The following is a 72089-nucleotide window of genomic DNA, read 5'->3' as shown; positions in this document are numbered from 1 at the left end:
AACTTGGAACTGCAACTTTATTGTTGAGGCTCTGATGTACATTGCTTCTGTCATCAAGTTCTTGTGTTATGAACTGAGTAAAGTTGGTATCAGCAGACTCTGATAAAGCCATGCCTTCCTAATTAAGAATGCATTCTTCATAAATAAAAATCTATTTCTTCACGTATTTAATTACCTAGTGAGTATAAGAGTGAATGAAGTTAATACCGTGTAGATTTCAAGCAAAACTGCTTTTTAATGTGCTTCAGTATAGGCTATGCACAAGTAAATAGACATGATTTTTAAGCTTCAGTTACCTTTCATTACCCCATGCATATTCAAATTCAGATTGATGAATGCTGAACCAGAAGCAGACATCATCCAGTTAATTTAAGTTCTTTGAATTCAGAGGCAAACTATTTTCATAGCTTTGTTTTGAGGGTGGGTTGTTTTTGATGTTTTTTTTTTTTTTGCTAAGGCAATGGCAAGCATTTATTTATCCAGCTCCCTCCACATTTTCCACCATGGTTATTGCCAGTGATCCCTGCAGTGATGAGTGGTCAATGACCCTAGGCCAGGGTGAGCTGCAGGAGCCTTACAGACGTGCCTGTTCTTTCTCACTGTGGCAGAACAAGTGCAACGGCACAGTGGCATTTTGCTAAAAGCTAATATTTTTCCCAACAGGTTATTCTACAGGCAGAATCCAATGCTTTCCTCAAGAGCAACCCCATCTTTTCTCTGCCTGAAAGGTTGTGTTTGTTTGGGTTTTTTTCTCTTCCCTGAGGTGAGAGATGAAAAAATGAAGTGGAAACCCAGAGGAAATGCCAAAAGTACCAACTGGTAGTAATTTGGTGTGAGTATCTCCATTTACACCTCAAACTTGCTCTTTGAGAACTTGGAGCTGCATTTAAAATGTATTTTGCTAGGTGGTCTGCTGCTGACTATCTGCATTTCTCCTTCCATTTCTTTTCTGTGCTTGTTTGGTATTGCTGCTGAATGTCCCCAAAAAGTAAAGTGGTGTGGAAGAGTTGAGGAACCAGCTTTTGAAATTCTAAAGCTGATCTGTAGGTTTTGTTCCAATTGGATTTTTAAAAGCAGGTATGTCATCCAAGTTAACTTTCTTCAGAAAGCAACAAGATTGTCGTCCTTCCACTGATGCTCTGTATTTTACCAGAGGTATTTGATGGTGCTGTAAAGGAGCAAGATGCAGAATAAGGTAGAGAGAAGTCATTGAAACTGGGAGCACAGATGGTTGATTCCTGAAAATCAAAAAACGGATGTTTTGTTTTGTAGGAAAATGAAAGCTAATCCTATTTGGAGGGTCAACAGGATAAATACAAAGAACTAAATACAGATATATATATATATATAAACCCCCCAGAAATCTATGAAGCAGGACTGATAGCTGCCATAGCCCAGGCAGGCTCTGGATCTAATTGCCTGCCTGAATTCAGCCCTTGCCTGGATCCCAGGGGAGCCGTCTCTGGATTTCTCTCCCAGCTTTCCAGGGATGATCCTGCTCCTTTCCTGGTGCCCCAGAGTCCTGCAAGCCCCCCTCCTGGGGCCATCCTGATGCCTGCCGGGGCCTTTAGGGTCCCCCCTAAAGTGCAGACAGGGTTTGACTCCAAGCTTCCTTGGAAGGTGGAGGCAGGTGAACATTGCCCACCTTCTTCTTTCCCGCTGCCCTCCGTACTCTTGCAAACCCTGCTGGGGCACTCGGGCTCTCCATTGCAGGCAGTCTGGAGCTGCCATGCAAACCCATCTCTCAAGGAGTCCCCTCTCAGGTGCAACATCAAGAAAATGACACAGAAACATGTAGAAAACGTGAACTTTATTCACTTGACTACTTGTAAAATCTACAATCCAATGTTACTAGAAGACTATGGGGTAAGAATCTTAAGCCTAAAAAACTTCAATACTTGAACTGTTTAGAACTGAACACTAAGGGAAAGGTCAACTTCTTGGGGGAAACGTGGTGGGGAATCCAACAATGAACAACAGGGGTGTGGCTAACTTCTACGGTGGGGAACGTCGCAGTGCCTGGGCTGGGCACTGGTCACCCGTTCCCCGTAACGTTGTGTAGATGGAGTGCGACGCTGGAGGTCAGAGCTGCGGGGAGGTGCGGAGTCTTCTCCCAGTGCCCTCTTTTGCCGCCGTCTTGGTTGTTGGTCTCCTCGGCTGAGAGCTGTAGCGAAGGTGCAGCCGCATCAGGTCACGGTTTTGCCTCAGCAGCTGCACCAACTCTTCTGCACAGCCGAGTCTTGGATGGCGGCGGGGCCCTGCAGGGCCCGAAGGGCTCTGGAGATTCCGCTGCAAGGCAAAGCACAGGGATCCCCATGGAAGAGGCAGAGGGGCAGAGCGGGGCCGGCACCTCTGGGGCTGCCTTTGGCCTGGGAGACAGAGACTCGGGCTCAGTTGGGCTGGGCTGCCCCGGGGAAGAGGCTGCAGCAGGCAGAGCTCTGGCCGCCTCTGCTTGATGCTGTCCATGGGGCTCAGCCCCTGGGCCGGATTGCCCAGCCAGGAGCTCAGGCCCCTTCTGCCGCAGGGCATTGGCCAAAGGGTGCCCAAGAGGCCCTCAAGGTCTGCCCCATCCTGCCTGCCTGACCCCCCACCCCCGCCTCACCTCTCCCCAGCGTCTCTGAATACTTCTTCTGAGCGACCATCCCATGGACATTCCTATGATGAGCAGGTCAATCAGCAGGAATGTCCTGGCCGCCCACCGGATGCGCTCGGGGTCCGTCTCCTCCAGGTCGCAATCCTCCAGAAACACAGGAGAGGTATCCGTGCTCTGCTCAGGTTTGCTGGACGGGTCGAGGGGATGGGCCAAGAGCAGCAGCACGTAAAGCTGCAGCAGCGAGGAAGAGCCGTGAGCAGCCATAGTGCTCTGGCAGCAGCACAAAGGCTCTGGGTGTCTCTCTGCAAGCAGCTCTGCCTGGGCTCCGGGGCGCAGCAACAGCTGGGGACAGTTGCCAGCCACCGTGCCGTCCCCAGAGGCTGTGATGTCACAGAATCACAGAAGGCACTGGCTGCAGAGAGCCCTGAGAAGAGAATGTTGAGCCCAAGCTGTGAGCCATGGCGGCAAGCATGGCCAGCAGAGCGGGGCCCGAGCGCTGCGGCCTGGCTTGCCTTGCACACCTGCCACAAGGATGACTCCAGCAGCAGCCCCCTGTCAGGCCATTGCAGTATCTGATGGCCCTTTCTGGGCACAAGTTCTTCCCAATGCCCAGCATAAACCTCCCTTGGCACAGCTTCCAAGCCTTGTTGGCATCTGCTCTCTCTTGTCCTTGCCCATCTGGCTGGCGCTGCCGTGTTGCTCCCTGGCCTGTCTGTGGGAGAAGAGGCTGTGCTAATGAGTGCTGCTCAACTTTGAGGCCATTCAAAGGAGTATTGGATTGTGCCTGCTGTGGGAAGGAAGATGCGTGCACATGGCCATTTCCCATAGGTTTTCCCCCAGATTTTCATGAACAGCTGTCCTAGTGAAAGTCAAGTCTGTTTTAGTGAGTATTTGAGGGGTTACAGAACTCAATGCCATCTCAGGGAAATTCTGCTGGTTTAGTTCTACTGAGGTTTGGAGATGAGTTGCAAATCTTGAAAATTTTCTCTGTCGAGGTAATAATTTCACAGTTTAGATTTGTAGTGGTTTAGATTTGCTAATTTCATTTTCCCGGCCAGCGCAGCAAATAAATGTTGTGGTGTTAAGGCAGTAACTAAAAATCACTAGAAAACTTATTTATTTCTTGCTGTGAGATATGGATTAGAACAAGAGCAAAACAGGCTTAAAACTTAAAAGGAATAAAGCAAGTTTAATAACAAAACTACAAGAATAAGAGAAACAAAATAAAACCTCCACAAAACCCCTCCTTCCCCCACTACCCAACCATTCCCTTGTTTACATGACAACATAGAGACAAAAAAACTTGGAACTTTGGTGTTTAAAACAGTCCCAATTCCTGCTAGAGTCTTTTCATCAGTCTTTGTAGAGAAACAGAAGTCTTCTGCTAATCTATAGAGTTTCTCACAAGAAAATTATTTCTGTTATAGCTTTCTATTTCTCTGATGCCAGCTCCCCGGAAATCCTGTCATCAGTTCACTCCTCCCATTTTACATCACTCTGAGGTGTGTATGGGTCAATGAGTCTAGGGATGTCATTTTTAAGGATGAGTTATTCAAAGGCAAAAGTTCTCTTCATCTGTCTCTGTAAGCCTCATTGGAAACAGAAATTTTTCTCTTTGCCTCTCAAGGCCCCAAATCTTCAACTATTACTTATCCACTCTGTTCCATCACCTCACTTTATCACAATTACACCACCCTTTGCTCAAAATCTACACTTTGAACCACTCTATTCTTCCCAATATACTCTGTCATGAATTAAAGGAGCTTTTTTTCAGAACACTATTGTCTATCTCCATAACTTTAAGAGAAAAATATTTCAGCTTAATTCAAGCATCTCCTTATTCTCTCTTCCCCATCTAAAACTTAACTCTTTTCTTCACTGTCTTTGATGGTTTTATGATGTCTTCTTTGTGTTAGCTCTCTCTTTCTCTTCCTTCTCTCTCTCTGGGAAAAAGGAGTAATCTGTAAGTCTCATCCAGGTAGTAAAAGAGTTAAAGTCTTGGAAAGCTGCAGATGTTCATGGTGTCAGGTTTCAGTTCAGCAGCAGAAACTGCAAACCAAGCCAGGCTGGCCGGCTCCGTTTCTTCCCCCCCCACGCCCTCTGTGGCCTTGTCCAGCCTGGAGGGGTGGAGGAGGCCAAGACAGAGCCTGTTACCTCGTCAGAAGCTGGAAACCAAAGAGAACAAAAGAACCCTGGCTTTACATTTTAAGGTGGTGTTCACAAGTTGATCTCACTTCTCAATGGTTAAAACCGCCGCCAGTTCTCAGAAATGACCAATAATTGGTCACAAGAAAAAACTCTCACCAGCCTCTCCCAGCTTCAACTTCCTCCCAGCTCTCAAAGCTATCTTAAAAGTAAAGTCACCCCATGACACACTGCAACCCCACCCTGCTGCTGCCAGGCCCAGAGGCCAAAGGCTGTCCCAAAGCACTCAGGAAGAAGCAGGAGGCAGGAGAGCTGGGAGCAGCTGCCTGAGCTCCTAAAGCCCAGCCAGACCAAGGGGCTGCTTTCCCCAGCACAGCTTCAGCTGCTGCCCCGTTCTCACCATCGAGGGATACTTGCTGAGCACCATGAGGCCTCTGAATGCCAGGCGACGCCTCGGCTTGCACTTGCTCTGCAGGTGCCTTGACATGATCTCCAGGACACTGTCACCACATTCACGCAAGTCCAGGCAATCCAGGACCTGAAAGGCACAGGGTAGTGACAGGGGACCCGGCCGGCAGGAGCCTGGAGCTGCGCAGGGCTGGGTCCAGCCAGCAGCACAGGGCGCGGGTGCCGTCCCAGGCAGCTGTGGCTATGCAAGGGGACAGGGCTGGCAGGCAGCTCAGCGAGGTAGTGCTGGCCATCAGGCTCACCTCCACAAAGAATGCCAGGAAGTGCAGATCCCAGGGTGGGTCCTCTCTGCTGAGCAGCCAGAGCAGGTGGAGTGCAATCCCAGAACACAAAGAGAGGGAGGCACCGTGCATCTCCCTGTCAGAGGGAATAGGCACCAAGACCCTGAGTTGGAGGGGCAAGAGACCGTGACTGATTTACAGAGATCCGGTCTTTTCTCACCACACTGGATGGGATGGGGTTGCTTTGTGGGGAGACACCTTCTGGGCACCCTCAGCCAGCATTTTCCAGTCTGCTTGGCCATCCCTCTGTGACAAGGCCCTCTGTCCCAGGACCACAGGGACTGTGTGAGGCACCCCAAGCACAGGGCTCAATTTCAGAGGCAGTGGGGAGAAGGGGGTCTCACCTGGCCAGCAGACTCACAGCATAGTGCTGGGTGTCAGCACAGAGCAGCATGTCCCAGCCACACTTGCATCGCATTTCCATGACCACACTCTCACACCGCAGTCGGAAGAGCAGAGCCTTCATGGCCTGCACTGCAAACCTGTGTGCAGAGCAAAGCCCAGGTCACATTGGGTGCACTGGTGCTGGTCACAAAGGCATTGGAAGGATAGGAGGACTGGGACCTGTTGGGTTTTCTGGGAAGGCAGTATTCCTCCCGGCATGCTCTCCAGAAGATATCAACTTCCACTGGTGGCATCTGCTGGGTGGTGATGACAACATGGAACAGCAGAGCCACAAACAGGCGGGCGGAATAAAGGATCAACGCCTCGTGGCACTCAGGCGCTTGGACAATCAGCCAGAGCACCAGAGTTGCCTGCAAAAGAAGCACCCAAAGACAGCGCTCAGTGCTGAGGTGGCCATGGGGCAGGGCCCAAGGGGAGACACAGGGGGAGCAGCAGGCCTGCTCTCCCCTGAGCCTGCCCCTAGCCCAGGTTTCAGCCCAGCGCCTGAGGCAGGGAGAGGATGGAGAGCTGCTGGAGAAGCAACCGATGGTTGATCAAAGGCCAGCTCCAGGAACTCACAGCCAGAGCAAAAACATCCTTGTTGTCTCCATCAGAAGTGCAGATGCTGTGCGTAGGCCAATCCTCCATCACACAGAGCAGTGCCGGCAGCACTTTCTCCACTGTTGGTCCCGACGAGCCTATGGCTCTCCACATCATTTCAGCAGCTCTGTGGGATCAGAGCTCTGTGTCAAAGGTGTCTCAGTCACAGCACCATGCCCTGTGCAGCTGTGGGGTCCCAGGTGACAGAGTCCCGGTGCCCTGAGGGGCAGGGAGGAAGCATTGGCAGCAGCCTCATGAAAAAGAGGGGCCCGAGGCTCCTGGACCTCTCTGCCTGTTGGGCAGAGCCCATTGGACAGGCTGTGTGGGGCGATGGGCCCTAAAGGCTGGTGAGCCCTGAGCTCTCAAGGCACGTGGGCCCCATACCTGTCACATGATGGGGCACAGCGCAGGAGGGTCAGCACCACATCGACAGGGTGTTCTTCAGCCAGCCTTATAATGTCAATTTTCTGCCAGGCATCCACAGTGACATGGGACACGATATTCTGGTAAATGTTCCTTACAATAGCTGGCACCTGGAGGAGGCATGGGGAAGACTTGGAGCACTGTCCAAGGCAGAAACTTCCCCAGCTTCCCCCAAGAAATGCTTCCCTTCCTGCCACACTGTGCTGGCCTCAAAGGCTGAGGGAGCCCTGTGGATATGGCTTGAGGGGACACACAATTCTGGGAGGCCTCCAGTTCTGGCCCCAGGCTGGGTATCTGCTGCTCTAAAGAAACACCCCTCTTTCAAAAAAATCTGTATTAGGTGCATGACTCACCGTGGGAGGGGGCGTAGTGTCAGTATTTGCAATGCCCTGAGTCTCTCTGGTGTTTGGAATGGCCATGTCCTCAGTCACTGCCATGTCAGAGTTTGCCCTCTCATCACTCAGTGCAGCGTTGGAGTCTTTTGAGCCCTCAGCTGAATCTGGTCTGACATCAGGCTCTGCCTGGAGCTCGGTCAGCCCAGAGTCAGGCTCAGCTGCGCCCTCAGATCCTATGGGGCTGATCTTTCTATGCCGAATGCGCAGGAACTTCTGGAACCTCTGTGCAAGGAGAACAAAGGACAGGGAAGAGAGGCATGTTCCATGGAGCGCTCCAAGTGTGGTGCTGGGCTGAGCGGTGCCAGCAGGCCCAGCCCAGGTGGGGATGGATGCAGGTACCTGCGCTGCTCTGCGGAAGCGGCCACGGACGGGGTCCTGCTCTTGTGTCTGGGCCATGGCTGCATCTGGCAAAGAGCAGCCAGAGCTGAGGGGCTGCGGGAGAGGCTGGAGAACACAGCCCAGCCCTGCGATCCCCAGGCAGGGACAGCCCCGCGGATGCCCCAGGGGATGGAGCACGGCCACTGCTGGGGTCAGCCCCAATCCCTCTTCCGTCCTGTCCATGGGCATGTCCACAGCTGATGGGATGGGATGGGATGGGATGGGATGGGATGGGATGGGATGGGATGGGATGGGATGGGATGGGATGGGATGGGATGGGATGGGATGGGATGGGATGGGATGGGATGGGATGGGATGGGATGGGATGGGAAGGGATGGGATGGGGTGGGGCCAAGCTGGCTGCAGCCATCAGCCCTGTGGCCCAGCTCTGCCACTCACCATCCTGCAGTGTCTGGAACTGCTCCGGCTCTTCAGGCAGTTGTGCTGGGGCAGCTCCAGGGCCTTTCTTTTCTTTCCCCCTGAACACTTTGAACAGCCTAAGGAATCTGCCCGCCATGACACAATCTGGTGCCTTGAGGGCACCTTCTAGAAGATGCCTTGGGAAATCTCTGAGCCAGCAACTCGCGCAGTTGTGCCTGGAAGGCACCTGCGACAGAGAAGGCTCAGAAAGGCTGCAGGACAGCAAGTCCTGCAGTCTGGTTTTGAGGGCTCCTGCCACAATGACAGGAGACTCCTCTTAAATGATACGGATGGCCAAATACCACAAATTGGCCTGGAAGGCACAGGCCACAGGGATTGGAGATACCTTGGGAAAGCTCCAGGTCACCAAGTCACACAGTTTGACCACAAGGTCACCTGTAGGAATAACGCTTTGGAAAAGCTCCGGGTCCAACACAAACGAGTGCGCTGTGCGGGGGCTCCTCACAGCACCGCTCTGCCGCGTCCTGTCCCGTCACGTGCACCGGGCACAGTGGTGTGGCCCTGTCACTGCCAGCTTCTATGTCACCACGTGTCACAAAGGGCCCTCTGACACCCTGTCCCGTTCCATTCCATGGTGACCATATGTCACAAAGGGCCCTTGCACACACTGCCACCTGCCCTTGGGCTGCCCCCATCCCCCCCAAAGTGGCCCAGGTTGGAAGGAATCCCTTGCCCAAAGTGTCTAAGAAAGCCCAACAGGATCTTTAGGAACGCCTCAAACCATCAGCAAACGCTGCCCTGCTCTGCAGGCTCAGGGCAGGAGAAGGAGCCCCCAGGGCTGCCGACGCAGCCATAGCAGGAAGAGCACAGGGCCTTGTACAGAAGCTGGCACAGAAGCTCTCAAAGAGTCAAAGTCCAATCAGTATTACAAAAGTAGTCCAAACAATTGAGTAGATCGTAAAAAGGCTAATTCTCCCCCTTGTACAGATATCTAAGTGGCCAGTAAAGTAAAGCTCTCCCTTCTTCATTTTTGCATGAGAACCAGGACCACTAACAAGAAAAGTCGCAGATATTCCTTATGTCCTCCATAACCAAAGCGGTGCCAAACCATGGATGCTGCTGTCAAACTGACTCAAATTCCATCCTAGACCTCTCACTTCCAGACAACTCCTTCCCCAACACACCCACCAACACAAACAGCCCCAAAACACGCTCACAGAACTCCTCAACACCCTACCAGGACCCCCAATTGTTCCCATCCCTCCACAGAGCTTTCCCACCCTCCAGCAGACCCCCTGGTTCCCTGCACATGCCATGGGATGGCACTCAGGAGGATCTGCTCCATACCCTTCCATTGTAGCAAGCTCAGGCTGCCAGGCCACTGGTTCCAGGATCATCCTTCCCACTGACCCTTCCTGTGCATGGCTCTTACATTTACACATTTGAGCCAGCTTGCACTTCTCCCTTTAACCAAGCCTGCTGGGAAAGGATCGAGAGCAGCCTGGCAAGCTCTTTCTCCATCTCCCTCTTTACTCTTGGGGCAGGTAGAACATTGCACAGGAAAGTAACTGGTGCCACAAAGAGTGGGTGACCTCAGGGGAGATCACTCAGGACTGCTGTATGCTGAGGGAACACCGCTGGGTTTGACCTTTGGGTACCTGCACAAACTTCAAGTCAGCTGCCTTAGTTTCCAGGACAGCCCTGTGTTGGCCAGCATCCTGACATGGATGCAGGACTGCTGCAAGGCACTGCTGGGACCCAGCAGGACAGGACTGGCTGTCTTGTTTATATGTTGAAAATGAGTTAGATTGTATTTAGCTAGAAAGTTAGTGATCCCTGAATTTGATAAGAAGCTGTGCCATTATAAGCTAAGAATTTTTTTTCTTATTCTATACTTTAGCTATTTTTTAGCACTTAATTTTATCTCAATACTGCAAAGTAGAAGCGCTTCTTTTGCTTTGGATTTTTTAGGCAATTGTTTCCCATCTGGAAGAAAGACTCTGTGAAGGGAGCGGTTGTCCAGGGGCAAAATACAGGTCATGAAGAAACAAGACATGGTTGAGACCTCTTACATCCCACACTAAGGAGTCAGCCAAGGGAAAGGAGCATTTGGGAGTCATGCCTGGGGGAGGAGGGACAGGTGGTGGGGTTATGGCTGTCTCTTAGCGGGGGGACATGGCTCAAAGGGCAGATGGTTGAGATTTTGGTCTTGGACTGCTGCTGCCCAGAGGAACCAGTGCTATTGCGGAACTTTTCCATCACTGTGTCTGTTTACTGTGGGTGAGCCTCTGCTCACAAGTGTAGCCATGTAACTGGGTCCTTTCAATACCCGATCACTCTGGGAGGGACCCTCACCATCTGCTTGGGTGCCTCAGGGGAAAACCAGGACCCCAACCACCTTTGAAAGGGAGCGTCTCATGGCTGCTTGCAGGAGCCCAGCAGCTGCTGCTACTGTTGCCAGGGCATTACACAGGTGACAGCCAGGGGACACCCGAAACAATCCCCCCCTCCCCCTTCTTTCTCCTTCCAGGCCTGCCCAGCCCCTGCTGTTTCTGCTGCTGATCCGGATTTTTATTCCACTTTTAGCTCGACATCTCTGGGTCTGCCCAGCCCTATGCTGCTCCTGCTACAGCTTCGGCTCATTCCTAAACTGTTTGCCACCCCAGGGCTGCACTTCTCTGCTGTTCCAGCCCGGCCCCTCGAGGTTCCTGCTATAGTCCATTTCACCAACTTTATATCGCCACACATTCAGGTGCCAAAATGACTGTAGTGGGTCGACCCTGGCTGGGTGCCAGGTGCCCACTCTGTCGCTCTGTCTCTCTCTTTCCCACTGGGACAGGGAAGAGGATAAGACGAAGAACGGCCAGCACGGTGAGATAAAGCACTTCTATTACAGTAAAATAAAGAAATAAGCAGAGATCTGTGCCTGCGTGGGCTGAAGAGCTCCCGCCCCGCGGCTGAGGGGACCGGCGGGGCGGGGCCGCCCGCCCCTGGGCGGGAAACGCCCCCTGCGGCCGGGAGCGGCGGCGGCGGCGGCGGCTGCGCAGTGGGGACGCGCCCGCCCCTCCCGGGTCCCTCAGGGAGCGCCCACGTCCCCTCCGCGGCCCTCGGGTGCCTTCAGGGATCGGCATGTCTGCTCAGCCACACGCGGCATGCCCGTCTCCCCCTCAACTGATGCCCACGTTCCCTCAGTGACTCCGAGGTACCCTGAGAGACTCGACAGACACCCACCTCTGCACAGTGACCCCCATGTCACCTCAGTGGAATCCTGAGCACCTGCCACCCTCAGTGACCCTCATGGCCCCAGAGGGGCAGGCCGGACACCTGCATGCCTTTCAGAGACCTTCATGACACCTCAGCAACACACGGGGCATCCGCCTTCCCTCAGTGATGCATGAGGCACTTATGTCAGGAAAATTAATCCACAAACACCAGAGGTTTACATCCAAAAAGAAGACACAGGAGTCTTGTTACTTTATTTGAATAAAGGGAAAGGCCATGGGGCATTCCCCTGGGGTCTCTCAAATTTTTAGTGGACGCAGAGTCCTTTTTTTCCTAATTTCCTGGCCGCATTTCCCACTCTCTTTACCCATTGGCGGAGGCATTTGAGAGGTACAGGCTTCCCAAATCACCTAATACAGACCCCCTTCTAATGCATACCCCCCCCCCGCCCCTTTTTCTTATCCTATGGATCTGATGGTTCCACGCATCACTTCTTCCATCTCTCAGTACCTAGCTTTACCCACAGTTTGTTTGTAAAGACAAATCTCTCTCATTCCTTTCAAATGGGTACCTATTCTGGGAACCTAGTATCAGCTCAGTGACTCACATGTCCCCTCAGCATCACTTGCAGCACCCACCTTTCCCTCAGTAACCCACACGTCCCGTCAGCAAATCCAGGGGCACCAGCCATCCCCTCAGTAACTCACTCACCCCGAGTACAGCCCCAGGGGCCAGCAGCAGGCAGAAAGCCACAGGAGCTGGAGAAAAAGCTCTGCCCTGCTTACAGTGTGGGCTGAGGGCCAGGAGACCTGCATGAGGGCTGGGAGAGCTGCATTTCCACCCTGAGGTTTTAGAGACTGGGGCTTTCACCCTCCTTATAGGGCTGCCCCTCTCTCCAGACAGCCAAAGGAGCACAATGGCGAAAGGCCAGCAAGAGCAAAGCAGAGACCCAGCCCTGCACACTGGGAGGTCGCCCAGCACAAACCAGCCGTGGCACCCTGAAGTTGCCCACTGCACTCTCATGAATCCTTGTCCTGGGAATGCCAGGAATATGCTTTGCCCAGAGGGCCTTACTGTGGCTCCTCTTGGGCTCAAAGTCGCTGCTCTTCTCACTCTTCATGCCTAAAGCCACAGAGCTTGGTGTCCCCCACTGCAAGAGGAACAAGACTCAACACCCAGGCAGTTGAGCTCACGGCCAAGCAGCCAGACAAGGCCTTTTCCTCCTCACAGGGAATTTCCACAGGAGCTGGAAATTGGGGTTCTCTCCCCTTCGGCTGGAGAAGTGCCGGGTCCCAGTCCCTGAGGGACACCCAGGCTCCTGGCTGGAATTGGTGTGGAAGTCCCTCAGTGTCACATCAACCTTCACATGGAGCCCCATGGATCAGAGCATTTTCCAAAGGGGTCGTTGGGGCAAACAGGGAGATTTGGTCTGGCAGCATGTGTAAAACAATATCCCATACCATCGACTTGTTCTGGCAGAGAACACTTGGCTGCAGGGATATATTCCCATTCTTCATGCTCAGGTTTCAGGATTCAAACAGTGTTGTCTTTCCCCAGAGCTGTTCCTTCAGCTGGCTCAGGATGGCCATTTGGCCTCTGGACCCACACTCTGGACCAGTTATTAGGACTGGTGCATCCAAACCTTTTAACTCCACAAACAGTGCTGATTGGAGGTGGATCTCCTTCTTTCACAATCGTTTTTAAACTGCAATACCAATATTTGTGCTAACCTGTCATGGGGTTGGATCATCCAATCATGTTCATTCCTTTTTAACAGAATTTCTTTAATTTCTCCTTGATAATCTGCATCAGTTCCTCCTCCCATGACATGAAAACTTTGCAAGGCCAAGCTCCAGTGAGCAGTTACCAAAACAAAATGTCCTGGAGGAATCTGAATTCCTGTTCTTGGATTGTTATCCCTCATTTGCTTCTGCTCTATCCTAATTAATTCCAGTGCATGAAGGTCCAGCCCTGCAGCCACTGGGGTGGCCCTGTCAGGGGCCATTACACCCAGAACAATTTCCAAGGCAGTCCAAGTCTCACTGTCCACGGTTGTGTTTGCAAATTGGGTGCAGCCCTGCACACCCAGGGGTTTCCATTTCCCCAGTGGGCCCATTGTTAAGGGCATGGAACACATCTGGGAGCTGGGTTCTCCATCGGGACAGGTTCCCATCTCCTCATTTTATCAACTGCTCTTTTAACAACTCCTTCACCTGTTCAACCAATCCTGCAGCTTGTGGATAGTGTGGTACATGAAAAACCCAGCAGTCTTAATCCCTGTGTTTTTCACAGGAACAGACAAAGCATTCCACATCACAGCATTGCCAAACCCTATAAAAATAGCCAGTTTTATCCCTTCCTCCTTTATTCCTTGTATACAATTCACAAAGTTTACCATTGACATTTGGGTCTTTGCCAGTCCTTTTTTGTAGGGTATTTAGTGTTACAGTGAGCAGCCAAAGCTCACAAATTAGTATTGTCAACATTATTTAACATTATCAATTTTTAATTTTATGTATAAATATGTTATTGTTATTGTTATTGTTATTGTTATCGTTGTTGTTTCACTTGCACAAACAAATCTGAGCTCAAGGCTAAAACCTTCTTCTGTCACTCCACGTGGGAGTGCTCCAAAAACAATTGTTCCTTCTATTGGTTCTGTTTCCTCTGTGCTGTTAACAAAATCCATCCTCATCCTCCCAAACCCACAAGTTATTTTTCTTTTTCCACATGCATTTTTGGGATGCATTTTAAGACTGATTTACTAAAATATGGATATGATCTAGCATCAGTATCCAACTGAGGCAGACAAGGACTCTTTAACTGTTTTAGTGTTAAAAGTGTATGTTTATTCACAGCGCTGGGCCGATGTGTCAGGTCACCCCTTAATACACACGGCCCCGAGCACATGTGAATACAGGCTTTTTATTTACAGAAATATTGAATACAAATACATATTCATGACCCAGTTACCACCCACTTTTTGCTTCCTATGCTGCTGTCCTGGAGTGACTCTACCTTTAAGATAGTTTTGGGAGCTAGGGAAGTCGAAGCTGCTGGAGGCTGATGAGAGTTTTTATTCCTGACCAATTATTGGCCATTTCTGAGAATTGGCGGCGGTTTTAACCACTGAGAAGTGAGATCAACTTGTGAACACCACCTTAAGATGTAAAGCCAGGGTTCTTTTGTTCTCTTTGGTTTCCAGCTTCTGACGAGGTAACAGGCTCTGTCTTGGCCTCCTCCACCCCTCCAGGCCGGACAAGGCCACAGAAGGGCAGGGGGAGAGGGGGGAGAAACGGAGCTGGCCAGCTTGACTTGGTTTCTGCTGCTGAACTGAAACCTGACACCATGAACAGCTGCAGCTTTCCAAGACTTTAACTCTTTTACTACCTGGATGAGACTTACAGATTACTCCTTTTTCCCAGAGAGAGAGAAAGAAGAGAGAGAGAGAAAGAAATAATCAACATGAAAAGATACCATAAACGCATCAAATACAGTGAAGAAAAGAATTAAGTTTTAAATGGGGAAATGAGAATAAGGAGATGCTTTAATAGCTGAAATATTTTTCTCTTAAAGCTATAGATGTGGACAATAGTGTTCTAAAAAAAAAAATAAAACCTCCTTTAATTCATGACAGAGTATATTGAGAGGAATAGAGTGTTCAAAGTGTGGATTTTGAGCAAATAGTAAAGTAGTTGTGATGCTGTGAGATACTGAAACAGAGAGATAGAGAGAGAGAAGTAATAGTTGAAGATTTGTATTGAAAGACCCCCGAGCTGTTCACCAATCTTCACAGAAGTAATCGTGAATGCCAGTTTATTTCTATCTTTAGCACACTTTTATAGGGTTCTACAGGGTCTGCAGGCAGAACAAGCTACTATTGGCTAACACACACAGTTTACATTTTTTCTCTTACACACAGGGATATTGTTTTGCTTTACTCTCTCTTCTGCATGAAGGTTTCAAGGACTTTAGCCCTTAATATCACGACTTAGTTCAAAGGCTGGTTTGTGCATACAGGCCTTTACTAATATATAAAATATAGCAACAATTCCCCCTTTCTCTTTTTGCACAAACCAGGCTTTGGATAAGATAACATACAACTTAGACTGTCATCTCAATTAACATTATAAGTAAAGTCCGTCCCCCTTCTAGCACAAGAGACCTCAACCATCCAGTGATGCCCCAGCTGGCGAACCAACCTCCGATGGGATCACCATCTCCCTTCAGGGCATGCAACCCATCCTGTAGCTGTTGTAGTTGCTCATGGATGGAAGCTGAATGATCAGTAAGATCCAAGCAGCACATGCCTTCAAACTCCTCACAACCATGTCATTGTGCTAAGAGCAAAAGGTCAATTGCAACTTGATTTCATAGTACTGCATGATACACACTACTCACATCAGCTGAAAGCTCACTTAACATTGTGGATGTTAAGTTTAATTCTTTCCTAGTCCAGCAAGCGAGCCTTTTTAGGGTGGCTAAACTTTAATTCATTCAGGCTTCGCTTTGACTGTTTGATGTTCTTTATTTTGCTAGCTATATTCAACAATTGATGTAAGCTTGGGTGGAACAAAGTGAGTTTCCCAAGATAACAGGGTCTTCCATGTGGATTAGCAGGAATCCAATTCCATGCTCTATCTCCACAGATTAGGAATATGGAACTAGGTGATCGCTTTGGTAATTGTCCTGTGAGATTGCACCATGAATAAAGGCTTTACTTACAGTGGTAGTAACGAGATCAGCTATAGGGTTGACTGCAGCCCAGTGCTGCATTACTTTGTTGGAATGACTTTTTGTTGGGGGTTCAAACATTATCCATCCACCTGAGCTATTGGTGGAACCTAACAAATCTAATTCTTCTGGGGGCTCTATGGTAACATTAAGAACTTTGGTAATTTTTGCTTGCTAACAGGCTTCAAGTTGTCTTAATGTGAAGCCAACAGTGCGACTGCACTCTTGCAACATTGCCAATTGATTCAGTCAAGTCTCATTACTAATTAAACCTTTAAATGCTGGAGGATCCCATTCAGGGACTCCTATGAGACAGGTGCGAAAGGATCTCCAGGGGTGGCTAGGCTCAAACACATTGACCTTTGGCCAGTTCAATGTGCCAGAGTGACCCATATGTTCTGTCGCTTTTGGATGTTAGTTAGCAGACAGTTGGTCAGGACTATACACAACACAATTACCATAAGCATTTTACCATGTAAATGACACCATATTTGCAAACTCACAGCTAGAACTTCAATCGTTAAATGAACTTTCAAAGATGCTTACACTACCTCTTGACGAGGGAATGCTTATACTTTATACTAACATAACAATTACTACACAAGCTAAACACTTAAACTATTATCTAACTACTTTTAACACAGGTGCTCTGGTATATATGTAGTCTAAGCGTGAAAGCAATTTGCTAAAAGGGTAAACACATAGCTACAATTTGCCTTATATACAATTAAATGGAGTCTCTACACTTCTTAAATCTTCTACAGAATTTCTCCAGCACGATTCAGTCCTGGAATGTTCACTGCTCCTGTGATGTCAGCTGGAAGCTGATTGGTGACTGAGGGCTTTGATGTTCAAGTTGTTCTTCAGATCCTTCTAAATTTTAAAACAAAGGATACCTGAAAATTGGTAGAGACACAACATCATAATAACAACATAAAATCTCTGTTGGCAACTGTCTGTGTAGTGTTCAGACACAACTGTGTCCTGACAGGTCCACTTCTGATCCATGTCTGGAGTACCACGGCTGTGTGGTGACTTCTCTGTTCACTGGATCTCGTGTGTTCAGAGGCACACAGTCTGGTCAGATGAACAGGTGACCTTTCTGAACCTGCCAACAAAACAAAGACACTTCTCTCCTTGAAGTTAATGAATTACACTAATTAAATGCTTGTGGGGCATCAATCTCCCCCGTCTTCTTAAAAAAAAATAAAAATGAGATGTACTTCTGTTATAAGCAACAACATCAACACAAAACCATATACACAATTAATAAGAACTTATACTAGTTAAAAATCAATTAAATCTTAAACATTATTAATAACATATATAATATAAAACTGCTATTAATTACTAAAACACTGCACTAGCATCCCATAGTTAGCAAACAAACAGAAACAAAAATCAGTGAAGGATTGGATCATCACCTCCGGAAATGATTCTCCAAGCCCACTTCAAAATTGATCCAGCTGTCATATTAATAGGGTCAAATTGTTGAGTCAAAAAGTGACTCAAATACTGATTTGGGACAGAAAATATCTGGATCTGTTGGCAAACATTCTATCCAGGTAAAGTCAAGGCTTGGCCAGGGCCTAGGCTTTAAATGGGAAAGATGCCTCTTAACTCATTTCTAAAACAAGGTTCTCAATAGTAGCAGCTATGAGATGCTTACAGCACAGCAAACTGTTGAAATGCATTTGTACAAAGTAAATGATCAGAAGCCTCAGGTACCAGACCAATTAAACCATGCAGCAGTTGGTTTAATCTGAAGCCTCTCCCATGGCAGCTGATCCTCAGCAATGGTACATCTTCTTAAAATTCTGGAAACACTGAAAAATAAGAAACCTATAAAAAACAAAATTGCAGAGATTGCAACAAACAATAGAACTCCCGATGAAGTCAAGGGTGTCACAGACTGCATTCACTTCTATCCACAAGCAGGTGTTCATCAGTGTTCTATCACAGCTGTTTCAGTTGTGGCTATCTTCTTCTCTCTAGGAAAATAACTATACTTTGCAGTTTAGACAAGTGTCTCCAATAAAACATAAAACAATTTAAATTAAACAATATTTAAACCTAATAAAATGAATTATGACAAAAGGAAATAACAAAACTTAACCTTAAAAGAATATCTAAGTTATAAAACTTAAAAACATTCAAGCTTAAACATAATAAAACTTAACTATCCTTAATTCTATTAACACTTAATCTATATTAAATAAAAACATGCCTTAATCCTATTCTGTTACTACAAAAAGCAGCTAAAAGTTTGATAGATACCTTTTAAACACCATATAACAATAACATGTATTCACTATAAAGATTATAAAAATGTAACAAATTCATCACAATTCTATGTCATCTAGCTTTGAGAATAACTCACAATAACTGCAAATGTTACTAAAAATACTTATTCATAATAGGAATTTACCTAGTATATGCCTAAATTGGTTAGGATTTTAAAGTGTAGTTTTTCTAGAGAAAAACCACCACAACACAGGATTTGGCAAGTTGCCATTCAGCTTTTGTAGCACTTTTCAGGAACATCAAGTCCAATTTTTAAACTAAAATCCAAAATCCAAATTGGTATATATGCACTTAATTGTGTTTTATATAACAAAAGGACTCACATTGAAATTACCTTATTAAAATGATGGAAAAAACAAGTAAATAGATAATATATGCTCTAAATTAACTTTGTCTTGTACAGTAAAGTTCTCTTAACTAATTATTTTTTAAACCACAAATCTCTTCTGTAGATAACATTAATTGGAAGGTTTTCCTAGTAGCTGTAAATCATACCAGATTTTAACCTTAGGTTTTAAAGCTAATTATTGCAGGGTGACTTCTGTTAATATTCAACTGCATTAACTCATAATTACTTAAAACACAAAATTAACTCTAAAAGGGTATATAAAAACATTTAAAAAAAACAATGAATCATGACTTTTCAACAAACTGGGTACTATCCTGGTGCTTTTTCTTAGAGAGGGAGCGGGGGGGTGGACTGCCCGCCCTGCTGCTGCTCTCTGCTGCTGTTATCTTTCTTCACATTCTCCACATACTCTCACAGAGAGGAAAAACGAAGAGAAAGGAAAAAAAGAAAACCTCACAAAGCTAACTTTAACAAATGCAGTTATTTCTCTCAATTTCTCTCTTGTTGTTTGCAGATAGGGAAAAAAGGGCACGATTTTACAAAAGCAGGCAATGTTACACAAAAAGTCTCTTAGGGCCAGGTGGTAACAACGGTGACCATTGCAACTTATCAACTTTTAATTACAGTGATGAATTTTGAACTAGATACTATATAGTTTGCGATTTTTTGGCTATTTTGTCTCTCTTTGAAGCTGTCTGAGCCACCTGTTTCTGCTCAGCTGTTTCTGTAATTGCTGAGTGGCCTTGGAACTTTTCTTGCGCTGCTTCTACCCCCAGGGTGCCTTTGTTCCCTGCACACACCTCAGCGCTCAACCATGTCCCCCTGGTTCGGGTGGAAACCAATCTAAATTTGGCTTCTTTTCTTCCAGGGTAGTAAAGCTGGAACTTAAGTAAGATTGTAGTGTTAAAAGTGACTCCAAAAGTGAAGCAAATAGTTCTGGATGTATCACATCCTGCCATGGCTGAACAGATTCTGTTCATTGTTTCAGCGTTTGCTGTGGAATTTCTTTCTCATTATTTTCTTCTCTCTGACTCTCCCTCCCTCTCTCCAAGGGCAGCATAGATAGGAGCGCTTGCTCAGCAGTGGGAGGTAAAGGCATCTGCTGCTGTGATGCAGGTAGAATTACGGGGCTCACAGCCTCAGCATATCTCGCTTTTCTGTTTTTTAAGGTATTAATTGCAATCTGCCAAGTTTGACCGAGAGACACAGTGTCCTTGCTCTTTTCTGTGATTGCCGTTTCCCATATCAGAGCTGTTATATCAGTCCGTTCCTTCACTGCAAAGAGCAGAGGGGACACTGCCAAATGCCCGTGACAATATAATGAGCATATCCAGGTCTTTTTCCCGGGCTGCTTCACCTCGTTTAGCGAGAATACAAAGAAGCAGTTTTTTCACGGCCACAAATTCCACTTCCATGGTAGCAGCAAATGGTGGGGGGGAAGGTCGCAACCCCTCTACAGCACCCCCGCCCCTCGGACTCCCCCAGAAACTCGCCCCCCTTTATCCGCAGGTCGCCTATCCGGTACCGATCCAAGGCAGCGTCTGTCTCCGCTCAGATTTGCTCCACCAACCTCGGTCCAAGGCTCCGTCCCACTGTGTGTGGACCCACCGAAGCTGCCTGCCCGCAGGGTATCCCTGTTCAGGCACCAAATATTGAGAGACCACCAGCTATTCACCACCCTTCACAGAAGTAAACGTGAATGCCGTTTATTTCTGTCTTTAGCACACCTTTTATAGGGTTCTACAGGGTCCATGGGCTAAGCAAGTTACTATTGGCTAATACACACAGTTTACATTTTTTCTCCTGTACACAAGGATATTGTTTTGCTTTACTCTCTCTTCTGCAGGAAGGTTTCAAGGACTTCAGCCTTTAATATCACAACTTATTTCAAAGACTGGTTTGTGCAGACAGGCCCTTAGTAATATATAAAATAGATCAACACACAAGGAGCTGAAATAGAGAATTTAATAAGACTTCTCTTAAAATGTTGGTAGGGTCCCTTAACTTTGATGACATTAATTTTCTTTTTGGCCACCATTCCATATTGCATGCCAAATATTTTATTGCTAGAAACTATATTCCAAGGCTGTAGGGGTGTGTTCATAACACAGATACCATATGATATCTTCAGTCATATCATCTGATAGTGCCCCTAAAATACAGCTACTCACACAAGCCTGTGGGGCACTGCATTTGTAAATTTGTATTTCTAATGGAAGTGTCCTTACATTCATTTAGTACGAATGCGTGCAGACCCTCAGTGCTATAAAGTCATTTGGATCCACTAACCCAAGAACACTAGGTAGAGATATTTTCCAGCACAGAATCCTGCTAGGATGCACAAATGTAGACCCTTCTCAGCCTTCCCCAATGACTTTGAGCTAATGGAAATAAGATTATAGGACAGGATGTAAAATTTGGTGGCAGATAGCGAACACGGCTGTTTCTTTTTCTCTGGCAGACTGTTCAGGAGGAAGTTTACTTGTAGTAATACTTTTTGGACACAAAAAATAAAAGTAAAATTTAGAAAGGAAGTACCTCTGAGAACAGATGAACTCAGAATGTGGTTTAAAATGACAGATAAACACAAGATGCAGAGCAGGTATTTTTCTTTCACCATTTTCAAATTAATTGCAACAGGGGAAAAAGCTCCTACGTCCTTGTTCTGTATGAGACTCTTTTTCTCTTTTACAAACTGTGGAGGAGCGCACCTAGGAATGAGTTGGGGAGGAAAAAGGACTGAACTGTTCTTTACTTTTGCCTCTGGAGAATCAAAGTTGTGGCCTGAAACCTACCTGAGCCAAGAGTATTTTCAGTTTGTAGAAGCTTGTTCTGCTAAGAATTTCTGTCTCTTGCTGGATACTCAGCATCTCTAAGTGCAAAATCCTCCCTGGCACCGTATATCCTCGCCTTGTCCCTGCCACCACCACTAAACTATTTTCCTTTCATTGTAAAGTGAGTGAGATTTTACTCGGCTGCAATTCTGCAGTGTTAGGGAATGAAGGATTTTTCCTTCTTCATTTTTTTATGATGAATTTCTTATTTATTCTCTTCACGCCTTCTGAGTGAGCCTTTTGTAAGGGCTTCTGTATTTCACAGAGGCTACACCTATGTGGGTCTGAAGACTTTGATACAATTCGAATCACTTGAAAATTGAACCTGTTTGATTTGTAAGGTAGGCAGCCATTCTCCCTGTTCCAAACTTCATAAAATAGTTTATCCACGTTGAAAAAAAACCAAAACTCTTGGAGATAGTCGAGACAGTGCATCATGGTGATTACAGGGACGGATAAGAAGACCATCAACTTCCTCATACCATCCAACTTGAGACTAATACTCAGGTCTGCAGTTATAATTTTAATCCACAGTAATCTACAAACAATCCTTTATTATCTGAAAAAGCTAACACCGTAAAGTTGGAAGCAAGCTGAAGTTGGAAGACTTAGGTTTCTTCAAAGCTCTTGTTTCCAGCAGGATTGGAGAGCCTTTACCTTTTGTAACAGTAAGGTTTTAAATTTGTAATCCTGACCTTGCAACTAGAAATTGGTGGCTCCGTTGTTGCACTTGCAGCAGCCACATGACATCAAAGGAAAAGTGCATTGTTCTAACTTGTGTGGAAGCAGTGGCTGCAAATACCATCAGGAAGTGCTGGAATGGCAGGACATTGGATGGATGCTCTTAGCCCACAGAGCTGGAAATATCTGTTCTAGCCACATGGTAAGTCCATTTATGTAATTCCAAATCTGTTCCTCACACTATCTGTGCTCCTCTATTCTGTAATCAGCTTGGTGAGGAGGTAGATGAAACTGTTGGGGAAAAAACCCACTTAAATTTAAAGCAGAGTAACTGTTCCATTCTAAATGGTGAAGATAAACCTGTGAGGCTACCAAAGAAATCTTTCTTTGGCTTCCAGTAATAACTTCAAATGGATAACAAATCGATGCTGTATAATCTGCTTTTAATGGATTTCCTTTGGAATGTGTACTTCTTCCTGAATGACATAACTGCAATATTTTCACACTTGCAATTTCAGCCTCAAATGGCCACAGGAAATGCAGCAGCTTCTGTTTTCTGTTGCTTCTGTTTGTTAATACTTCAAGGTGTTGCTCTGGATTTGTCCACAGCTGTCATGACCTTAGAAAGAGAATGTTCTAAAAATAGGAGTAAAAAAGCCAGAGAGCTCCTCCTTGCAGCAGACACGGGCAACATTGGATCCTAATTGTTTTTGCAAAGCATCCTAATGGGGAGAGGCAGATCTCAAGAATGGAAACTTGAGAAGGTGTGTGGCTGCTTTGTACCTTAGGCTGGATTCAGGAAGGGCGGTGTTCCAGAGAGCAAAGTCAAGAGTTTGAATCAAGGAAGTGTGAGCTGCCCAGAAAGTCAGGGCCCACTCTGCTCATGTGTATCAGGGGAAGGTGAGAATCAGGCCCATCTGCTGATAGAAATGCAAGTTCCAGCTTTAGCAGCCAAAGGATGTGCAAATAAATGGCTTCTATGTATTGGAGAGCATGAAGCATTAAGTTAGTGTTTCATCCAGTTGTTTGAAGGCAATGTGGGATTCCAGAGCTTAGTGTTTGAATTGCAACTTGAATTTCCCTCTTTGCTGTTATTTAGACTGCTCTGAAGTAGTAATGAGAAGAAAAAATGAAAGAAAATGTTGTTTGATGGGGACTGTGGTAGGGCTTTCTTGACAGATTTGAAATGGCTTGAATGGATGAAAATCTCCAGGTGAGGGGAAGGTTGTATCCATTCCTCTCTTTTCAAAGCCAATTTTCCAAGAGGGATCTAAAATTGCATTTGAGTGTTGGGGTGTGGTTTTTTTCCCTCCTTTCATGTGCAACCTAACAACTCCCATTTCACAGGCCTATTTAACATTTGATCCATCAAAATCAGTCCTTTGCTTTGTATTTTGGGAAGTTGTTCATCTTGGGGAATTTGTCATCTTCTCAGGGCATTGAAGGTCAATCAAATGCTGCAGGTGTCATTCTTCCTTTACTATGGTCTATGTCCTGGGGTTTGACTCTTAAGCAGAGCTATTTTTTGATTTTGCAGCCTAGCAGTTCTACTGTGGGGCTGTGTGCAGGTGAATTCACTTGAGAACGATGGGTAAATCAGCTCCTGGGAAGATGTGCACTGCCTGGCCCCGATGCTTCAGCATGCTTGAGGTCAGCTTGGCTGTCTCTGACTGTCTAATAATAATGCATCATAATAGAATTAAGTATTCATTTTAATTGCTGATCAATAAGACTTTTTTTAAGCTAAATCTGCGTGCTAGTTTCTAAACCACTCCAGTCTGTTTCATCAATGACCTTCCTGATTTTAGCTTAAGCTTTCTAGTTTCTGCTGTTGTTATTTTCTGCCCTGTCCCTGTGAGAGGAAGGGATGGTGGCTGGAGGTTTGGCAGTCAGCGAGGGCCTGGCCACCACTCCAGTTCTGTACACTCAGCCTTGGAGGTGTGATCAGGAATCTGCTGTTAGTTCCCAGGTTTGTATTGCAAAGACTGACCATGCTGCCAGCACTGTGTTTTAGGAGTGAATTTTCATTTGTTTGGTCAAACTGAAAAGCAGCCTTAATTTTAAAGTGGAATACTTTGTGGATGAGGATGTGAAGAATATGGTGTTTATACTCACATCCTACTGGCAGTACTCACAACACCTAACTGATTTGGTAATAAAGACCTAGTTTTTCTTCCCTAAACCTGCCCTAGCAAAATTCATAAGCTGGTGATAGCTATCTCTGGAGTGGAAAATCTTTACTGAGTTTCTTGACAATTGAATAGACTTTGGCAAGCTTTGTTGTTTAGTTTCTGTTGATCCAGAGACACTTGGGGCTACTTTTGCTTCCTAAGGGATTAAACTAGCAAGCACTTAGAATCAGATATTGGGAAGATGGGTGCAGGAGACTTTGTAATTTACTGTGGAAAAACATAATAATGATGAATCTTTCAGATGGAAATGATAGTATTTCACATACTATGTGAAATGCTTTTATGTGATTTTTTACATTTCTCTTTTCTTTTTTAATCCTGGATAAATTAAATGAGGCTTTTGGGGAAAGCATGAGCTGGAATTTCTATTGAGTTTGATAACCTCTGATTCTGCTCTCGTTTCTCTACCTGCTGGAACTTGTAGCAAACTAGCTATGTCCAAGTTTAATTCTGTAATCATTATCTTTCAAATCGAGCCTTTCTCACTTGTTGTTGATGCATTTGGGAGAGGGAGCGGGGAATGGAGAAAAAAGAGCTCCTTTCATGAATACAATTGAAATTTCATATTGCTGATTTGATCCTTTCCAAGATTCAAGTGAGCGTTGGATCAGGGTGGAACTGAAGGGATGATTCATGACTCAGGCATAAAAGCTACATTTCATTCCACATATTAGGAGTTTTCTGTTGCCCACAAGAAAGTTCAGGAAAAAAAGAAAAAAAGAGAAATGGGTTTCAAATTTCCTGTGCTATTTTCAGTTGACTCCTCTTTCTGGAGATGCCTTATGTCTTAGTTTAGGGCAAATTAGGGAGGAAAACTCTGGATGGGGATTTCCCCAGGGAAATGCCCCTCCCCACCAACCGGTCCAGGAAAGGGAAAAAATTTCTTTGGAGAGAAGTGGAAAAAGCTGTTTATTTAACAGAAAATTGAATAATATTAAATAATAAAACCTCTTGCTGTTCGATAGGATGGCAAATCTAGGAAGAAAAGTCCTTTTCATGTGGTGTGTAGCTCGGCTCGCTCAGTTTCTTATCAGTCCCTCCAGCGCTGGAAAAGTGCCGAGGCCCAGGCCCCGGTGGGCCACAGGCGTGGGCTCCCGGGGTTTAGCTGGGTGTTCAGTCCAGAGCAGGCTTGCACAGATCCAAGAAAAAGGAAAAAAAAACCAAAGGTCCGGGGAATTCCTCTGCCTCAGCTAGCTAAAACTAACTAAAATCCAGGGAGAAGCTCTGTCCCGCTGTCTGTCTGTGCTGCAGACAACACAGTCCAGGAGCGAGATGTGTGGGAGTTATATTTTCTTTAACACAAACTGCGGCTTCTTTTCCCCCTCTTTTGCTCTCAGAGCCAGTCTTAAAGGTACAGAACTTAATATATAACATAAACCAGACGATTGGGGATACCAGTATCATAAAGTCACCCCAGGACATTCCACCCCTTATCCCCATATCGTCAACTTATTATCAAAATTAATATATATATATATTTTAACTCTACAACACATACATTATACAGACAAGGGAATTAATTCACGATCTTCACCCAACCATCAGATCTCCCTGAGGTACACATTGTGTTGTTCCATCTTTCCGCATTATCCACCATGTGCAACCCGGTCCCTGAGCAAAAACAACCCCACGAATGGGTTTGTTTGCACTCGAAGTAGAATTGATCCAAACTGTCTTTCCTAACAAACCTCTGAGATGTACCGCTGGGACTTTGTCTCCGTCTACTATATACAGGGCCTCGGATTGGGCTGGGCCTGCTCGGTTGGTGGAACCTCGGGTGTTAACTATCCAGGTGGCCTTTGCTAGATGCTGCTCCCAATTTTTGAAAGATCCCCCACCCAACGCTTTCAAGGTAGTCTTTAACAGTCCATTGTACCTCTCCACTTTCCCTGCAGCAGGTGCATGGTAGGGGATATGGTACACTCACTCAATGCCATGTTCCCTAGCCCAGGTGTTTATAAGGTTATTCTTGAAATGAGTCCCATTGTCTGACTCAATCCTCTCAGGGGTGCCATGCCTCCAAAGGACCTGCTTCTCAAGTCCCAGGATGGTGTTCCGGGCTGTAGCATGAGGCACAGGGTAGGTTTCCAACCATCCAGTGGTGGCTTCTACCATCGTGAGCACGTAGCGCTTGCCTTGGCGGGTTTGGGGCAGTGTGATGTAGTCAATCTGCCAGGCCTCCCCATACTTGTATCTGGACCACCGCCCACCGTACCAGAGGGGCTTTAACCGCTTGGCCTGTTTGATCGTGGCACACGTCTCACAGTCATGGATAACCTGGGAAATACTGTCCATGGTTAGATCCACCCCTCGGTCTCGTGCCCACTTATAGGTGGCATCTCTACCCTGATGGCCTGAGGCATCATGGGCCCATCGAGCTAGGAACAACTCTCCCTTGTGTTGCCAATCTAAGTCTATCTTTGACACCTCTATCTTTGCAGCCTGATCCACCTGCTCATTGTTTCGGTGCTCTTCATTAGCCCTACTCTTGGGGACATGGGCATCTACATGACGGACCCTCACAGACAGTTTCTCTACCCTGGTGGCGATGTCTTTCCACTCATCAGCAGCCCAGATTGGCTTTCCTCTGCGTTGCCAGTTGGCTCTTTTCCACCTTTCCAGCCATCCCCACAGAGCATTGGCTACCATCCATGAATCAGTGTAGAGATAGAGTTTTGGCCACTTCTCTCTTTCAGCAATGTCCAGGGCCACTTGAACAGCTTTGAGTTCAGCAAGTTGGCTTGATCCACCTTCTCCTTCAGTGGCCTCTGCGACCTGTCGTGTGGGGCTCCATACGGCTGCTTTCCACTTCCGGTTCATCCCTACGATGCGACAGGAACCATCAGTGAACAGAGCGTAGCGTGTTTCTTCTGCTGGAAGTTGGTTATATGGTGGAGCTTCTTCAGCCCGTGTCACTTGTTCCTGCTCCTCTTCATCAGTGAGATCAAAGTTTTCACCTTCAGGCCAGTTTGTAATTATCTCCAAAATCCCAGGGCGATTTGGGTTTCCAATACGGGCGCGCTGCGTGATGAGGGCGATCCACTTGCTCCATGTAGCGTCGGTGGCGTGGTGGGTAGAGGGAACCTTTCCTTTAAACATCCACCCCAGCACTGGCAGTCGGGGTGCCAGGAGGAGTTGTGCTTCTGTGCCAGTCACTTCTGAGGCAGCTTGAACTCCTTCATAGGCAGCTAAGATTTCCTTCTCTGTGGGAGTGTAATTGGCTTCGGACCCTCTGTAGCTTCGGCTCCAGAATCCCAGTGGTCGGCCTCGAGTCTCCCCAGGCACTTTCTGCCACAGGCTCCAGGACAGACCATGGCTCCCGGCTGCAGAGTAGAGCACGTTCTTCACATCTGGTCCTGTCCTGACTGGGCCAAGGGCTACTGCATGAGCGATCTCCTGCTTAATCTGAGCAAAGGCTTGTTGTTGTTCAGGGCCCCACTGGAAAGTGTTCTTTTTGCGGGTGACCAGGTAAAGAGGGCTCACAATCTGACTGTACTCAGGAATGTGCATCCTCCAAAAACCTATGGCACCTAGGAAAGCTTGTGTTTCCTTCTTGTTGGCTGGTGGAGACATTGCTGTGATCTTGTTGATGACATCAGTAGGGATCTGACGCCGTCCATCTTGCCACTTTACCCCCAGAAACTGAATCTTACGAGCTGGTCCCTTAACTTTGCTCTTCTTGATGGCAAAACCGGCTTTCAGGAGAACCTGGATGATTTTCTCTCCTTTCTTAAAGACCTCTTCAGCCGTCTTTCCCCAAACAATGATGTCATCAATGTACTGCAGATGTTCCGGAGCCTCACTTTTTTCCAGGGCAGCCTGGATCAGTCCATGGCAGATGGTGGGGCTGTGCTTCCACCCCTGGGGCAGTCGGTTCCAGATGTACTGCACTCCCATCCACGTGAAAGCAAACTGAGGCCAACATTCTGCTGCCAGGGGAATGGAGAAAAATGCATTGGCAATGTCAATAGTGACGTACCACTTTGCTGCTTTGGACTCCAGCTCGTACTGGAGCTCCAGCATGTCCGGCACGGCAGCGCTCAGCGGTGGAGTCACTTCATTCAATGCACGATAGTCCACAGTCAATCTCCATTCTCCTTCAGATTTACGCACAGGCCAGATGGGGCTGTTGAAGGGTGAGTGGGTTTTGCTGACCACCCCTTGGCTCTCCAGCTCTCGGATCATCTTGTGGATGGGGATCACAGCATCTCGAGTTGTTCTATACTGCCGGCGGTGCACCATCGAGGTGGCAATTGGTACTCGCTGTTCTTCCACTTTGAGGAGTCCTACTGCAGATGGGTTCTCTGACAGTCCAGGCAAGGTGTTCAGTTGCTGGACACCCTCTGTCTCTACAGCTGCTATCCCAAATGCCCACCTAAGCCCCTTTGGGTCCTTAAAATACCCACTTCGGAGGTAGTCTATGCCCAAAATGCACGGGGCCTCTGGGCCAGTCACAATGGGGAGTTTTTTCCACTCATTTCCAGTCAGGCTCACATCAGCTTCCACTAAAGTAAAGTCCTGTGATCCCCCTGTCACACCAGCAATAGAAACAGATTCTGCCCCTACATATTTTGATGGGATTAGGGTGCACTGGGCACCAGTGTCAACCAAGGCCTCATATTTTCGTGGTTCTGATGTGCCAGGCCAACGAATCCACACAGTCCAAAAGACACGGTTTTCCCTAGCCTCTACCTGGCTAGAGGCAGGGCCCCTCTAAGCCTGGTTATCCTTCTTTCCTTGGGTATATGTCTTGGAGGTTCCTTCAAGAGAATCAGACATGTCATCATCATACTTGTCAGTTTGACTACAGGCTACTGGAGCGGCTTTCTTTTTGGTGGAGTATCCCCCCTGAGTCTTGCTGTCTTCTAATTCACGCACCCGTTGTGCCAGAGCACCAGTAGATTTTCCATCCCATCTTTTCATGTTTTCTCCACAGTCACGTAGGAAAAACCACAGCTCAGCTCGTAGCTTTTTCTCTCTATCTGGGGAATTTCTGCGTTGGGTCCCGGGGCTCTTGGACTGTACTGCCGGGACTGGAAGAAGATCTTCCTTGAGTTTCTTGAAATTCTCTTCCATTTTGTCTTGGAGGTTTTGCATATCTGTTCTCACAGCTGCAATTGTTGCCTGCATGGGGCCATGCACGGTATCTGCATATGTTCGAAGTTTCTTCGCCATATCCAGCACAGTCTCCTCTCGGTCATCCCGCTTCATTGTTGCTAAAGCAGAAGCGTATTCTTGTGGCCCAAGTCGAACAAGTTTTCACCACATCACAGATGTACATGGCACCAAATCTGGATTTCTAGTACCTAAGTCACCCACGAAGACAATCTCTACTATTGCCATTTCTCTCAAGCGCTGAATCCCTTGTTCTATGGTTTTCCAACGAGTTTGCTGTATATAGAGATCGTCTGCACACAGATATCTTTGTGCCACACTTCTTAGGACCCGTTCCCAGAGACTGTAAGGGTCAGCCCCCCTCATCACTTCTTGATCGATAACCGGATCATGTGACAGGGATCCCAGATGCCTCGCTTCAGTGCCATCCAGAACTGTAGCCTCACCTGCAGCATCCCACAGACGGACTAACCAACTAATTATAGATTCATCAGGTCGTCGAGTGTAATCTTTTCTCAGGCCACGAAGGTCCTTCAGGGAGAAAGGTTCACCAGCGCCTTCTGATTTTTGATCAGTTGCTGGTCTTGAGGGTCCTTCCCCCTCATCGCCATTATCATCATCTACTGGCCGATCGGTTTTGGTTTTGAATTTCATACCTCTCATGGTAGGAGCAACAGACACTGGCTTAGGTTCACTGTCTGGTTTGGCTGCTGGCTTAGGCTCACTGTCTGGTTTGGCTGCTGGCTTAGGCTCACTGTCTGGTTTGGCTGCTGGCTTAGGCTCACTGTCTGGTTTGGCTGCTGACTTGGCTGCAGCCTGAGTGACTGGGGTAGCTGCTGATTTATCTCCCTGCCCTACAGTATCTAGCAGCGTGCGATAAGCATACACTAGGGCCCAGCTTATTGCAATGAAATTTTTCTTCTTAGAATCATCACAGCAATTCTCTTCCAGATATTTCCCTGCTTCATCTGGGTTCTGAATTTGTTCACGTGAAAATTCCCAGGCTGGGGAATCAGAAAATTCCTCCAGAGTTCGGCCAATTCTCTCCCATTCTCTACTCCACTCAGGATTTTTCACACCTGAGCCTACTTCTGGGACAGGGGTTTCATTGGCTCCTCTGGATATCTCAGCCCTCACTCTAGAGAAGTTACAGGCCGTATAGAGGAAGCTTAACAGCTGAACTACCAGGAAAGTGACCAGGAAAGTGGTATCCTTAACACTCAGGGGAAACTGGATATTCTCAAAGAGGGACATAACAGATTCAAAGGAGAAAAAGGAAAGAAAAGGCTGAAAAGCCTCATCCCCTGCTCTTCCTCTAACAAACTGGGTACAATTACCAATAAACTCCCAAAATGTGCTACTGGGACTGGGAGGCAGGGTCGGGCGAAGAAACCATAAGCCAAACATACCTGACAGAAACTTCAGTAGTTCTATAAACTTCCTACAAATAATTATCACCAAGCCCAGCACAATAACCATTCTAATCCATGCCCCTCTATTGTGAAAGAGGGAAAAGACAAGTATTAAAACCTCAAAAAATTCTAGGGACCAGATCGACATGAAGGCTTCCACCCCGAGAGATATTATGTATCCAAACAACATGGCTACTGACTGCTTTATCTTAACACAGAATAAATACAACCAAAAATACAACCAACAATCAGTACAGGTTTTTCCACTTTCTCTCGCCCCGCACTGGGCGCCAAAAGCTGTATATGTCTTAGTTTAGGGTAAATTAGGGAGGAAAACTCTGGATGGGGATTTCCCCAGGGAAATGCCCCTCCCCACCAACCGGTCCGGGAAAGGGAAAAAATTTCTTTGGAGAGAAGTGGAAAAAGCTGTTTATTTAACAGAAAATTGAATAATATTAAATAATAAAACCTCTTGCTGTTTGATGGGATGGCAAATCTAGGAAGAAAAGTCCTTTTTATGTGGTGTAGCTCGGCTTGCTCAGTTTCTTATCAGTCCCTCCAGCGCTGGAAAAGTGCCGAGGCCCAGGCCCCGGTGGGCCACAGGCGTGGGCTCCCGGGGTTTAGCTGGGTGTTCAGTCCAGAGCAGGCTTGCACAGATCCAAGAAAAAGGAAAAAAAAACCAAAGGTCCGGGGAATTCCTCTGCCTCAGCTAGCTAAAACTAACTAAAAGCCAGGGAGAAGCTCTGTCCCGCTGTCTGTCTGTGCTGCAGACAACACAGTCCAGGAGCGAGATGTGTGGGAGTTATATTTTCTTTAACACAAACTGCGGCTTCTTTTTCCCCCTCTTTTGCTCTCAGAGCCAGTCTTAAAGGTACAGAACTTAATATATAACATAAACCAGACGATTGGGGATACCAGTATCATAAAGTCACCCCAGGACACCTTAGCAACTGTAGGACATCTGAAAAACTTGGAACTGCAACTTTATTGTTGAGGCTCTGCTGAGCATTGCTTCTGTCATCAAGTTCTTGTGTTATGAACTGAGTAAACTTGGTATCAGCAGACTCTGATAAAGCCATGCCTTCCTAATTAATAATGCATTCTTCATAAAAAAAATCTCTTTCTTCATGTATTTAATTACCTAGTGAGTATAAGAGTGAATGAAGTTAATACTGCACAGATTTCAAGCAAAACACTGCTTTTTAATGTGCTTCAGTATAGGCTATGCACAAGTAAATGGACATGATTTTTAAGCTTCAGTTACCTTTCATTACCCCATGCATATTCAAATTCAGATTGATGAATGCTGAACCAGAAGCAGACATCATCTAGTTAATTTAAGTTCTTTGAATTCAGAGGCAAACTATTTTCATAGCTTTGTTTTGAGGGTGGGTTGTTTTTGATGGTTTTTTTTTTTGCTAAGGCAATGGCAAGCATTTATTTATCCAGCTCTCTCCACATTTTCCACCATGGTTATTGCCAGTGATCCCTGCAGTGATGAGTGGTCAATGACCCTCACCCAGGGTGAGCTGCAGGAGCCTTACAGACGTGCCTGTTCTTTCTCACTGTGGCAGAACAAGTGCAACAGCACAGTGGCATTTTGCTAAAAGCTAATATTTTTCCCAACAGGTTATTCTACAGGCAGAATCCAATGCTTTCTTCAAGAGCAACCACATATTTCTCTACCTGAAAGGTTGTGTTTGTTTGGGATTTTTTCTCTTCCCTTAGGTGAGAGATAAAAAAATGAAGAGGAAACCCAGAGGAAATGCCAAAAGTACCAACTGGTAGTAATTTGGTGTGAGTGTCTCCATTTACACTTCAAACTTGCTCTTCGAGAACTTGGAGCTGCATTTAAAATGTATTTTGCTAGGTGGTCTGCTGCTGACTATCTGCATTTCTCCTTCCATTTCTTTTCTGTGCTTGTTTGGTATCGCTGCTGAAAGTCCCCAAAAAGTAAAGTGGTGTGGAAGAGTTGAGGAACCAGCTTTTGAAATTCTAAAGCTGATCTGTAGGTTTTGTTCCAATTGGATTTTTAAAAGCAGGTATGTCATCCAAGTTAACTTTCTTCAGAAAGCAACAAGATTGTCGTCCTTCCACTGATGCTCTGTATTTTAACAGAGGTATCTGATGGTGCTGTAAAGGAGCAAGATGCAGAATAAGGTAGAGAGAAGTCATTGAAACTGGGAGCACAGATGGTTGATTCCTGAAAATCAAAAAACGGATGTTTTGTTTTGTAGGAAAATGAAAGCTAATCCTATTTGGAGGGTCAACAGGATAAATACAAAGAACTAAATACAGATATATATATATATATAAACCCCCCAGAAATCTATGAAGCAGGACTGATAGCTGCCATAGCCCAGGCAGGCTCTGGATCTAATTGCCTGCCTGAATTCAGCCCTTGCCTGGATCCCAGGGGAGCCGTCTCTGGATTTCTCTCCCAGCTTTCCAGGGATGATCTTGCTCCTTTCCTGGTGCCCCAGAGTCCTGCAAGCCCCCCTCCTGGGGCCATCCTGATGCCTGCCGGGGCCTTTAGGGTCCCCCCTAAATGCAGACAGGGTTTGACTCCAAGCTTCCTTGGAAGGTGGAGGCAGGTGAACATTGGCCACCTTCTTCTTTCCCGCTGCCCTCCGTACTCTTGCAAACCCTGCTGGGGCACTCGGGCTCTCCATTGCAGGCAGTCTGGAGCTGCCATGCAAACCCATCTCTCAAAGAGTCCCCTCTCAGGTGCAACATCAAGAAAATGACACAGCAACATGTAGAAAACGTGAACTTTATTCACTTGACTACTTGTAAAATTTACACAACAACGTTACTAGAAGACTATGGGGTAAGAATCTTAAGCCTAAAAAACTTCAATACTTGAACTGTTTAGAACTGAACACTAAGGGAAAGGTCAACTTCTTGGGGGAAACGTGGTGGGGAATCCTACAACGAACAACAGGGGTGTGGCTAACTTCTAAGATGGGGAACGTCGCAGTGCCTGGGCTGGGCACTGGTCACCCGTTCCCCGTAACGTTGTGTAGATGGAGTGCGACGCTGGAGGTCAGAACTGCGGGGAGGTGCGGAGTCTTCTCCCAGTGCCCTCTTTTGCCGCCGTCTTGGTTGTTGGCCTCCTCGGCTGAGAGCTGTAGCGAAGGTGCAGCCGCATCAGGTCACGGTTTTGCCTCAGCAGCTGCACCAACTCTTCTGCACAGCCGAGTCTTGGATGGCGGTGGGGCCCTGCAGGGCCCGAAGGGCTCTGGAGATTCCGCTGCAAGGCAAAGCACAGGGATCCCCATGGAAGAGGCAGAGGGGCAGAGCGGGGCCGGCACCTCTGGGGCTGCCTTTGGCCTGGGAGACAGAGACTCGGGCTCAGTTGGGCTGGGCTGCCCCGGGGAAGAGGCTGCAGCAGGCAGAGCTCTGGCCGCCTCTGCTTGGTGCTGTCCATGGGGCTCAGCCCCTGGGCCGGATTGCCCAGCCAGGAGCTCAGGCCCCTTCTGCTGCAGGGCATTGGCCAAAGGGTGCCCAAGAGGCCCTCAAGGTCTGCCCCATCCCGCCTGCCTGACCTCCCCCCTCGCCTCACCTCTCCCCAGCATCTCTGAATTCTTCTTCCGAGCGACCATCCCATGGACATTCCTATGATGAGCAGGTCAATCAGCAGGAATGTCCTGGCCGCCCACCGGATGCGCTCGGGGTCCGTCTCCTCCAGGTCGCAATCCTCCAGAAACACAGGAGAGGTATCCGTGCTCTGCTCAGGTTTGCTGGACGGGTCGAGGGGATGGGCCAAGAGCAGCAGCACGTAAAGCTGCAGCAGTGAGGAAGAGCCGTGAGCAGCCATAGTGCTCTGGCAGCAGCACAAAGGCTCTGGGTGTCTCTCTGCAAGCAGCTCTGTCTGGGCTCTGGGGCGCAGCAACAGCTGGGGACAGTTGCCAGCCACCGTGGTGTCCCCAGAGGCTGTGATGTCACAGAATCACAGAAGGCACTGGCTGCAGAGAGCCCTGAGAAGAGAATGTTGAGCCCAAGCTGTGAGCCATGGCGGCAAGCATGGCCAGCAGAGCGGGGCCCGAGCGCTGCGGCCTGGCTTGCCTTGCACACCTGCCACAAGGATGACTCCAGCAGCAGCCCCCTGTCAGGCCATTGCAGTATCTGATGGCCCTTTCTGGGCACAAGTTCTTCCCAATGCCCAGCATAAACCTCCCTTGGCACAGCTTCCAAGCCTTGTTGGCATCTGCTCTCTCTTGTCCTTGCCCATCTGGCTGGCGCTGCCGTGTTGCTCCCTGGCCTGTCTGTGGGAGAAGAGGCTGTGCCAATGAGTGCTGCTCAACTTTGAGGCCATTCAAAGGAGTATTGGATTGTGCCTGCTGTGGGAAGGAAGATGCGTGCACATGGCCATTTCCCATAGGTTTTCCCCCAGATTTTCATGAACAGCTGTCCTAGTGAAAGCCAAGTCTGTTTTAGTGAGTATTTGAGGGGTTCCAGAACACAATGCCATCTCAGGGAAATTCTTCTGGTTTAGTTCTACTGAGGTTTGGAGATGAGTTGCAAATCCTGAAAATGTTCTCCTTGCCGAGGTAGTAATTTCACCGTTTAGACTGTGGGGATATTGATTGCTCAATGTTGAGGACCTCATGTAACTTTCAGCAGCAGAAATTTTCAACATCCAGTGATTGTCCTTGAGACAAAACCATTTTAAATTTTTTTTTCCTGTGGACAGGAATTGCTTCTGTGTTACTTCCCATCATCCATTAAAAATTTGATGCCTGTAAAAAGTGCCGAGTGCTGTGTGATTTCCTTGGTAGTGTTCTTTGGAATGGCTTCCCCCCCATTTTCTGAAGCTGGCCAGAGGAAGGTAATAGACGGGTGAAAAGTTGTGAAAGGCCAACTGGTGTAGATCTTTGCCTCCTGTTTCGAGGTCTGTGGTGAGCTGTGAATCCAAGAGCTGATCTAACGTGATGGTGAAAACAGAATTGTAGTGGTTTTAAAGCAGTAACTAAAAAATTACTAGAAAACTTACTTATTTCTTGCTGTGAGATATGGATTAGAGCAAGAGGAAAACAGGCTTAAAACTTAAAAGGAATAAAGAAAGTTTATTAACAAATGTACCAGAATAAGAACACCAGAATAAACTTCCAGAAAACCCTTTTATCCCCCACTACCCACCATTCCCTTGTTCACATGGCAACATAGAGACAAAAAACTTTGCAAGTTTGGTGTTTAAAACAGTCCTAATTCTTGCTAGAGTCTCTTTATCAGTCTTTGTAGAGAAACAGAAGTCTTCTACTGCCAATCTATGGAGTTTCTCACAAGAAAAGTATTTCTGTTATAGTTTTCTATTTCTTTGATGCCAGCTGCCCGGAAATCTATCATCAGTTCACTCCTCCCATTTCACATCACTCTGAGGTGTGTATGGGTCATGAGTCTAGGGATATCATTTTTTAAGGATGAGTTATTCAAAGGCAAAAGTCCTCTTCATCTGTCTCTGTGAGCTTCGCTGGAAAACAGTTTTCTCATTGCCCTCAAGGCCTCAGATCTTCGCTCCACTCTGTTCCAGATACACTTCACTGTATCACAATTACTCTACTTTTTGCTCAAAATCCACACTTTGAAAACTCCATTCCTCCCAATATACTCTGTCATGAATTAAAGGAGGTTTTTTCAGAACATTATTGTCCATCTCCATAGCTTTAACAGAAAAATATTTCAGCTTATAAAGCATCTCCTTATTCTCTCTTCCCTATCTAAAACTTCACTCTTTTCTTCACTGTCTTTGATGGTTTTTATGATGTCTTTTTCATGTTGATTGTCTCTCTCTCTGTCTCTCTGGGAAAAAGGAGCAATCTGTACGGTTTATCTAGGTAGTAAAAGAATTAAGGTCTTGGAAAAGCTGCAAGTGTTCATGGTGTCAGGTTTCAGTCCAGCAGCAGAAACTACAAACTAAACCAGGCTGGCCGGCTCCATTTCTCCCCTCTCACCCTCTGCAGCCTTATCCGACCTGGAGGGGGGGGAAAGAGGCTGAGACAGAGCCTCGTTACCTTGTCAGAGGCCAGAAACCCAAAGAGAACAAGAGAGCTCTGGCTTTACATCTTAAGGCGGTGTTCACAAGTTGATCTGGCTTTTCAATGGTCAAAACTGCTGTCAATTCTTAGAAATGACCGATAATTGGTCAGGAGAAAAGACTCCCATCAGTCACCAGCAGCTTCAACTTCCTTAGCTCTCAAAACTATCTTAAAGGTGAAGTCACCCCATGACATGGAGTCTGGACAAAAGACCAGTAATGATGTTTTTGAAATTAATAGGCATAGAAATAATGAAAGTTGGAGTTGCTTTTTAATTCTCAAGACATTTTAGTGGAATTGAAGGGATTTTAAAGGACCAACTCCCATAGGAACGTTCTGAAGTCACAGCTTTAATCAGTGCCTCTGTTTTTTGTTGTCAGCTTAGTTGTGGAGAGGAATACCTTGGTGTCTGCAAATGCTCAATGGCTTCAGAATTCAAAACAAGACCTGCCGGGTCTTATCAGATTTTGCTTTGTTTCTGTACAGGATCCTGTGTTTATATTTGTGTTTCTGGCTCTGAGAGGTAACTGCTGTAATGCAGCTCCACACCTCAAAGCAGGGGCTGTGACAGAGTTGGTTTTTTGCTTTTGTTTACCCATTAAAAAAAAAAAAAAAAAAAAAAAAAGATTAAAAATGAATGATTCCAGAGGCAGATTTTTATAGCCTTTCCTTTTACATTTTTCATGTTAATTGACCAATTCCAATATGAATGGAAAGTTACTCCTAAAGAAACATAAGTCAAGTTTTCCGCAAGGAAAGAATTCCTTATGTAATCTTTCCTACCTCTGTGGGGAGAATATAGGTCAAGTTTTCTACTTACTTATTCTGCCCAGCCATTGTCAGGGGACATAGCCTCCTCCTCTCTATTGCTTTTTCTGGTTTTCTGCTAGGGATCAGAGTTATTCACATTTTCCTCCTTGCTCTCTGAAATTTGTCTCCTCGTGGTATCATGTATCAGAAAGGGTCTTGTCCGCTCTTCCTGGGTACTTGTGTTGCTTAGCTTTACTTCAATTGTCATTAAAAAGTTGATACCAAATCTGTGATACCACACTTCATCATCCATTTCATTGCTGCAAAAAAAATGCTGTTTTCACCATTAGCTTTCTAAATCTCTGCAAACTGATTTAATCACCAGCCTTTAAATCTTTTCCTGTAACTCCTCACTGGTGTTATGTCCAAAAGAAGCCACTCCAATGCTCAGTTGGCATGTATTTGTCATTGCATCCCAGCCTTGTGACCACAGCTGTCTTATCATTTTGTTCTGTGTTCTCATGCTTAATTAATTCTTGGCTTTAATTTCAGGTTGCGAACTCTGCAGCAGTGACTAATTTTCTGTGGGTTTTCACAGCAGAGTCCTGACCTGGGAATACTCAAGTGATCCCCACAGTAAAACAGACAAGGTGAAGAACTCTGTTTGAGCTCTGTTAGGGGGATTCCTGGGATACAGCTGCAGTGGTGCTGGACAGCTGCCTGTAAGATGTGTTCATATCCTTGTGAATTTTTAGTGCCCTCCAGCCCAGATACGACTTTACCATTCCATATTTAAAAATGGAATTAGTTGAGAACATTTCCAAGACAAAGGCAAAGTTCTTAATTTAATGCCATAAAGGAATTAACACCTTATCCTTATTGTATCCTGTACAATTATACAATTGTAGCTTATATGGGACTCAAATATTACAAACAGGCCTCCCCACAAATGAAGATTGATCTTTACGGGCAGTATGCAGAAGGCTTTCCATACACAGATTTCTTGGAGCGTTTGGGGGAGTCTAATTGCAATCTGAGGGCTCTTAAATGTCTTCCTGAGAGTTGCTCTGTTGCTCTGTGTTGGTACTGCTGCATATTGTTTTGCTTTTTTTCCCCCAGACTCTTGGATTGCTCCAGATACTTGTGATTGTTGTGCTTTGAGCTTGATGACAGAAGACAGGAACTGTAGCACTTGCTCTGCTAGATCAGATTTAGAAAACCAAACCCTGTTGTTGGGATGTAATTCCTTCTGTGTAAATTGGAGTTAAGGTTAATGTCATATAAGCTCCACTGTTATCCTTTCTAAGTCGTGAGCCGTGCAGCAAAGAGCATTAGAAAAGCTTCATTTGATCCCAGCTCTTGGGCCTTTGGGGAGAACAAATAAGAGAGGATTGAAGGCAAAAGTGTGTTGTTAGAGTTTGGCAGGAAAAATTTCAACCGAAGGCTTAAGGAGCTGTCCCTGATGAAAGACAAGTAACTGGATGTGTCTTTGTGATTGAAAGACAAGAAGTTTTAATGCATTTTTATCCTTTTGGTATCCAAAAGGTCAGCTTAATACTCAAGTTTAACACAGAATAATGTGATGGAAAAGTGATAACATTTGGATAGAATAGGTTAAAATGCTGTTGCATTGCTTCAATTTCTTCTTCCATTACTTCTTCCTTTTAACTTGGAGAATCTTAATTGCAAGAGAATTTTGACTTATCATTTCTGTCTCAGGCTAAATGCAGTGAGACAACCAAACTTTCTGGTTTTCTCAAATGTCTGAGCTTTTCTGTATCTCTGTGTTTGCAGACCGTTGTTGCCTGCAGAGACAGGTTTCTTAAAGCACTCAACAAGGCAACATAAACTCCTCCCTGTGTATGGCAGAATGGTGAATGCTTCTAATTGAAAGGGATGACCGAATGGACAGTGAGGCAGGAACCTGCACAGCAATGTGTTCAGACTGGTTTAATATCTCTGCTGCCACAAAAGTGTTGATAATGCAGCATGAAGCTGAGTTATGTGTCAGACCACAAAGCGTGGGGATGCAGTGTCAGATGGAAAAATCATCAAGGGACTCAGCCATTATTCTGTGATCTTCAAATAACCTCTTAGAGTAAAAACATTTGGAACATGTTGATAACTATTTTGTCTTTTAAGCAGTATTCTGGTTATTTACTGTCAACTAATGATGACTTTGAAGTTGCTCAGAGCGTGGCAGAGCTAATCATTGCATTGGCCTATGAAAGTGCAACCCAGGAAATGGCTGTTGAAATGTAATTTGTATTTTTTTCCATCCATTTCTAGCTATGCCTTAGAGTAGTAAGCTGTAATGCAAGGGGGCTCCTCCATGTGCTTCTAAGAGCCACTGCTTCCAAAATTTTCTGTTGCTGCTGAATGCAGGGCTTGCTCTATATCAATTTTGAAACTCTGTGTCTTGTACTGAATAAAAATGTTGTCAATGCAGTGTAGTGCAAGAAAGTTACAAAAGTACCGTTCAAGAATTTAAATGCATGTAGTCCGTGGTTGTATGATATTATCTGTAAATAAGGTCTGATAGACTTTAAACACAGTTGAAAAAACCTGATTCCACGAGCCATGCTAATTTAAGCAGCAGATTTTACCCTGCAAAATATCCTTTTTAACATTAAAGAAACTCAGTTTTTAAATATGACTAGTTGGAAAGAAATAATTTCTGTATAACGTGGAGAAGGACATGAGTTCAAGGATTTTTGCCATAGAATTTGTGGAAGCTAATTTTAGAGTTCCTTTTTGTGAGCTATTTGTAAGCAGTCCACAGTCTGGAATGTGTCTCTGGGTTCATGTATCTGTCATAAAATCTCAAACTCTGTTTAGCTACTGCCAGCTTTCTATCTACTTGTGTGATAAATCAATACCTGAGGATCACACAGATAGTCAGGGAGATTCCCACATCCCATCCCTCGGCTTGGATTCTCTATGGCCATGTGTTATTCAGCTCATCAGGATGTCTCTTGACGACCAAGAATGGTCAATATTCATTTCAGTGTATATCATAAAATGTGTTTTTATACCTTTTCCCAGAGCCTTCCTTTCTTTGGTGTCTTGTTCTACCCTCTGTTGTCTCTTTTCTGGGAAATTCTTTCTCTCATGACTCTGCAAGCTTGGTCGAGTGTCAGGAAAACTCACCAGAGGACAAAACATTGGCTATTCAAGGAGATTTTATTACCTCTTGTTTTTCAGTTCAGGTATTTATGTAAACAAATACAATTTAGATCCTTCTCCAAACCAGGGATTTGAGAGACACACAGATAAGGGTACGAATTTGGACCTGGAGGAAATCTTCTTTGGTCTTATTTCATATTGTCTTGGACAAAGACATGAGTCATAGACAAAGGACAGTGATTTTTCACTCAGCTAAGTCCTGGGGAAGTCAAACGAATTGTCAAGAAGTTGAACAGTCTGTCTGGTGGTCAGTTCTAATATGTTCTCTGAAGTGCCACCTGATAGGCCATGAAGCACAAGCAATGTCAGAGACACTGCTGAAGTAGCTGTGGGGAGAGGATTTTGTCCTCAGCCGCGTTAGGCTGCCCTAGGAAAACATCCTCACATCCCAGCCTGTCCTGGGAAACCAGCAAACGCGGCTGCTTCCCTGGCACACCTTTGGAGCTGACCTGGAAATGACATTGGGACGTGTTGAGATGATGGATGGATTTGGGGGTGTCTGTTTTGCTCAGAATTGTACCCAGACATGATTCAAACCTCAGGAGTAATCATGGAAAAGAAGAGCTGTTGTTAGCAATTATGGCTCCTGGAGCAATGTGCAGATGATGGTGATGGGTGAGATTTGATTTACACAACTCACGGCAATAGAAGGGTTAATTGTCTGTGGAACTGCAGCAAGAGGCTTCATTTGAGCAGATTGGATTCCCATGATTAGCTGTGCCTGGGGAGCAGCACAAAGGGATTCACCATTTCCAACTGGTTGGCTGCTGCTAGAATGAAAATAACCTGTGCAGAGAAAAAAATCAAATTATCATCGCTGAGAATATGATATGAGAGCCATAGTCACCCCTCAAAATCTATATGTCTAATTCAACCCAGGTAAAACAGTTTACAGATTTCTTCTGAACTCAGAAAATATACATGGAAGTGAGCCCTGAGGAGCTGCATAGAGCTGGATTATTTGGAATATCACATTTTAAAATGCAGGTTTTGAAATATGTGAATTGGTTTGTTTGTTTCAAGAATTCATCCAAATTAAATGGACGTAATTTAAAATAAATAATTATTAATTATAATGATAATAGCAACAATGACTTTGAGCCACAAAACCAGAAATGCAACAGAAGCCTTGTTTTAGTCCTATATTTTTCTAAAACTAAAAAAAAAAAAATTCTGTGTTTTTCTAAAACTGAAAAATATCAAGTAAAAAGTAGAAACAGAACAATATTTCTGAGAGGCAGGACATTTTCTAGTCTGCGTTGTCAGACGGAACGATAGTCACTTGAAAAAATTCCATATAGCAAAACATGTCACATTTGTCAATTTTAACCTGAAATTTATTAAAAGTAATGTCTGTACTATGAACATGTGTTAACTATAGGAATATATTGCATGTTTTCCTACTTGTCAGAAGTAAATTTCTGTCTTTACAAACTGACACCATTCATTTCAGCTCTTAGTTATTCCCATTGCATATTTTCTTAAACAAAGACTTAATCAGACTAATCTTGTGTTATTTAGCAAGTAATGCTTGGATATTACCACAAATTCTTGGAGTCATAACACTTAAAATTGCAGTACATATATATTATTCTTACTATGATTATGTGAGTTAGCTGCTAGTCATTTAACTGTATATAAGGTCTTCCTATTTATTAGTGCAATTACTTAAAATAAGTGTCCTAGAAATTGTTTTTAATTTTAGATTTAAAATTGTTCTTACTAAAGTTGATTTATTAAAGATTGGGCAATGTATATTTAATAATTAATGTTCCCCAGTGATATTTATTATCAATCAGGATGCACTTTACAGTCAATGAATAACCTGAAAAATCTGAATTTTGTAGCCAGTTTTGTCTAGTACTTAGAGCAAGGCTTTGGGAAATTGCAGATATATATATGAATATAAATATATATATCTGATATATACCTTTTTTATGAAGGTTTTGTCTTACTACTTCAAATGTTTCATTTTCTTTCTTAAACATATATAAAGCTACCAGCTTGTTATTCTAACGAAACCCTGTGAGAATAAATTATTTTTATTAATATTGTACATGTCAGAACCTTGCAGTCAGTCAAATAACAGAAGGAGTGTTCATTGTCTCTCTCCCCCACTGATGCTGTTATAGGAGCTGGAGTTAGAAGATTCAGACATAAAGTGAAACAGTGAAAGATTATAAGAAAACACTTCATTCTCACAAGGTATTTCCTACTAAAAGAGATTGTTTTGCAGTTTTGTTTGCTCTTGACACTATTTTGAGTAAATCTGAACTTCTAAGACATGCTCAAGGCAATTAAATGTTTATGCTCCCCAAACTGAATTTTTAAGCAACATTTTCTGTTTACAAGAATCAGGTTTGCTTTGGTTTTGTGGCTTTTCTTACTGGTTACAAGACATATTTTTTATTATTATTATTATTTTCATTGGGGGAAAAAGATATGTATTTATAATATTTGTGAAGACTTTGCTCAGCTGGAAAAAGTAATAGGTAACATGAGTATAACATTGTGTTCTTCCATATTTCTATTTTTAAGTCCTATTACATGTGATATTTTCCATTTTGCCTTCTATTAGGCCTGAAGTTGGAGACTATTTAAAACCTAACAAACCCCGGAGTTTATCCCTGTTCTTTGAATAGCAACAGAAGTATGGCTCTTATGGTTTGACACATCAATGAAGAACGGCCTCTGCTCTCCGGCAGCTCCTCAAGTGGAACTTTTGCAAGTGGGCTCTCATCAGGAGTGAAACACTGGCTGCTGTCTCTGCTGCTTTTGGTCACAGACTGCTGCCTTTATGAACCAGGTTTGTCCTTCTGCCTTTTTTGTGTTTTATATAGACTTGATTACAAATGAAGCACTTGTCCTCTTACCTGGGAGTTGCAGCAGGTCAGCAGCAGCAGGAGTTACTGGCTGGTTCCCATCAGCTGACTCCTTTTAGCCAACCCTTCCCATTTCCTGAGCAAATCCTATTTTTCCAAGCAATTAGGAAGAAAACTAAACCATAACTTGTACAAAATCACTTGGGAGAAGATGTTGCTTAATTGTTGGCTTCATTCAAATGAACACTAGTAACATTCACTTCTTTGAGTAAGAATGCCTTTTATGAGCAGCTGCTAAAAATAGGAATTTGAAAACAGGGATGTTACAAGTAGGGCCAGAGAGGAGCAAATTTGTGGCTGGGCAAGTTCTGTTTGCACTGAGGGAGTACTATCAATTTTGTCTCTGTCCTGTCTTTCACTGGTCCTGAAACAACAGTGCTTGCTTTAACAAACCTGCTCCTCAGGAGTGATTGGATCTGGTGCTCTGGGTGTTACCAGCTGCAGTGCTGAACCACAGGCAGACATGAGATCTGACTGGATCACCCTTGCTAACATTTTCATGTAGAAGCCATAACTCACTTTATCAGCAACACTTGCTTGAATTTTGCCTTTTGCCTTGGCTCTTCCCACTAAATAGCTCTTGAGCTGGGAAGTGGTCCTGATCTAAGAATCTGCAGTAATCCTGAATTCTGCCTTTATAACTCATGAAACCACAGGAACCTCACCTTTATTTTAGAATGTGAACAGTTTTTGGACAAACACTGAATTGTAGTTTCATTGACACGAGCTAAAGTAAACTGTTTCAGTGGTCCTAGAGTGGTAGCTCTAAAAGGCAATCAGAGTGAAGATCCTGAATAAATTGCTTTTCCAACCAGGTTTTAATGGATTTTCCCTGCAAATCAATTCATGTATCATAGAGCTCAATTACCTGCCCATAAAATGAGAACTGTTGCTCAGAACTGTGGAATTATGGTAACAAGAACTCTAATGATACAATAGATAAACACTGTTGCAATACTCTCTCAGCCCTGTTAGGGTGTTTTAAATTTGCAGCAGATCTCAGTAAGGATGAGAAAGTGCTGAGCAGCATAAAAATAATGGAGGCCGGAGGAGAATTTAGCCTTGCAGTGTTCTACAGTCCCAACATTTCCAACCACCACACCTGGTAGTGAAAATGTTGGATTATATTTGAAAAAAAGGAACTGCAATCAATTAGATGCACTGCCAAGTATAAAGTAATTTCTGTAAGTCAAGTCCCTTAGGAACTATTCCTTAATATAAGACCTGTTTCAAATCTACCAAGTCTTCTAAAAAAAACCCCAACAAAACATAGAAAACATAGTGTCTTTATTTGACCTGTCCTAGACTTCATTTATTTATTGACAGTCTGAAGGATGAGTCAAGTACCTGTAGTGGGGCCTTTAGCAATGCAAAACAAAATATTTTGAATATTCTTATTTTGCGTTCCAATTTTAATGGGCTTGGAGCATAGTGAAGGAGATGAGATGTTTGCAGGTTCTGGATGAAGGTAGAAATAATTAGAAAGCATCTTAAAAGTAACATCATATTTTTGTCAACTATCTCTTCAGGGACTACTTTAAATCCCAAAATGTTCAAGAGCCATCACTGTAGAAACAGAAGCTCCAACTGAACGAAACCAGAAGTGGATATGGCAAATTCCCTGGTCAAAGTGGTGATATTAATCTGGTGAGGCTCTGGATTCCCATTTCAGAAATACTATCACGGTTTAAATATAGGAAAAATTTGGGATTTTACTTTGCTGTGGTTGTTTTTGTTTTGCAAAATATGTGATAGTTAATGTATGAGTAAAATCTTGTATGAAAACAGTTTTTTTGGTTTTTGGGGTTTTTTTTGAGAAATATCCAAATGCATATTACCTGCCTTGCTGGAAAATAATTGAGGTCTTCCTGTAAGAAATTTTTTCTCAGAGTGATAGTAAAAGGTCTTAAAATCTTAGAAAATTCGGGGACTTAGGTTTGGAAAGCCCTGGGAAAAGCAGGCCCTGGGAAATGTTAGGCCTTGTGCTTGCTAAAGACCAGGTCAAGCTGCACCTGTGTAGTCAATATATGATAAATAATGCAATTGTTAGATGTGGTTAGATATAATTATTGTTTAGAGAACATGAGGAACCATGTTAGGGGGCTAAGGGGGGATCACAAGAAATCCATGCTTGGGTAAAAACAATGCTCACAATAGAACAATGTAAGTTTAATAATTAATATGTAAGTTGTATAACAATAGAGTATAAAACATGTTTAACTCAAAACCAAGATGGGTCAGATTTGGGTCTGTGTACCCCTGACACCCAGAGCTCTTCAATAAAGCACCTTCATATAATCATTCGTGGTTATTTGTGTTCCTGAACACTGACATTTTGGTGACCCCAGATGAGACCTTGTGAGTGCTGCTGAGCAAACTCGCAACCCGATCACGCTCCAGCCGGCACCGAGGGATTCTCGGGGAGCCCATCCGGCTGCGACCGTCTCCGCTGCTCACAACGTCCCCGGGAGAGAAAGGTAAGGTGCTTTACTTTGGTTTTGGTGCCTGCCAGTTAGACGCGGCGAAAGCTGTGCGTGGTTGGGCTAAAGGAATTCCTCTTGGTAAAGCCTAGGCGCCGTCCATAAGACGACTGCGAAAGCGTCGCAGGTTCGGCATTTGTGGTATATTATAGTTATAGTTATAGTTATAGTTATAGTTATAATATGGAGAAGCTTAAAGGGATTTTGGGCAGCAGTGCTCCCATACCGGGTACTTCTCCTTTGGTGTGCTTATTAGCACATTGCAAACAAGGTAACTTTGGGGAAGAATTTCATAAGACTAAGTTAATTTTGGTGAGATCTCCCCACAGAAAAAGACCCAGCAACCCCGTCTCATCTGTTGGTAGCTATAACCTCTTTTGTCTTTCTTTACTTTGTTTTCCTTATCTCTCTGTCTCTCCTCTATTGCATAACCCTTATTGTTGGCACTAAAATAAAAGTATATTATTGTTGTTATGATTTAAACTGAAATCCCTTTGTGTCCTTTTACACTCAGAGATCAAACTAACCTCTCACGAGTCCCACTCGCGTTAGCGAATCGTGACGTTTAAATTGGAATCACGGACAGGATTTCTGACAGACAGAAGGGGCTGCAGGTTTGTTGTGCAGTCTGTATTAGGGGAAGGACGTCTCGCTCCAGCCGCACCCAGCCCAACACTCACAAAAGAGTGAGCGATGCCTAGAAAGCAAGGGGGGCGACTCGAATTTCCCGCAAACTGCACACGCCGAGGTGAAAAGCACCCCACACTCACTTGAGGGCTCTGTCTGCAGAATTTCAGAAAAGATCTCTTAGTGCAAAAGGGCGGGACTGTTTTTTGTTGTTGTGTGTATGAATTTTGACTGCTTGGGGTAGCAAAAAGACAATCAGAATTTTAAACTGAAGGAGTGCCTCCCAAGCAGATTTAGTCTTTTTACCCATACAGGGAAGCAAAAAGTTGTGTGTGTGTGTGTGTGTGTATAATTTAAGTTTATACCTCCCTGACGTGGTTTTTCCTTTGTAAAAAATGACTGAAAACAGCAGTGCAGAAGTTAAAGCTGCATTTTATGCATGTTATGCTCTGTTAGCAAAACACAATGCTAGACCTTCTCCAGGAGGGAAAAGTTGGTGCTCAATAATTGGTTTGATTTGGAAAATGTGATTGATAGAGTATGTTCTTTACAACATGAAAAAAAATTTAAACTGGGCAAAAATAAAACTATACTCTGTTCAGTTTTGGGAGCTTGTCTTACAGCAGCTATAAAACTTGCTGTAAGTAAAGAAGTGAAGAAAAAACTACAATAGACTCCCTCCAAAACCTAGTTAAAATTTTGCAAAAACAATTGGATGAAGAAAAAAGTACGATCAGTCTGTTGCGAGCAGCCCTCCATAATAAAATTCAAAAAATGCTGACTTGCTAAAAGAAACAAGAGAGGGAAACCCCTCTCATTAATCAAACTTACCCTCCAAAAGAGCTTACTTGGATAAAATTGTGGAGAACACTGCTGTCCTAGTTTGATACCTCTAATTAAAACAGAATATAACTATATCAATGATAAGGATCTCGATCCATACGTAACCACTAAAAATAGAAAAAGAGGGAAAAAAAATAGAAAAAAAGAGAAAAGAAAAAAGGGAGTACGGGCGTCTCCCTTGATGCCGAATTTTGCCCCAAAAGGCGATGAATAACTGTCTAAGAGACGCAGTTTAAGTCAAATAGACAGGAGGTATTTTATTAGCAACGTGCACGTTGGGGAAATCTCTAAAGGGAGTTTTCCAAAGTCTTACAACAAAAGCATGCCTTTTATACAGTTTTAGGTTTGGAATTACATCATATACATGCATATTCATATGGGGCGTGCCGTAGGCGGGGCGTGGGTGGAAACTTCTATTTTGAGGATCTTTTCGGGGGTCGTTCCGGTCGGCCTTCATCGTGGGCGAGGGTCTCCGAGGAGTCTTCCTCCTTAAACTTTTGAACTTCTTTCCAAATTTGGTCCTTTCCCGGTGTAGTTGGCCGAGTTCCCAACCTCCTAGGGCCAACTTATCATATTGACATTAGGCATGCTTTAGCTTCGGCTTAAATTACGCTTAGTCCGGTGATTTTTTTTATCCTTCTCTTTCCCTCCTGTCGTTGTGTTTATTACCTCCAGATGTTCCCTTCATATTCTATGTTTTAACCCATTATTTCTCGAAGGCTATCTATTTTATGGCTTCATTCCCCCCTTTTCTTATGACTTACGAATTCTTTCGTCAAGGTCTGATCCTAAGAGTGCTGATGTCTAATCCTAAGAGCGCTGATGCGCTCGTACCATAGCCCAAACCATTTGGGTCCTTTTCATTATGATCCTTAGCTTCCACCACATAAAAATATTTGTAAAAGTTAACACCAACAGGGCTCCAACTACCAATATCATTGGGGGCACCAGGTAATTGAAAACCTGTGTGGCTGTTGGGGAAAATCCTGTGAAGATATCCCACCAATGATGCTGGCCTACTTGTTCTACTTCGGTGAGGACATTCTTTATTCTTTCTGAATCATGTTCTACCTGCCATACCATCCGTGTAGTTGTTTGATTCACTCTTTGCACCAATTCCTTTACTTTAGGGTGTGCGAGCATTGCTTTGAGAATTTTGACATCCATCCCTATTTGCAATTCTGGTATTTCCCGATACAGGTTAAAATCTGTGTTAATTAGCTGTTGAGTAGTTATTGGGACAGTATAATGAAAATCGCAACCCACTATTTTGGTAAAGTTGCATACACAAAAGTTAGTATTGTTAGTTTCCTCTTGGCAATTATCTATAGTGACATTGTCACAGGCTGTCCGTACGCAAGCACACCCATTCCCTATATAGTAAACTTGTGACTGTGTTCGATTACGCAAAAGCACTTCAAAGGTGCACACTCTATTCTCAGCATCTAAGCATAAATCTTCTGCCTCTACTACAGCGTTTTCGCAAACATAGCCTAGCTGTCCTCTAGGAATACATGCCTCTGTGCTAACCGATTGCCACTTATTTTTGATATAATCATAACTGGCCCAAACATTGTGATCTATTGGCTTGACAATGACATCTTGTTGCATTGTCCCTAGGGTGAGGATAGGAAAAATAGCTCTTTCCTCTGCCGCACTGATGGTGAGGACATAAGCTTCGATATGTTCCTGTTGAGGTTCATAAGTGAAATTTACTAATTGCCACCAGGCTTGGTGGTCCTTCTCGAATTGTGTAGTATGATTGTCCTTTAATATTGTTTCCCTTAGTTCTTGAGGTAATATACCTGACGTTCCTTCTCTCATTATTCCTGCCGCTACCGATTGTACCCACTGTTGTGTCTGAGAGCATTGGACAGCGAGTGCAATGTCTTTACTGAGCTCTCCTGTGTAATCAGCGAGCTTTACAAAATCCTCTGCAGTATGGTTTGCTACCATGGTTAGTAATTTTACTACTAGCGATTGTGTTTCTGCCAATGTAAGCATAGATGAACTCAGCGGCACCTTGAGTTTTCCTAAGTTGGTGGTGACAGTGCTCAATTTGTTCACCAATACCTCTTGATCTACTGTATTCAGTATTCCAAATCCAGTACCAACCCATCCACTTATATCTCTTTGCGCCCGCCTGTGATAGGACCTAGTTGCTAGCCATGCATTCCATCCCTTAAGGCTTTGCTGTACAAATGGTCGACAATCCTTCTGCAGATGCGTAACATCGACGCGTATATTCATCTGCACCTTTTTCAGGGAATAAGTGGGGTCCAATAATAATTTTAGTTCATTAGATTTTCTTATCACTTGAGGCCCTACAAAGGTTAAATTGTGCACTACTTTGCATTCCGCTGGTGGAGTGGTTTCTTGGGGCAAGTCTAGATTTGGATATAAGGGGGTCACGTCTTCCGATAGTGCCACCCTATATTCAACAGCATGCCCACTAGGGACCCCCTCTGGGTTAAGACCTTGTTCCGGTATCTTCAACTGTCTTTCGCATATGAACGACATCGATTGATCTAATCTAAATGCCATTTCACACCGTGCCTTCCCTTCCTCGGGGCCACCAGATGCCACGATCTTTCCCGCAGGGAAAGGAAGAGGGTGAGGGTCAAGGGTTATGTTTTGTGGGCGCAGGTCCCCAAGCGAATCTTTTCTATAAATTACTGTGTTTTGGGGCTGTGATCCGGTTGGATCTTCCCGGAAATCACTCCACCTACACGAAATTGGGCCCTTTTGCTGCCTCCAAATAGTGGGCTTACCCATTTTTACCGGACTAAAGGTAATTAAGTTATGTTCGGATGCTGACTTCCCCAAGGATCGAATTGTCAATACTAGCTGCTTTGTTCTTCCTTCCACTGAGTCAAGCTCTCGACACCCAATTTGGATTTGGTCTCCCTTGTATGCTACCATGGAAGGTTGATGCCATAATTTACTTGCGTATGGCTGATTGTTACGTAGGGCATATACCTCGAAATAGGGTCCCTTCGCTCCCCATTCCGGGTGAATACACTGGTGTGCGTGAGACCATGGGTCTATCGGGTCAGAGTCTCGGGGAAGAACTATACTTATCGAGAGTCCAATGATCAGGGTTGAAAGGGCTTGAGGTGAAGTCAAGGTCATGATGTCCGTTCCTCTTGTTTACTCTCTGGAGCTTTCTTGACCCGCGAGTAATGAATCCACGTAGGTCGCTCCTTGATCCGGACCGCGGTGAAGGTAGTCAGCAGCACTTGGAAAGGTCCTTCCCACTTCTCTTGTAGGGGTTTTCCTAAAAGATTCTTAACATACACCCAATCACCGGGGTTAAACGGATGCAATTTACAATCAGGTTGTTTAGGTTGGTGCTCTATTACCACGGTAGCATTCTTATCCAATTGTTTCCCTACTGTAATTACATAATCATAAATGTACTGGTTACCGATTTGGCCTATGGCATCCCCGTTTACAACTTGCATAGCATAAGGTCTACCATACAGGATTTCAAATGGGCTTAGCTTCTCTTTTGACCTTGGTTTGACTCTCAGCCTCAGCAGAGCAATAGGCAAGGCTTGATACCATTGCAAATTAGTCTCTTGGCATATTTTGGCAATTTGCTGCTTAATAAGATGATTCATTTTTTCTACTTGTCCACTGGCCTGTGGATGATAAGGTGTATGTAATTGCCATTTGATTTGTAATGCTTTGCTTATTGCTCTCACCACTTTCGCACAGAAGTGTGTACCCCTATCCGAGGAAATACTCTTCGGTACCCCAAACCGCGGAATGATTTCACTCAACAGTATTTTGGTCACTTCTCTTTCCTTGTTTGTCCTGCAAGGGAATGCTTCAGGCCACCCAGAAAATGTATCAGTTAATACCAACAAATATCGGAGCCCCCCTTTTCTTGGGAGCTCAGAAAAATCAATTTGCCATACTTCACCTGGGAATTTACCTCGACTTATGGCTCCTTGGTGTATCTTGGTTCCCGTATTCGGGTTATTTCTCAGGCACCGTTCGCACTGGGATGTTACGTGCTTTATAGTAGTAAATAATTTCGGTCCTGCTATCCTGGTTTGCAAATATTGGTAAAGCGGATCCAAACCCCAATGGGCCTTCTCATGTTCTGCTTTTACAAACTGCCACATCACATTTCCTGGTACTACTAACTGTCCTGTTTCCAATTGACCCCAACCATTTTCTAATATTTTGCCCTTATTTCTTTGAATCCATTTATGGTCTGATTCCTGGTAATCTGGCTTGATACTGATATCCAGGTCTCCTGGTATTAGGGCCGTTATTCCCACTTCCCTAGACTTTGTGGCAGCCAATTTGGCCTCTGTATCTGCCTTTCTATTTCCTATTTCTGGAATAGTATTGCCTTTCAGATGTCCCTTACAATGCATTATGGCCACTTGAGCTGGGAGTTGGACCGCCTCTAGCAATCGCAGAACCTCCTCTGCATGTTTAACTGTTTTTCCTTGTGTAGTCAACAGTCCTCTTTCTTTCCAGATGGCCCCATGAGCATGTACAACAGAAAAGGCATATTTAGAGTCTGTCCATATATTGATTTGCATGTTCTCTGCCAATTCCAGAGCTCGAGTCAGAGCTATCAGTTCTGCCTTCTGGGCTGAAGTTCCTGTGGGTAAGGGGTTCGACTCAATTACCCTTTCTGTAGTAGTGACCGCATAACCAGCCATTCTTACTCCTTGCTTCACGAAGCTGCTGCCATCCGAGAACCAATTGTCCGCATCTTCGAACGGCTCTTCTTTGAGGTCCGGGCGACTGGAATAGACAGCTTCAATTGTTTCCAGGCAGTCGTGTTCGATGGGTTCTGCCGGGGCTCTTCCTTCTAGAAATGAAGCTGGGTTCACAATGTTAGTTACCTGAATGGTTACGTCATCTGATTCAGCCAGAACGGCCTGGTATTTTAGGAATCTGGAAGGCGACAACCAATGGTTGCCTTTCTGTTCCAGCACAGCTGACACGGTGTGGGATACTAGTACAGTCACCTTTTGGCCCAGCGTGAGCTTCCTGGCCTCTTCTATGTTAATTATCACTGCGGCCACTGCCCTCAGACAGCCTGGCCATCCTTTGCTTACTTCATCCAATCGCTTAGAGAAGTAGGCCACAGCTCTCTTGTGCGGTCCCAGCTGCTGTGCTAGGACTCCTAAGGCCATCCCTTGTCGTTCGTGGGAGAACAGCCAGAATGGTTTTGATACGTCTGGGAGACCTAAGGCTGGTGCTCTCATTAGTTCCATCTTCAGCTTCTTGAAGGCTTCTTCTGCCTCGGGAGTCCAAACTAGGATGCTCTTAGCCTCCTTCAACAAATCATACAGTGGTTTAGCGAGTATCCCGTACTGGTAGATCCATAACCGACACCAACCTGTCATCCCCAAAAAGGCGCGCAGATCTCTCACCGTCTCTGGTTTGGGCATCTGGCAGATGGCCTCTTTCCTAGCTGCTCCCAGGGATCGCTGTCCTCTGGAGACTTCGTATCCCAGGTACACCACTTGTGTCTGTACCAGCTGTGCTTTCTGTCGAGAGACTCGATATCCATTTAAACCCAGGAAATTCAGCAAGGAAATGGTCCATTCAATGCATTCTTCCTCTGTCACTGTTGCTATTAGGAGGTCGTCTACGTACTGCAGAAGGGTGCCATCTCCCAGCGGCCTTTCCCACTGTTCTAGTTCCTTGGCTAACTGATTCCCAAAAATCGTAGGGGAGTTGCACCACCCTTGGGGCAACACTGTCCAGGTGAGTTGGGTCTTTCTTCCACTATCTACAGATTCCCACTCAAAGGCAAAAATCTTTTGACTCTCGAGAGCTAAGGGGAGGCAAAAGAACGCGTCTTTTAAATCTAATACAGTGAACCAGGCCAAATTCTCCTTCAGTCTGGTCAAAAGCGTGTATGGGTTAGCAACTACCGGATGCAATGCCTTAGTTATTTCATTTACTGCTCTCAGATCCTGGACTAACCTATAGGTTCCATTAGGTTTCTTGACTGGCAGGATTGGTGTATTAAAATCTGATTCGCATTCTACCAATAACCCCAGTTCCATAAACCTTCTGATTGTGGGCTCAATCCCTTTCCTATCTTCTATCCTCAGAGGGTATTGTTTCTTTCTCACCGGTTTTGTCCCAGCTTTAAGTTCAACGACAATCGGTGCTGCTTGTTTTGATTTTCCAGGTATATCAGTAGCCCACACCAATGGGTACGTCTGGCTCAGGATTTGCTCGAAATTGTGGCTTTCAGGTTTAGGCTCTACACAACTGATCGTTAGGCTTAAAGCTGTAATCAGTTGTTCTTCATTTACTTGAAACTCCAATTGATCTTTATTAAACTTTATTACGGCCCCCAAGTTCTCCAATAAGTCTCTCCCTAGTAGGGGTTTTGGTGAATTTGGTAAATACAGGAACTGATGAATTCCCATTTGCTTCCCAATTTTGTATTTAATGGGTTTCAAAAAGTAAGCCTTTTCTGGTTGGCCTGTTGCTCCCACAACTTGCACAAATTCATCACTTTTAGGTACAAATTCTTGATTTAAAACCGAAAAGGTTGCTCCCGTATCAATCAAAAAGTCTAATTCCTTTTTACCCTCCCCTAGCTCTATCTTAACCAGTGGGTCTGCTAGGGTACGGCCCACCGGTTCCCTTCATTCACTATCCTGAGGCGTGGTAGTAGTGGTGGCCATTAGCCTTTCCCTTAGCTGGGGGCATTCTCGCTTCCAGTGTCCCGTCTGCAGGCAGTACGCACATTGATTCGGCCCTAACCCGTTTGAATGGGGCTGGAGCCTCCTTCCCCTTCCTGCTGGGTTGTCTCTACCTCTTCCCCTGGTTCCAGGTTCCGAGTAGCCTGTCTTCTGAGCTGCCACTGCTACAGCCACTACTCGAGCTATCCTCCTGTCCTCCTTTTTCTTCTCCTCAACTTCTCTATTATTGTATACTTTCCACGCCTCATTCAGCAGTGTCTCTAGGTTTTTATTTGCCGGGTGCTCGAGCTTTTGTAATTTCTTCCTGATGTCTGGGTTACTCTGTCCCATCATTAACCCTAACAAATGCTGTTTCCCTTCCTCTGTTGCTGGGTCCAGGGGTGTGTATTGTCTCATTGCTGCCCTAAGCCTATCCAGAAATTCTGACGGGGTCTCATCCTTTCCCTGCCTGACACCATACAGCATCGACCAATTGACAGCCTTAGGGATCGCATTACGCAAGCCCATCGCTATCAATTTTCTATACTGCACTAGCCGTTGATAGTGTTCTGCGTTGCCCGGGTCCCACTCTGGTTTACTGCTGGGAAAATTATCTTCTAGTCTCCCCGATAATAGTTGGGCATGTCGTCTCCCCGTTTCCAATACGAGTTCCCTTTCCGTATCTGTCAATTCTGACAACATCACTTCTATATCCTCCCAATCAATATCTAAGTTCTTTGCCATTAGTTCAAACCTCTTTGCTACTCCCTCTGGATTCCTCCTGAAGTTCCTTGCCTCATCCCTCCAATTGTTCAAATCACTCGTCGAGAATGGCACCTTTACTCTAGTCTTTTCCCCTACTACTGGCATAACTTGTCGGAGAGGAGCTATCGTGTGATTCCCTTTCTCCCCTTGCTTTGCTTCCCCCCGTGCCACAGATCTGGTGTAATACGAGTGAATGGTTCCCTCCCCGGGATCTTCTTCCTGTGCCTCAATGCCTTCCCTATTCTTTCTCTTCTCTTTCTTCTTTCCCCCTTCCTGCTCTTCATTTTCCTCTCCTATCTCTATCACACAATCCATCCGATTCTCATCCTGCGTCTGTCGCCTCTTTTGTATCTGCCAGCTCTTATCCTGTCCTGGGCTGCGGTTCCTCTCATCCTCTGCTCCCCCTCCACCTCTCTTATCCTCTATCTGAATTACTATGTTCAGTTTCTGTGAGTTACTCTCTGCCTCCCTTTCGCATGCCTCATTATCATTCTTCTTGCTGTATCTCAATTTAGGGACGTCGCCTCCCGGTGAATTGCTTTTATCCCCAGTCCTTGGTGCACTGGTTTCCATTCTACAGACGCCTCCATTTCTGGAGGTGTTGCTATCTCCATATGGACTGAGCTCGGGTATGCTACGTGCCTCCCTTCGGCTCTCTGCTTCTGACCCACTGCCTTCCTCCCCCTCAACCTCCAGTGTGGGTGGGCTGTCAGCATCCATGTAGCTCCCTGACCCCTGTGGACTATCTAGTCCCTGAGGGTTATTTTTCCTCTCGTCAATCCCTGATTTTAATGGGCTGCCCTCCTCCCAACTGTTGTCTATCCTCTGGGGGCTGCGCCCAAACTTGGATCTCCACCATCGTTCTAGTTCCTTTAATGGGGTAAGATCCCCTTGTTCCTCTTTTGGCCTGGGGAGGGGTCCTTCTCGTCCTGGGGCAAATGGATGGTATTCCCACAGGCTTATTTCGCTCTCCTTTCCACTGTCCCTTCTCGTTAACTTAAGGCATTGTTGCCCAATGCTACATGCATCGCAGCAGCGTTCTTTGGGCTTTGAACCTTTCTTATCTTTTTCCAGGGCTAGTACTAGAGGATCCTGAGGGGCTACATTAATTCCGCACTCTTTTTGCCACTCAGGTTTATTCCTTAAGGTGAAAAACATGTCTGCATACATCACCTCATCCCACTTATTGAGTCGGCGGAGGAAAAGCATTAGTTGTAAAATGGTATTATATTTAATTGTTCCCTCGGGTGGCCATTTCTCATTATCATCTAACTTATACAATGGCCACCACTGCGTACAATATTTGAGAAGTGTCTTTTTACTTATGTTTCCTCCCGGAATCCCTCCCAAGTCCTTCCAATGCTTTAGGATGCACCCTAAGGGGGTTTTCATATTTACGTCCTTACTCTGTTGACCTCCCATGACTATCCCCTGTATCTGCGTTTTCTGTTAACCGAAACAGTCCCTCTCTCGCAACCACGATATGCTGATATATTTTAACACTTCATGCACACAATCTCAATCGCTTCGTCCGTTTCCGACCTGGCTTCTCGCGAAGAACAGGAAATGCGGAGCAGGACTCCCTCTCGCTTCGCAGCTACGCTGCGTCTCACTCACCCTCACATACAACACACACTTATAAAATAAAATTGTTTTACCAGGTTTGGTCATAAAAAAAAAGTCGCCCTCAAACTGTGAAGTACCGGCTTCCCAAATTCAAGGCACGTAGACAGCACAATGCGCGTTTCAATCTATTACATAAAGAGTGACAAGATGTTTCCTATAAAACTTTGCAACAAACACATAAAACGAACACACAAAACACATACAAACACCAATGGTACCAAAACCTGTGATGTCCGAGATATCGAACACAAATGGTACCAATTAGGGACAAACACCAATAGTACCAAAACCTATGATGTCCGAGATATCGAACACAAATGGTACCAATTAGGGACAAACACCAATAGTACCAAAACCTATGATGTCCGAGATATCGAACACAAATGGTACCAATTAGGGACAAACACCAATAGTACCAAAACCTATGATGTCCGAGATATCGAACACAAATGGTACCAATTAGGGATTTTTACCAGGGCGTCCCCTGGTTTACCCTTCGGTGGTCACGTCTGACCCCCGTGTCCCAATAAAGCGCTTTAAACCAAAACCAATAAACAATTAAAAATACCTCTTAATTGGAGCAGGAGATGCAGGGAATCCTTCCTCTGCCGAAGAGCGCTGGTCCAGGAGGGGAGTCTCTTCTGACAAAAATCCGTCAGGGGCCCCAGAGGGTCCCGGCCCCGGACCGGCTCTTCGGAGGGAACCCCTCAAAGTCTGAGTCTCCTGTTTGGTCCCATCTGGGTCGCCAGAACTGATGCCGAATTTTGCCCCAAAAGGCGATGAATAACTGTCTAAGAGACGCAGTTTAAGTCAAATAGACAGGAGGTATTTTATTAGCAACGTGCACGTTGGGGAAATCTCTAAAGGGAGTTTTCCAAAGTCTTACAACAAAAGCATGCCTTTTATACAGTTTTAGGTTTGGAATTACATCATATACATGCATATTCATATGGGGCGTGCCGTAGGCGGGGCGTGGGTGGAAACTTCTATTTTGAGGATCTTTTCGGGGGTCGTTCCGGTCGGCCTTCATCGTGGGCGAGGGTCTCCGAGGAGTCTTCCTCCTTAAACTTTTGAACTTCTTTCCAAATTTGGTCCTTTCCCGGTGTAGTTGGCCGAGTTCCCAACCTCCTAGGGCCAACTTATCATATTGACATTAGGCATGCTTTAGCTTCGGCTTAAATTACGCTTAGTCCGGTGATTTTTTTTATCCTTCTCTTTCCCTCCTGTCGTTGTGTTTATTACCTCCAGATGTTCCCTTCATATTCTATGTTTTAACCCATTATTTCTCGAAGGCTATCTATTTTATGGCTTCACCCTCACGAGTCAGAGACAGAATACGTATTCCGAGTGTCTCATTGGAAGTGATCAAATTCGATTGAGAGAACAGGAATCCAGTGGGTACTGGGGACATGAAGTATTTTTAACAACAAGAGACATACATAACCCATGGTCCCTAACTCAGCATGCAGCTTATTGTGCAGAGGGGCTTAACCCCTTGGAAAGGGGGGACTTTATTGCTATAGTTTGTACCCCCAACCAACTATTGAAAAATATTCAAAAAGCTGCCTGCTTACAAATGATACACAAAAGAAAATTAATTGTTGGTTATGAATCACCAATGTTGTTACCTGTGAAAACTGAAATTATGGACCTGTAAAAAATCCCAGAAGGAAAAATCAAAGAAAGTAAAGGGTGTTAGAGACATTGGTTCTCTTAATGAAAACCCAAAAAAAAAAAAACCAAAAAAAAACCAAGACAAAACAAAAAAGAGAGAAAACAAATCTCTAATTGCCAGTATTAGTGGTCACTAGAAATAAAGAAAGGGGTCTCCAAAACATAATGGGTGGCTTATCACTTAAAAGTTTCAGAAAGTAGTCTCTAATTGGCACTGTCCCAGGTTCATTGTATCGAATGCCCCATTGTATAACCCAGCACACCTCCACAGGCTCTGGGCTGTGAGCCAAAGCAGTCTCCTTCTCAGCCTCTGGGAGTGGAGCCCTAACAGCCTCAGAATCAGGGAAACTGGGAACTCTGCCTCTCATGGGTGAGCAGAGAGGGGGAAGTTAGTTGTATTTAAAATGTTCACTAGAAATCACAAAACTGGAGACATACTGATTACAGCAATAGTAAGTCCTAAATGTGCACCTATTGCTTCTGTAGTTAACAGTAGAGCCCAAATTTCTGTGTTGACCAATACAGACTAGTACAAGATTTGAGAGCAATAATAGAAAAACTAAAGATATTTACCCAGTGGTAGCTAATCCTTGCACATTGTTAACATCCGTAAAAGAGAAATAGAAATGGTTTACTGTAATTGCTTTAAAAGATGCCTTTTTCTGCATACCCCTTGACAATGAAAGTAGGAAACTGTTTGCCTTTGACTGGGAAAATCCAGAAAATAGAAGGAAAACTCAGTTCACCTGAACACAACTCCCACAAAGATACAAGAACAGTCCAACACTATTTGGAAGCCAGCTGGCGAAGGAGCTGGAGATTTGGACTGAGAATGGGCAAGTACCGAGAGAACAATACCTGCTGTTACAGTATGCTGATGATACACTGACAACTACAGAAGAGAAAACAACCTGCATAAAGGTAAAAACTGAAAATTTTAAATCAGCTGGGAATGGGAGGATATAAGGTGTCTAAAGAAAAGGTACAAATTGCCCAACAGACTGTGATTTACCTGGGGTGTGAAATCTCACAAGGGCAATAAAAGCTGGGAACTAATTGTATTCAAGCTATTTGTGCCATTCCAGAACCCCAGAACCTACATGAGATACAAGTTTTCCTTGGGATGACAGAGTGGTGCTGTGGATCATGGACTATGGACTAATTGCAAAACTCCTGTATGAAGCCCACAAGACGCAGCCATTTACCGGGGGCAAACCACAGAAGGAGGCCTTCCTCAAACTGAAGGAAGCATTGGCAACTGCTCTGGTGTTAAGACTGCCTGATTCATCCAAGGATTTTCACCTGTTTGTGCATGAAAGACTGCACCTAGCACTGGGAGTGCTGACCCAATGTTTGGGAAGCTGGAAAAGGCCGGTAGGCTGCTTCTCCAAACAACTTGACCACGTGAGTGCCAGATGGCCTTCATGCCTGCGGGCGGCTGCAGCCACTGTGATGCTGATCCGAGAAGCTAGAAAACTCATGATGAGTAGACACATAAATGTCTACATGCCACATATGGTAATCACTGTTTTAGAACAAAAGGGGGGCCATTGGCTATCTCCAAGCAGGATGATAAAATTCCAGGTAATCCTGACTGAGCAGGATAATGTCACACTAAAGACAACTAACCTTTTGAATCCAGCTTTGTTCCTAGGTGCCACAACTGAAGAAGGCCCATTAGAGCATGACTGTGTAGAAGTAATAAAGTACAGCTATTCGGCAAGAGAAGACCTGAAAGACATCCCACTAGAGCAACCAGAATGGAAGCTATTCACAGATGGAAGCAGCTTCGTGGAGAACAGGACCAGATAAGCTGGATATGCGGTAACAACAGTCAATACAATAGTGGAGGCAAAAGCATTATCAGCAAATACATCTGCCCAGAGGGCAGAACTGGTTGCTTTAACCAGAACACTAGAATTGAGTAAAAGGAAATCGAAAAGCAGACTGGACAGCCCGACAGGTTGTTCGAGAAGTGGAAACAACAATGGCATTGATACCTTTAAAGACTAATGTATCTCAATTTAATTTGCCTCCAAAACCAAAATATTCAATAGAGGATGAGAAATTGGGACATTTGCTAAATGCACAAAAGATTTCAGAAGAGTGGTATGTAACTGCACAAAGACAAATAGTATTAACCCCCTTGATAATGAGAGAAGTTCTACAAATTAAACATAACAAATGTCATTGGGGTGCAGAGGCATTAGTAAAATTGCTAAAGCAAAAATTAATCTCGGTAGGGATGCTAACAATGGCAAAATCAACTCAGTGGCTAGACACAGGCATAGCTAGGAAGGATTAGGATAGGAATAGAATCAAGATGCCACTTAGCAAGAGCCCTCTAGTAGAGTGAAATTTGGGTGGGCCCTAGAGAAGACAGCAAACTATCAGAATAGAGAAACAGGTCAGGTAGACAGACTAGCAAGAGTCACCCAGGAAAGATTTAAAGAACTAAACATACAATTACAAGCCACCACAAAAATGACTTTACAAAATCAATTGGCCTTAGATTTGCTACTCCTGAAAGAGCATGGAGTGTGTGGTTTTTTAAAGGAACAGATTGATCATTGTTGCGTCCACATCCCAAATGTAACAGAAGATGTAGAACATGACATCAATCAGTTGCAACAAATAGAGCACGAAGCACGGGAAGAGCAAAAGGATTTGACTACAAGTTGCTTAGACAAAATTTTCAAAGGGATAGGGTGGAATGTGAATTCATGGATTAAATCTATCATTGAGAATGTGATAATTTTACTAATTGTATTTTTAGCAATTTGGTTAGTTTACAGCATCTTAAAAAGAGAAATACAGAAGAAAACGTCCTGGAACCAGAAGATAATAAAGGCACTGATGCGAGACCCACACCCATCATCTTCTGGTTCTCCATTTCGTGACAGCATCCAGGACAACGTTTACATCAATTGAGGATTTGAAGAACACCAAGTATAAACTCAGGAACAAAGGACTGTATCAAGTGAAAACATTTGCACTTATGGTGAAGTGAAAATGCTTTCAAAGGGGGGAAATGATAGTAAAAGGTCTTAAAATCTTAGAAAATTTGGGGACTTAGGTTTGGAAAGCCCTGGGAAAAGCAGGCCCTGGGAAATGTTAGGCCTTGTGCTTGCTAAAGACCAGGTCAAGCTGCACCTGTGTAGTCAGTATATGATAAATGATACAATTGTTAGATGTGGTTAGGTATAATTATTGTTTAGAGAACATGGGGAACCATGTTAGGGGGCTAAGGGGGGGGATCACAAGAAATCCATGCTTGGGTAAAAACAATGCTTAAAATAAAACAATATAAGTATAATAATTAATATGTAAGTTGTATAACGAGAGAGTATAAAACATGTTTAAGTCAAAACCAAGATGGGTCAGATTTGGGTATGTGCACCCCTGACACCCAGAGCTCTTTAAATAAAGCACCTTCATATAATCATTCGTGATTATGTGTGTTCCTGAACGCTAACACCCTGACAGGCTCTGTGTTCCCAGGGATTGCTGGGCGGTTCCTGAGGGAGAAGAAGGAAGACCTGCAGCTAATTTACAAATGTGAGTGAGGGCAGCGGGCTGTCTGCGGAGCTGTCGGGGGGAGCTGCAAGCCCTGGCCTGGCTGTGGAGGGCTCTGCTCCTTGTGTGGATGAGGGGCAGCGTGAGCAGAGCCCACTGAGATTTCAGGGGCACGTGGGGCATTCGTGGCCAGCAGCTTCGGGCTGATCCCCTTGGTCCCTACTCCCTTCTGGCCACGGCAAGAGCCGGCTGGGATGGCCCTGGCAGGGGGGTCTCCGTGGGCCCCCGCAGGTCTGGGATCTGACCGTGGCTCTGTACATCTCTCTTCCAGCCCTTGAAAGCCTGACAGAGGACAGAAGCTGTTCCATGTCAGACCTGGCACTTGAAACATTTTATGTTCTTTGGGCAATACAGAGTGGCTGATATTCCATCCTCCAGAGGATGCAAGATCAATTCCTCAGGACATGGAGGACATGGCCTTGTCTGTCTGGCCTCAGCTGGCTGCGCTGGTGGATCTCTGCAGAGAGCTGATCTGGCAGGCTCTGTCTGCTGGGGCCACCTGAACCAGCAGGGATATTTTTTGTTTCTTACAGATTCTTCTTTTCTTCTTTTCGTTTTCTTTTAGTATGTAAATATAGGATATGTTAAAATATACAGAGTCCCAAGACCTTTCTTTTCCTGCCCAGGGTGTGTGAGGCATAGGGGAAGTTAGGGAAAAGGGGGCATATGCTCAGCAAGCTGCCCAGGCATGCAGTGGTGCAGGGAAAATGGCCAGAACCTCTTGGCCTTTGGTGGTTCTGCTGAAGGCACAAACCCTGTCCCAGCCAGGAAGCGCCGCCATCTGTGTCCTCGTGCCCGTGTGGTGCTGGCTGGGTTGCTGAGGGCTCCCAGGTTCCTCTTGATCTGGCTCCTCTGGAGCTCCTGTGGGGCTGTGGCGCTGCTGCCGGGCCGCGCTGGGGGAGACACTGAGGGAACAGGGCATTGGGAGGCTGTAAATGGATGAGGGGCTGTGGAGGCCCAGACGGGACAAAAGCGTGGGAAGGCGTGAGGGGGATGTGTGGAGGCTGGAGGCTCCAAAGGGGACAGGAGGCCCCTGAAAGGCCGGACCAGTGGGAAGACCTGAGGAATTGGGTGTCAGAGGCCATAAGCAGCCCCCAGGCAGCCGCCTTTTTCCTGACACCTGGCTGATCTGGCACTTCCCCAAAATGTCTCCCAGGCCGGCAGCAGAAGCCCTCGAGGCTGAGACGCCACCCCTCCAGAAGGGTGGGGACAGCCCAAGGTGCCCAGGCTTGGCTGGCTGGGGACATGGAGGGCAGGGGGGTGCTGCCAGGCCACGGCCTCTGGGTGCCTCCGATAAGGGGCAGTGGGCAGAGGCAGGGCTGACCACCAGCCCGGGCCCTCACGGCTGCCCAGGCCTCGCTGCTGTGACCGAGGCTCCCCTGACACAGAGCTCGGGGCCCACAGAGCTGCTGCCACCATGGGGAGAGTGGCGATGTCTCCTCGAGCACGGCTGCCGAGTCGCTGCTGCCCAAGCGGCTCTGGAGCCCACAGAAACAGCAGCAGAGTGTGCACAGGAACAGCAGCAGCCTGAACGTCGACACCTGCTCAGTGAGGCGTCCGCAGCAGCCGGGTGCCAAACAGGGGGAGGCTGTGGGCACAGTTGCCTTTGGTTTGGCAGTAGGCTTCAGCAGAATTGGCCACAATGGCTTTCTCCTCACTTGCAGCCTCACAGCTACGCTTGGCAGCTTCAGCTGCAGCCTGTGCCCCTGACTGACTTGGATGGCCGTGCTTAAGGGCGGGCTCGCCTTCCACACTCAGGTGTCCTAAGGCAGCGGCATCGGCGCCATCGTGAGAGAGAGAGTAAGAGACTCTGATGGGACATGAGCCCTGTGCTGCAGCTGCCCTCCCTCTCTTCTGTCCAGGCACCTTAAAGACACATGAAACAAAATGCTGGACTTGCTTGGAACCAAGGAAGAAGCAGCATGCGCTGAAAAAAAGCAGGGACTTACATGTCTCAGTTTATCACTCCACCTAGAGAATCACAGAATCGCAGAACATTTTGTGTTACAAAGTATCATAAACATCATCCAGTTCCAACCATCCTGCCATGGGCACAGCTGGTGTGAACACACAACTGTCAGTAGAATTGGAAGAACTCTTCTCCATGTTGACCTTTTCCTCTCCTGGATTTCAAGCAAAGATGAAAAAATCATCTGGTGAATCACAAATGAATATTGTAGCTCACAGAACTAGGAGTAGGAGTCTCCTGTGGCCCATGCTGTGTCCATTCAACCATTGTTAGATCATCCAGTTGGAGCTCAGCCTGGTGCAGCCCAGGCACAGGCACCAGGCTGGTCCATTTCAGCATCCCAAAGTCTTTGTGGCTCCCTGTGCACCCATTGCTTCGTGAATCCATTACTGAATTGCCAGTTACTGCTGTGCAGGATATGAGAACACAGGAATAGCTTGTTTGGCTCATTCTTGTGTTTGCTGCTCCTGCCTAAAGTAATCATCAGGACTATATGCTGATGTCATGGTATAGCCCAACAGCAAAGTCTTTTTCTGTAGTGTCTTAAAACTAAAACCTTGTCTGACTATTCAGACACTCTAAAATCCAGGCTGAAGATGACAGCTTTGGTATGGAAGAACCCTAGACATTTTGACATGTGATTTTTCTAGTCAAGGATTTGAATGCCAATGTGGAAACTACAAAAATATTAAAACTGGTTTTCATTGGCAACCCCTTTGAAATGGCATCAGCACACCTACAGGGGACAGGCTATGACATCGGGGACAATACTTGGCAGTTCATGGCTTCAAGTGTGGGAGATAAATATTTTGCCCGGGTTCAACCTGAAGTTCAAGTTTCCCCAGGGTTTTGATTGACTGGTCATTGCAGGTAAATTTAATAAATGCAAAAGGATGTAAGAGCACAATTTCTGGAGAATGTGCACTAGGGAGAAAATAGGCAGAAAACCTTGAAAACAGTCAGCAGGCTTTGGAGAAATTTTAAAAAGATAAAATTAAAAATAGATGTAGCTCTGTGACTGTTCAGGCAGGACCCTTTGTGTCTGCAGGAAATGTTTGCCTTGCATCAGCTGCACACAGACAGACATGCAGCAACTGGAGCCTTGAACATCAGAGACTGGGCTAATGTTTCTCCCAGAAAAACAGACCGAAGATCACACTGAAACATGACAGTGCCTCCGTACAATCTAAGCATCCTAGGAAACTCAGCAGCTGATGGTGTTTTGGTTAGGTTAACCCTAACCCTAACCCTAACCCCTTTCCTATCCATGGAAAACATCATTCCAGGAAGGAGCAACATCATCTGACAGGTAGCAAGAGTGGCCAGCAGTAGCTCCAGGAGCTCCTGCCAACAGCCCCTGCAGGAAGGAGCACTGTCCCCAGTGCACGTGGGCTTTGGCTGCCCTCTGGCACAGAAGCCCCCCAGGGGTACAGGTCTCTGGGGCAGGAGATGGGCACCAGCACTGTCAGGTCTGCCTTGGCGGGGACTCTGCTACACCTGCTGATTTCAGTGCTGGCCGGGCCCCAGGGCTCAGAGCAGCATTCGTGCCCTGGCCCACACGTTCCTTGTCTGTGTCACACCTGCGGGTTTAGAATGGCCACCAGCTGGGACGTGTCCCAAGGAGGCCGTGCCAGCTTCTGTGCAAGGCCCCGTGCCCTTCCTGCTGCGGCTGCGTCGGCAGCCCTGGGGGCTCCTTCTGCTGCCCTGAGCCTGCAGAGCAGGGCAGCGTTTGCTGATGGTTTGAGGCGTTCCTAAAGATCCTGTCGGGCTGTCTTAGACGCTTTGGGCAAGGGATTCCTTCCAACCTGGGCCACTTTGGGGGGGATGGGGGTGGGCGGAACCAGGGTAAGTGGCAATGTATGCAAGGGCCCTTTGTGACATATGGTCACCATGGGATGGAAAGGGACAGGGTGTCAGAGGGCCCTTTGTGACATGTGGTGACACAGGAGCTGGCGGTGACAGGACCACGCCACAGCGCTCGGTGCACGCGACGGGACAGGACGCGGCAGAGTGGTGCTGTGAGGAGCCCCCACGCAGTGCACTCGTTTGTGTCGGACCCGGAGCTTTTCCGAAGCGTTATTCCTACAGGTGACCTCGAGGCCAGACCACAGGGCTTGCTGACCTGTGGCCTTGCCGAGGCTTCCTTCTTAAGGTTCTCTCCAGGGCAGACCATGGGATTTGGTGACCCGGAGCTTTTCCGAGGTGTCGCCCATCCCTGCAGTCACTGCCCTTGAGACCAGACCTCAAACCTTGACGAGGAGCCTCCTGTCCTTGTGGCAGGAGCCCTCAAGACCCAAGTGCAGGACTTGGTGTCCTGCAGTCTTGCCAGGACTTCAGTCTTGCAGGTGCCTTCCAGGCACGACTGCAGGACTTGCTGACTCAGATCTTTTCCGAGCTATCTCTCCTGCAAGTAGCCGTAAATCCAGTCAGTGCCATGGAGCAGCGACCCCCAAGAGTGCCCAAGTTGGCCTGGGTTGAGGAGGAGGAAGGAGAAGGCCCTGGAGCTGTCCCGGCACAGGAGACTGAAGAGGTGCAGGAGTTCCAGGCACCACAGGAGGGTGAGTTGCAGAGCTCGGCCTTAGGGCTAGTGCCTGTTGCCAGCTTGGCCCCATCCCATTGCATGCCATGCCATCCCCTGGTGCTGTTTTGATGGAAAGGATGGGAGAGTCTTGGCGAAGATATGGAGCAGCGACCCCCAAGAGTGCCCAAGCTGGCCTGGGTGGAGGAGGAGGAGGAGGAGGAAGAGGAAGAAGGCCCTGGAGCTGCCCCAGCACCAGAGACCGATGAGGTGCAGCAGTTCCAGCCGCTGGAGGAGGGTGAGTGGCAGAGCTGGGCAACAGGGCTGGTGCCTGCGGCCATCTTAGCCCCATCCCATCCCATTGCATCCCGTCTCATCCCATCCCACACTATCCTGTGGAGACACACCCATGGACAGGATAAAAGAGGGGCTGGGGCTGCCCCCACAGCAGTGGCCGTGCTCCATCCCCTGGGGCATCCGCGGGGCTGTCCCTGCCTGGGGATCGCAGGGCTGGGCTGCGTTCTCCGGCCTCTCCCGCAGCCCCTCAGCTCTGGCTGCTCTTTGCCAGATGCAGCCATGGCCCAGACACAAGAGCAGGACCTTGCCGGTGGCCTCTTCCGCAGAACAGCGCAGGTACCTGCAGCCATCCCCAACTGGGCTGGGCCTGCTGGCACTGCTCAGCCCAGCACCACGCCTGGAGCACTCCATGGAACATCCCCGATGTTTCCGTCTCCTGCCCTTCTCCTACAGCTGGTCTGCAACTTCATCAAGAGAATTCGGGAGGAAGCGACCAGCGCCATGGCCACTGGGGTCAGACCATATTCGTACATCTTCAACACCAAGGCCACTGCTGCCCTGCTGGATATGCTTGTAGAGGAGGGTTTTTACAGTCAAAAGCAAGTAAGCAGCCTGTGGCCAGGGTTTGCTCCTCCAGCGATCGCTTGGCCTCCCAAGCCATGCTTGCTGATCACTCTAAGCCTTTGAGGCCATTGCAGCGTGGTGAGAAGGGAAGCACTTCTCTGGGGAAGCTGGGGACATTCCTGACTCCCTCTGGCAGCTTTCCAAGTCTCCCCTTGTGCTTTCTCCAGGTGCCTGCCATGGTGAGGTACATCCACCAGTGGCTCATGGCCAACCAGTTCTCTGAGCACAGGCTGAACAGGACCCTGCTGGATCTGAGCGAGGCACAGCCCGCTGACGTGGTCATTGCTCTCCTCCGTGTGGCCCCAACATGTGACAGGTACGGGGCCCACGTGCCCAGAGGGCTCAGGGCTCCCCAGCCCATCAGCCTGCACAGCCTGGCCCAGGTGTCTGACCAACTGAGACTTCCAGGGTCCTGTGTACCTGGGACCTCTCCCAGCCCTGCTACATCGGTCCCCGAGTCTGCTGCCATGCCATGGCCCTTAGGGCCCTGTCCCTGCAGGGCTGGGCTGCCTGGCTGCTGCTGCTGGCGAGGGGCAGCGGGCAGAGGCAGAGCTGGCAGCAAGCTCAGCTCCCCCCCACTGCTGCCCAGGCCATGGGGATGTGTCTGAGACCCCCCGTGAGACAGAGCTGTCGCCCCGCAGAGCTGCTATGACCATGTGGAAGACGATCTTGTGCTCGCCCAGGACAGCGGAGCGGGCATACCTGATAGTCCTCGATGTGCTGGGGAACTGGCCAGAGCACAGCACGTGCACCTCTGATGGAGACAACACGGCTGTCTTTGCCCTGGCTGTGAGTTTCTGCAACTGGCCTTTGCTCACCCCATGGCCAGCCACCTCTTCAGCAGCTCTGTTTCCTCCTTCCCCCACTGCATCTCCCTGCCTCAGGCACTGGGCTGAAACCTGGCCTAGGGGCAGCTTCAGGGGCACCAGGCATGGAGCTCCCCAAGGGTTTCCCCTGACCGCTCCCTGCCACACTCAGGCCCTGCCACCCGGACACCTCGGCACTGAGCGCTGTCTCTGGCTTCTCTGTCCTCTGCAGGCAACTGTACTGATGTGGAAGATCCTTCAGATGCCCTGCGTCCCACATGTAGTGACAGTGCATTTCCCCCGCCTCTTTGTGCATCTGCTCTTCCAAGTGTACTTCAGCACTTTGGAGATGCCAGAGGATCTCAATGCCTTCTGGAAGGGATGCCAGGAGCAACACGGCCTTGCCATCAGCCCCAACAGGTGCTCCATCCCACTCCTCCTGTCCCTGCCATGTCCCCAGGGCAGGAGCCAGTGCTCCCAGCGTGACCTGGGCTTTGCTGTGCACACAGCTTTGCAGTGCAGGCCCTGAAGTCCTTGCTGTGCCAAATGCATCGTGAGGAAGTGGTGGTGGAAATGGAACACAAGCGTGGCTGGGACAAGCTGCTCTGTGCTGACACCCACCACTATGCCGTGGGTCTGCTGGCTAGGTGAGACCCCCTTCTCCCCACTGCCTCTGACATTTGTGCCCCGTGCTGAGGTTGCCCAACACAGTCCCCACTGTTGTGGGCCAGAGGGCCTCGTCACCGAGGGACGGCTAAGGAGACTGGAAAAGGCTGGGAGAGGAGGGTGCCCACAAGGAGTCACCTCCCCAAGGGCCCAGGTCCCCTTGCAGGATGGTGCTCAAAGATCAGAACTCTGTGAATCACTCCTGGGAGATGTTTGTCCTCCTGGCTCACAGTCTTGGCTACTTTTTCACCCTGGCAGGGAGATGTCGTCTGCCTCTATCCCCTTGTGTTCCCGCATCGTTCCCTACCTGCTCCAGCTGCTCAGCACACAGGAGGCACACTGGGATCTGCCTGCCATGGCATTCCTTGTGGAGGTGAGCCTGATGGCCAAAAGTGCCTCCCTGCAGAGCTGCCTGCCACCTCTCTTGCGTCTCATAGCTGCAGCTGCCTGGGACGGTGCCCATGCCCTGCGCTGCTGCCTGGGCCCTGTTTCCTGTGTTGGTTCTGGGCTCCTGCCGGCTGGCTCCCCTGTCACTGCCCTGTGCCTTTCAGATCCTGGACTACCTGGACTTGAGCGAAGGCAGCGCTAACAGAGTCCTGGAAATCTTCTCAAGGCACCTGCAGAGCGAGAGCAGGGACAAGCGTCACCTGGCGCTCAGGGCCCTTTTCAAGTTGATTGACGATCCCTCGATGGTGAGAAGTGGGCAGTGGCTGAAGCTGCGCCGGGGAACGCAGTCACTTGGGCTTGACTGGGCTTCGGGCACCGAGGCAGCTGCTGCCAGCTCTCCTGCCTCCTGCTTCTCCCTGAGTGCTTTGGGACAGGCCTTTGGCCTCTTGGCCCTGTGACAGCAGGGTGGCGTTTCACAGACTTGTCTTCCACACAGGCTGAAAAAATGCGGAGCATGACTGAAAGGCTTGTAGATTTCCTGTGGGATGCAGATGGAGAGATAGTCAGGATGACAATCATGGTACTCAGCTTTATAGTCTTGGACAAGGACATGCTGATACCCAGCCCCATTGCCCTGCAGCTGGCTGAGGCGCTCCTGCCACTCTTTGACCACGTAAGGCTCTGTGCCCCCAGCCAAGGTCACTGGGTGTTGCCCGGACACTTGGTGCCCTGGGGATTCTCAGGCCTGCGCCCTGCTGAGCCCCATGCAGACAGGGCTGAGGTCTTTTTTCCTTCCTTTCATATAGCATAATAGCCAGGTGCAGCTGGTGTCCATATTATTCTTCCGATCATTGATGACTCTTCTAACAGAAAAGGAAAAAAAGACTCTGAAGTCACACGTGCACCAGAGCCTGCTGCCACTCTTCTTCCACTGCCATGATGAGAACCAGCAGGTGGCAGAGGTGAGGATTCCCGGGCTGCTGCTGTCACCTGGGGAAGGGGCTCGGCCGCCTCCTGCCCTGGCACCTTGCCGGCTGCAGCCTCCTCCAGGCCATGGCACACGAATGCGGGCGGGTCCTGTGTCCTGACTTGTGGGGCCATCTGTGGGTCTCTGCTGCTCTCCAGGCTTCTTGGGCAACGCTGCTTTGTGCGGCCAAGTTCCTGAAGAGGAGAGATCTTGAAAGACCTGTGAAGAGCAAGAAGCTGTGGATGATCACCGAGTGCCTGGTAAGGATGGCTTGGAAGGCCCAGCCTCAGCCTGGAGAAGCCCCCTGTCCCCAGCGTTCGGTGTGTGTGGCTGGCAGCTGCGTCCCTGCCCAGTGCCGCACCCGGGGGCCGCACGGCTTCTTCTCCAGGCTCCCGTGGCCCCAGCCAGGTGCTGATGGAGCCCCGATCCACTGGGACTGCAGGGCAGGGCGGCACGGCGGCGCCCCGGGGAGCAGCCGGCCCTCTGCCCCCTCCAGAACCCGGCGCCAGCGGCTGCTGGCTGGGCCTCAGGGCTGGGCGGGCACGGCAGGCTGGGGCTGGCTGCAGGCAGCGCCCGGCCGAGGGGCAGAGCCCGCACCAACCCTTCCCTCCTGCCGCTCTCTCCAGCTGGCACAGGACAGGAACCGAGCGGCCGAGGACCTGCGCCGGGCCCTGCCGTACCTGCAGAGCCCACAGGAGCCCCTGCAAGAGGCGGCCATCAGGTTCATCGGTGAGCCACGAACCCGGGCTCCCTCCCCGCCCCGCCGCAGCTCGGCCCCGGCCCCGGCTGCTGCCCCGGCAGCGGCACCCGGGCCCGGCGCCCTGGAGCCCCGGCTGCCCTCGGGGCTGCTGCCGGCCTCTGGCAGCCAGGCCCTTGGGCTGAGTCAGGATGCGGCAAGGGCCCGGGCTGAGCCCTGCCGGGGCGGGAGGGCGTGTGGCCACAGGGCTGGCAGTGCCGCTGGCAGGGAGCTGTGCCGCTGGGGCCCTGACAGGCTCTGTGTTCCCAGGGATAGCCGGGCGGCTCCTGAGGGGGCAGAAAGAAGAGCTGCAGCTAATTTACAAATGTGAGCGAGGGCAGCGGGCTGTCTGCGGGGCTGCTGGGTGGAGCTGCAAGTTCTGGACTGTCTGCAAAGGGCTCTGCTCAATGTGCGGATGAGGGGCGGCGTGGGCGGATCACACCGAGATTTCACGTGGGGAATGCGTGGCCAGCAGCTTCGGGCTGATCCCCTTGGTCCCTGCTCCCTGCTGGCCATGGCAAGAGCCGGCTGGCATGGCCCTGGCAAGGGGCTCTCCGTGGGCCCCCGCAGGTCTGGGATCTGACCGTGGCTCTGTTCATCTCTCTTCCAGCCCTTAAGAACATGGTTCGTGACACCAGCCCTGCCATCGGAAACCTGGCAATTCAAACAATTTACATCATCCAGGCGGTAGAGACGGCTCGATATTCCATCTTCGAGAACCTGCAAGTTCAGCTGCGCAGGGCATGGAGGACACGGCCTCGTCTGTTGGGCCTCAGCTGGCTGCGCTGCTGGAGCTCTGCTGGCAACTGATCTGGCAGGCTCTGTCTGCTGGGGCCACCTGAACCAGCAGGGATTTTTGTTTCTTAAATCTTGTTCTTTTCTTCTTTTCATTTTCCTTTAGTATATAAATATAGTATATGTTATAATAGGCAGTCACTTCCCAAGGCCTTTCTTTTGCCGCCCATGGTGTACAGGGCATAGGGGAAGCGGGGGAAAAAAGATTCCACTTGGGGAATCCCAGCTCAGCAAGCTGCCCAGGCATGCAGTGGTGCAGGGAAAATGGCCAGAAACCCTTGGCCTTTGGTGGTTCTGCTGAAGGCACAA

This window comes from Poecile atricapillus, chromosome 37 (assembly GCF_030490865.1).
Source record: "Poecile atricapillus isolate bPoeAtr1 chromosome 37, bPoeAtr1.hap1, whole genome shotgun sequence".
Taxonomy (NCBI): Eukaryota; Metazoa; Chordata; class Aves; order Passeriformes; family Paridae; genus Poecile; species Poecile atricapillus.
The sequence above is the reverse complement of the archived record's forward strand: the minus strand, read 5'-3'. Positions refer to the sequence as shown.